Genomic DNA, 72,089 nt, shown 5'->3' with positions numbered 1-72,089 from the left:
GGAAGACATAATTTTATGATTTTTAGACTTTTTTATTTCTTTTTCTTCCTTCTCTTTCCTTCCCATACTTCATTCACATTTCTTGATGTGGAAAATTAAATTAATTATATATATCAACAAAAATAATTTCAGAAAGGACTAAAAAATATGTCTAGAGCATATATCTTCTTCATGATATCAAATTTTTTCACCTAATTTTTTAAATAGTTTCATTGTCAGAAAGTTTACCGAGTCGTTCAAATGTTTGTTGGTCTATTTTCACCTCTCTCTGTTTGAGTTAATTTTTTTCAAATTTAATTTTTGAAATACTAATTTTCGACTTTTCAAAGCTTTTAGCTTTTTCTATTTTGATGAACCCATTTCAAGTAAATTCATAAATAGATCTGATTTTATCATGGATAAATTTTTTTTGGAGTACTTTGAAACTTTCAAAACGAGCAATTCCAATGGTGAAGGTGATTGAAGAAAAACAAAGAAGAAGATGAATATGAAGGAATCGAAGAGATGGTAATAGTATGATAGTTTTTAGATTATGGGTATTTTTGCTTATGACCCAAATTGGTTATATAGATTTAAAGAAAAAGATGAGTGTTGTGATAAACTTCAAACTTGAAGAAAAAGGCATCATAGTAACAGTGATTAAAGGAGGAAGAAATGTGGAAATGGTGAAGGATGGAAATAGTGGAGGAGAAATATAAAGGTGTTGTAGGTTTTTTTTTTTCCTTTTTCTTTTTTATTGAAAGGTAATTTTTAAAGTAATTAATTAATTAAATAGCTTTAAAATGAGTTTTTATTCACAATATATTTTCTAAATAATTTTTAATATATATCACATGTTATTATTTAATTCGCTACTTTGACACGACATCAGCGAGTGTAATACACACACCCTATATATTTGGCTGATTGTCAAAAACGTGAATATGACCCAACGTTCCCCTACTTAAGGTGTTTAAAATGAATAATGCCTACTTGCAGTGTCCAAGTGAAAATTGATGTCAACTCTAGGTGGCTATCAATGGGTTAGAACTTTTGTATATTACTAATATCTTCTTTGATACACTTTTTCAGCGTATGTGTAACTAATACATTAGTTATACACTTGTAGACACATAAATTTTATTGAATCAAGTTCATACAAATATTTGAATTAAATCCAGGTTCATTTGGGCTTTATAAATAAATAAGTCCATCTTATTCAATTCAAATCCATGGTCCATTTCACCTTGAAGCACAAACACATGCCACATGTCATAGTGACTAGGCATCCAAGACCAACAAGGTGACGCCACATATCCAAATTAAGTGGTAGTCCCAATCAAATGCAAGAACCAATCACAATTCGCCAAGTGTCAAAGTGACATCCTTTGGCCAATCACAAGCAACATTGTCCACCCCTTATGACTATAAATAGGGGATGTACATAACATTCTAGGGGCATCAAGAAAATTCTTCAACAAACATTCTGCAATTGGAGAAAGCTACGCCATATACTACATAGCTCTTCGAAGGAGAGATCAACGAAGTTCTTTTCGGAGATCGACTTGAAACCACGAAGCGCTTTTCGATATCTCGGAGATCGAAAACATCTTAAGGATATCTACATCATCCAACAACACGAGAAATACACTACTGAAGACCTCGAATCACGGAGAAACATAAGAGAGAGAATCAAGAGAACAATAGAATTATATTCACAACGATCGTTAATAAAATCACATTTTTTTCTTCTATTTATTTTGCTTGCAGATAATTTTCAGCGCTTAAGAAAATTTGTTGCGAACAAATTTGGCACGCCTAGTAAGACCGATTCTGCTCTTCATCTCTTTCTGCTGCAAATCAAAAACTACATAGGCAACCTTCACAATGGACTGCAAAAAGAGTAGTGATTTTTCACAAAAGGACTCTGCTGATGTCGTCTCTGCTGATCTCAGTCATGTTGGCCCAATTACTCGGCGTAAGTTCAAGAACAGTGGGTTATATGGATTTGAATACTTTACTTCTTTGGAGGCGAGTAATAAAAACAACTCTCATACGATGGTCGTAAGTGCAACAGTTAGGGGCAATCTTCTGTCTGTGTTCTTTGGAGAATTTTCTCAACTTTGGTGAATCTAAAGAATCAAAGGATTCTCCAACTTCAATAAAAGTCAATGCTTTGATGTTTGACTCAACTAACATGGATGAGAAGTTTCCGATGATGGAGCAAACTATTGAGGCCTTGAAGAAATCCGCCGATGACAAAAATCTTCGTATTGCTCAACTTATGAACAAGTTGGAGGTCTTCACACCTGGAGAGTCAAGTCACATCCCCACTTGTCCATCTGGTTTTGATCAACAATACAAGGACATTGAGGAATCTCTAGCAAAGTCAAACTTTCAAAAGGAGAAACAATCTACTTTAGTTGTTGCACTATCTGTCCAACAATTGCAAGACATGATAACAAACACTATCGAGGCTCAATATGGCAGAAAATCACAAAGTTCCTTGTATTACTCCAAGACATATACTAGACGGATTGATTGTCTATCAATGCTAACAAATTATCAACCACCAAAGCTATAACAATTTGATGTTGAGGGGAACCCATGACAACATATCACCCACTTTGTTGAAACTTGTAGCAATGCTGGAACACATAGTGAATTTTTGGTAAAATAGTTTATTCATTCACTGAAAGGGAATGATTTCGATTGGTATATCAACTTGGAACGCGAGTCCATTGATAGTTGGAAGCAACTCGAGAAGGAATTCCTCAATTGTTTCTACAGTAATCGCCAAACCGTCAGCATGATAGAGTTGACGGGCACTAAGCAAAGAAAGGATGAGCATGCGATGGATTACATCAATCGTTGGAGATCATTGAGTCTAGACTGCAAAGATCTTCTTTCTGAAATATCTATTGTGGAAATGTGCATTCAGGGTATGCATTGGGAACTTCTATACATACTACAAAGAATCAAAATTGTGAACTCTTAGAGAGTTTGCTACACGAGCTCATGACATGGAGTTGAGCATCATGAGTCATGGGAAGACATCTCCTTTTGTTGATCTAACAAAATAAAAAAAAGAGTTCTAAAAGGGTATGACCTCAAAGACCCAAACTAAGGAATCTATAGAGGTGAAAGCAACTATTGTAAAGGTCACAACCAAGAGTAAACTAAAAGAGGAGGAAGCAATAAATCAATAACCGAGGGAGGAGAGGCAACGTCCAACCTTGAAGGAGTTAGAGGCAAAGGTTTACCCATTTCCAGATTCAGATGTACCTATGATTTTTGATGAATTTCTATCTAAAAAATTTATTGATCTTCTTAAATCAAAAAGACCCGAAGAAATCAATAAATTTGGTGATCCTAGATACTGCAAGTTCCATCGCATCCTTGTCCACCCGACAAGTAAAAGTTTTATATGAAAGGAGAAAATCATAATGTTAGTAAGTGAAGGAAAAATAATCATTGACCAAGATGAAACAACGGAGGAAAATCATGGTAGTGTAGCACCAAATCAAAAAAAGTAATCAAGGTCCACTTTCATGCAATTCGGAAGTTTAACACCTGTTGAAGTTGACTTTTCAAGAAAACCCCCTGAAGGTTCACTAGAGATAGACGATAATGAAGTTGATGGTTGAACTCTAGTTACTCATAAGAATCAGAGACATCAAGAAGTCCTTAGGATACGAATTCTTAAGACAAGAGCAACAAGGAGTGATGTGAATCAACTATAACCATCAAAAAACGTCAAGGCTTGTACTAGCAAAAATATTAATGGTTCTTCATGCAAAGGTTCAAGTCCCATTACATTGGATGAATTATTTCCTGAAAAATTCTTATATGGTAGTCAAATTGGTGCAACACGTGTTATTTCTAGCACAGACGAAACAAAGCGAAGCAAAGGTGAGCATAATCTAGCAATAACATAAGAATATCAAACTGATGAAAAAGTTGCCCTATGTTGTGCTACAATTGCCTTCACAGATGATGACTTGTTGTTAGAGTCTAAGCTACATAATAGACCATTGTTTGCTGTAGGGTCTATTCGAGAAAAATATCTCAATCTCATACTAATCGATGGTGGTTCGGCATTGAATATTATGACAAAATTTGTCTTGAAAAAACTTGGGATCATTGTTGATGAATTGTCCAAAAGAAATCTGACGATCCAAGGGTTGAATCAAGGAGGACAACGATCCATAGCAAAGATTTATGTAGGATTTTCCATTGGCAACGTGAAATCAAACACTTTGATTCATGTCATAGATGCCAAAACATCATACAACTTGTTGCTCGGGCGTCTTTGGATTCATGAAAATGGAATGGTGCCATATACTTTGCATCAATGCATGAAGTATATGAAAGATGGTAAGGTAGTCAAAATAGATGGAGACATCAAGCCTTTCATTGAGACGAAATCATATTTCGCAGATGCAAAATTCTATCTAGATTGTGGAAGAGAAAATATGGAGAAACATGTAGAAATCGAATCAATTGATGTCGAAGATAGTAAAGTTGAATGGGGTGCTATCGAGATGTCTAGGGAGAGAACAAAAGAAGTTTCCATTAAGCTCCCACCATCTGAAGGAGACATGCAAACCAATATTGATAATAAGCGACCAATCTTTTGCTACATTCCACGTGAGCGTCAAAAAAAGGGACAACCACTGCTAGAAGAGTGTACTCAACAAGTCCACCCACCGAAGAAGGAACTCAGTGACATAACATTCCAAGATTTTAAGGAGAAAATGCCTATCCCAGTTGCGCAAGTATCATCTATCACTTTAGAGCCCTCCAAAGGCAATACCCAACTTGGTAAGATAAAAAGAAACTTTGATAAAAAGGTCTTCACATTGTTTGAAATATCAGGTTACGACTTCTCAAATCCATCAATGTCTGGAGAACTTAGGGATGAATTCACTGGTGAAAAGATACACGTGCTTACAAAGTCTCAAATGCAGTTGACAAAAGAAAAGATATCATTTTGCTACTCCTAGATTTGGGTTAGGATTTAGATTGTCGGAGCCTCCTCGGATTTCATCTAAGAAGGAAAGGAAATACTTTTATCCCACTAGACCTCTAATGAAAAGAAAAAGTAATCTAAGTAGGGTAAAATACCACGAATGACTTCGGTGTTTGAACGCATTGGAAGATTAACACCCCGTGTCTCTTCATTTGAAAGATTGAGCCACATGGATGACAGAGGATCCTCTGAACAAGTGGACGAATATGCCACCACCTCAAAGACTTTAGTATTTCATCGCTTGGGAATCCAAAGAAAGTCATCATCCGAAAGGAGGTTTCTGGAGCATGAAAGTAAAAATTTTTGTGGTGTAACTGACGACAAAGAGATTTAAAATGTTTTCCCATCAAGTATGAAGAGAAATTGTCAATCACAACCGATGGTTCTTTGAAGGTGAAAAGAAGCACAATTGTGGTCACCAACTAATTTCATGAAACCATCACAATATTCATGGGAATTCAGATGGAAGATTCAAACTTGACACAATTATCCCATCACATAATGGTGGAAGAAGGTCCAGACATTGATGATACAAATGATGATGTTCAAAAGGCTCCCTCTCAATTGGAGGATGACGTGCAATAAACATAGACGACCTCAAGGAACTAAATCTAGGCACTCTAAAATATCCACGTCCAATCTTTGTTAGTGCACTTCTTACACCAGAAGAAGAGAGGAAATACTTCAAGTTATTGATTGAGTTCATAGACGTTTTTTCTTGGTCTTAGAGAGAAATGTCGGGCCTTAATCCTAAGATAGCTATTTATAATTTGGGGATAAAAAATAGAGTGTGTCCTATAAAGTAGTCACAATGAGCGTTTCGCCTGAGTTGGTAACACAAATTGAAGTGGAGGTCAACAACCTCATCGGAGCTGGATATATAAGATAAATGAAGTACGCATTGTGGATCTCGAATATTGTACCTTTTAAGAAGAAGAATGGTCAAATCGTGTCTGCGTTATTTTTGATATTCTGAACAAGGCATGTCCAAAAGATGACTTCCCTTTGCCAATCATTGAACTCATGATTGATGCTACAACTGGCATAAAGCTATGTCATTTATTGATGGGTCTTCTAAATATAATCAAATAGAATGTCTCCGAAAGATGAATAATCCATTGCATTTCGAACTCTGAAAGGGATTTATTGTTACAAAGTGATGCCCTTGGATCTAAAGAATGTTTGGGCCGCCTATCAACATGCAATGCAAAACATATTTGATGACATGCTTCATAAGAGGGTGGAATGTTATGTCGATGACTTATTTCTAAAGACGAAGCAAAGGGAACACCATCTTAAAGACCTTCGAATTGTTTTTGAATGGTTAAGAAAGTTTGACTTGTAGATGAATCCACTAAAATGTGCATTTGGTGTTACCTCAGGAAAGATTTTTGTTTTTATTGTGCGTCATTGTGGAATTGAAATTGATCCTGAAAATATTGATGTCATTCAAAAAATGCCTGATCCAAAGAACTTGAGAGGCATACGCAGTCTACAAAGAAATTTGACATTCATTCGGAGATTCATTGCTAACCTAGCTAGATGATGTCAACCCTTCAACCACTTGATGAAAAAAGTGCTCCTTTCCACTGGGACCAATTATTTCTAAATTCCTTTGAAATCGTCAAGATATACTTGATGAATTCACCTATATTAGAGGCACCAACTCTTGGAAAGCCATTGATATGATACATTGCATCACAAGAGCGATCACTTGAGGCACTTCTTGCTCAAGAGAATGAAGCCAAGAAGGGACACACTTGTATAACCTAAGTATGACCAGTTCTCTCAAGATGTCTATCAAGATTGCATCTATTTTTTAATCAATATTATATCATATATGCGCCTCAAAAAGTTGTGAAGGGTCAAACACTTGCTAATTTCCTTGTTGATCACCCTCTTCAGGGAGATGGGAAACTTCAAATGAGTTCCGTGATGAAGATGCATTATTTTAGTGAAGAGCTACGGGCATAGACAATGTTCTTTGATGAATCTGCACGTTAAGATGGTACAGGGCAAGAGTGATGTTGATATCTCTAGAACGACTAATCTTACCACTTTCATTTGTTCTAGGTAAACCATATTATAACAATGCTGCAGAGTACCAAGATTTGACTATGGGCCTTGAAATGACACTAGATATGAAGGTTCCTCAATTAGATGTATACGGTGACTCCCAATTTGATCATCAATCAACTCTCGGTCAAATCACCAATATGCTACTTTGTTAGAAAGGTTTGATGTTCTTAAATCATGTCCCAAGAGAAGAAAATTGCATGACAGATGCTTTGGCTAACTTGGCTACAATAATGTCACTCGGACAAAATGAGACAACAAAGGTCGCGTATGTCATCGATGGGTTATTACTAGTTGTCTTGATCTTCAAATCGATGAAAGCCATTATATATCTATTCAAGTGGTTAAAGAAGAAGATTGGAGAAAACCACTGATTGATAATCTTGAACATTGAAGACTTCTTGAGGATCCACAAGTAAGAAGAGACATTAAGAGAAGGACACAATGATTCATCTTACACGATGGAATACTATTTTGTTGTTCTTTTGAGGGACTATTCTTGCGGTGTCTTGACAAAGAAAAAGCTCAACAAACAATGGAAGAGGCATATTCTGGCACATCTGGAGCACACCAATCAGGGCCTAAACTTCACTTTCGCATCAAGAGGATGGGATACTATTTGCCAACAATAGTGATAGACTGCTTAGAGCATGCTAAAAAGTGTCAAGCGTGTCAATTCCATGCTAATTACATCTTTCAATCTCCAGAGGCCCTGCGTCTGACTGTAGCCTCATGGACCTTCAATGCATGGGGACTTGATTTTGTTGGACCTCTTCCAAAGTCGTCAAATGCAGGAAAATATTGTTGATTTTATCAAATCAAACATAATTTTACCCTTCAACAATAAACTCATGATTAGTTTGTGTGAGAAGTTTAGTTTTAAGCAACAGGAGTCTTCAATATACAATGCACCTGCCAATGGTCTTACTGAAGTTTTTAACAATATACTTGGTAACCTATTGAAGAAAGTAGTTGCAAAGAATAAAAGGGACTGACATGAGAGAGTTGGTGAAGCTTTGTGGGCATATCGTACAACTTTTAGAACGGGCACGCAAGCGACTCTGTTTTCATTGGTGTATGGCGTAGAAGTAGTTCTTCCATTGGAGAAGCAAATTCCATCATTGCGAATAGCAGTCCAACAGAGATTTACAAGTGAAAGCAACACTCAACTTCTTCTAGTTGAGTAGGAGGCATTGGATAAAAAAAGATTGGAAGCACAACAAAGGTTGGAGTGTTATAAAGCTCGATTTGCGAGAGCATTCAATAAGAAGGTGCAAACTCGATCATTTCAAGTGGAAGACTTAGTCTTAGGAGTCTGGAGAGTCTGGAGAAGTAAGCATAAACACCAAGTTTCTGACGCAATACTTACCATGAAGGTCGTATACACTCCTTAAGGTATGAGCATAAAGTGCATGTTACTCCTGGCCCGCAAGAGTATAACTGTGTATGACCCAAAAAAAACTAAAAATAAATAAAAATAAAACTCATTATCTTGAACTACGATATGACTAGATCTTCTTGACTAAGATACCTAGGCGCTTGGAGTAATCACTCTAAGCTCAGTCAAATGAGTATAAAAAAAAAGTTTGGTGGACTTGAGGGATCATCACACTAGCTCTTTAAATTTTATGTAGCTAGCACATGAGTTCAAATGTGTCACCAATGATCAAAGGAGAAGATTTTTGTATTCTAATTTCCAGCGTGAAAAGCGACTCGTGATTCAAACATTTCTTCGCTAACTTGTGAATTTGCTACCATGGCCACTCAACGGCAAAAAAAAATAATCATCATATTTTGGAGTTTATCTCAGCATTTCAAAGGCCTATTAGTGGAAATTCGTAAAGACCTTGATCATCATTGTTACACACATTGAAATTCTTAAATCACTCTTCGCAACAAAAGAAGAAACTCGTAAATACTAAGACTCCCACATTGAGTCATGGATCCTCAACTATGATTGTTCAAAGTTACATACTAAACATGCCAAATTTGGAATTCAACTTCGGATATTAATCTGATCAATTCAAAGGACTTTTGATTTGAAACATTGAAATGCGACAGGCCAAGAAATTCAGTGGTATTGAATCAAGCAACTTACGATTCTACTTGAGTTTTTTTGCTTACGGTGGGGATACTTTTGTATCATTCACTGATGCTTCAGTAAGTTACTCAAAATTAGGGGCATCTTTACCTACAACATCAAATCAGGATATCTTCGGATCAAAGCTCTACGTTGAAATGGTATAACCGCAAATATCATGATGTGAACACTCCAAGTTCAAGAGACAATTTTGTTGTTGTTGTCAAGAGCGCAAAAAGTTAAGGAAATGGCATTTTGGGCGTATAATCAACTTGAAAAAATCATCCTCATCAATTTGAAATATACTTTGTAGTAACTTTTATAAATAGTGTTTTGCTTGATGCACTCTTCACAATGAAATAAGAAGCTCATAATTTCACTACTCTTACAACGAATTTTGGATTTCACCCCGAAGATGCACTCCTTACAATGAAATAAAGCTGACTTTGAAATATATCTGTGCTAATATGGTAATATTTTGGCTATAACTTTTATATATGTTGTACGTCTATGAGTTATGCTTCCAACAGAATGAGAATCACATCATTTTGAGTCTCCTACACCGATTATTGATTTAGTCCAAAAGTTACTCAAAGCTGCAAATTTGAGCGAGACAGAATTCTAGCTTACTTTGAAAATATAGATGTGTTATTTTGGAAAGCTTTTAGCCAAGATTTTTACAAATGTGCTACTTCTATGAGTTATGTTTCCAAATGTAACAAGAATCACATCATCTCAAGGCGCCTACGCACAGTTATTGAATTTTTCCCAAAGTCGATCTAAGCTGAAAATTTTAGGAAGACAAAATTCGAGCTAGCTTTGAAAATATATATTTACTAATCTTGAAAGCTTTAGTCCATGATTTATATATATATATATATATATATATATATATATATATATATAGAGAGAGAGAGAGAGAGAGAGAGAGAGAGAAAGAGAGAGAGAGAGAGAGAGAGTACATCTATGAGTTATGCTTCCAACAGAACAAGAATCACATCATTTCAAGGATCCTATGTCGAGTTATTCATTTTCTTCTAAAGTTTCTCAAAGCTGAAGAGTTGAGGGAGACAGAGTTTAAGCTGACTTTGAAAATATATCTATATTAATCTGGATATCTTTTAGCCATGATTTCTACAGATGTTTTATTTATATGAGTTATGCTTCCAATAAAGAAGAATCATGTTATTTTGATGCTCCCACATTGAGTTATTGGTTTTTTTACTGCAGATGCTGAAAGCTAATAAATTGGTCAAGGCAGCATTCGAGCTAACTCTAGAATAATAGTCGTACTAACCTAAAAATCTTTCGGTCATGCGTTTCAAATATATTTTATTCGTGTGAGTTATATTTCCAATGAAATGAAGCACTCGCTATTTGAATGTTTCTACTGCGAGTTACTGAGTTTCAAACATAAAATAACTCAAAGCAAAAATCTTGGGAAAAGTTATGTGGCAGATAAAGCAAGTTACAAATCACACGACAAGAATTTGAAACAGAGAAATAAAAAAAAGGCATTTGGAAGAAAAAAAGCATCACTTTTATTCATTCAAGAAGGATTGTTACTACATCATAGCAATGTTCTTGAAATAAACAAGACAAAAAAACAAACACACACAATAGAATAAGAAAATGAAAGAGAATGTCCTTATGAGGAAGAGGACTAAGGAAAAAGTTCATGACTAAGGATTTGGTGACGACTTGTCTCAGCCTCCTTCATTAGCTTAGCTAGTTCTTTTATTTCTGTTTCTGACAAGGGGATGGTTTTCTCAATGGCATGAATTTCATCTTCAAGGTTAGTGATAGTCTCTTGATTTTCAGACAACCTCTTTTGATGATCTTCAATAAGAGATGGTTTTCTTATTCTTTGAAGTCCACACTTTTAGGTCTTTTTAAGCTCTTGTAAGGACCTTTTGAAGTTCTTCCAACTGTTTGTCCATGTGGATTCTCTCCTGATTTATGGTATCAAGACATTGTTGTGCAGCAGAAATAAAACAACTCTTGGTGAGAGATTCTCACTATCTTTTGAGAAGTGGACAACCTTGCAACATCATAATCTCTACCTTTCTTGAAAATATCTTCAAGAAGAACTTCTAAAGGATTAAGGTTGATGATGTTAACTTCTCAAAGACCATTAAGAATCAAGGCAACAACTGCCTCCAACTCTTTGAGGTTCTCTGAAGATTTAATAAAGAATCGAGTGATACACTCACATAAGGTACGCCACTTCCAGAAATGTAAGACAATTCGAAGCTGGAAATAATCTTTTGCGTTTCAAAATGAGAGGCAGTTATCAAAAAAGGGCGGACCAAATCCTTTGGAAACATCTGAACATCCAATTTGAGAAGTTTCAACAACCTCTACATTAGTAGTTGGAATATTTTGAGAAGTTTCAACTTTTTCAGAAAAAGGGACCACCAGCTTTCTTAGTTGAACCTCATATGCAGCTTGACTCTTAACTTGAACAGGAGGGGGTTGATCAGAACTCTTCGCCACATTGAGAGATCTTGAGCTTGTAATACAATCTTCAAATACATATACATCTCTAGGGATGTCCCCAAGACCCAACTGAATAATTTAAAAAAATAGAATTAATATCCAATGATTAAAAAAAGGGGAGGCAAGTTTAGAGAAATACTCAAGAGGTGACTTTTACCTGATGTGCCAATTCTTTCAAGGGCATTGTAAAATCAGCAGCACCATCTTCAAAGATCGCAGTATCAATACTAATGGAATCCAATTCAGAGAACTCGCATTGTTGAGTGTTCAAGTCCTTAGGCTTTTTCTTCAAACGTTTTCCATGTAGCTCTTAGCTAACATTGCTCTCATTGGAGCTAAAGGCTGCACTAGCACCAATATCAATCTCATGGAGTGAAATAGACATTTTTGACGTGTTTCTATAAGATGGTGCAATGCCAAGTGACTTAACAACACCTTTTTTGATGAGGTGAAAGGTTTTTTCCTCTTGAGAGTTACGTCAATCACCTCTTTATTATTGATGTCAGCCTAGGAGCCTGTAAATGACCCTTAACTCTGTTATTCACATGTGTAGCCTTGCCCTTTGAACTTTTAGACTTGAAAACAACTCTGACAAATTGAGAAGGGATATTTGGTGTCACCTTGGACTTTATAGAGTGAGGGAAATTTCTTGAAGTTTTTCACCTTTGGTTGGTAAAGAATCATCACCCTTTTTCGTACCTCTCAAAATTATGTGGGTACTTTGTCTCAGCAAAATCTCTCGATGAGATGACCACCAATTTGAATACTCACGAGTCATTAAAGGCCCCTTATTCGATGGACGCATTGATATGATAATCTTTGAAGAAATTCCAAGATGAACACATGAACCCCATAGTTTCATCAAAGCTAGCAGTGAACCATCATAATAGTGCTCTATGAGTGCACCAGAAACATCTTGACAATATCCAAATGTCGATTGAATCGGTGAGGGCTATAAGGCTCCACAATCAGTTCATCATCAGCCTCAAAATGAAAAAACTTGAATGAAGGCCTATAAGGAAATCGCTCCAGGGGGTGGACAGTTTTCCACTATCATCAATATGCAGCTCCTTTCCTTGTAGCATGGCTAGATTGTGAAGGTTATGCACATTCACCTATTGAAATAACTTGCGAGCGTTAACAAGGTCAAATTGTTTCACCATCTTTTCTCCATAAATCTACCACATTCGCACACCTTGTTAAGGATGGGTAACACGGACGTAGGTCTCAAAATACTCACATATCCATCCATATACATAATGGAAGGGAAGTAATGTATTGCAAGCACCCAAGTTTGAAGAAGTGGATATATCCCTGAGGACGCGATAGATACTTGCTAGGAACAGAACTGCCAAAGAAAATATTTCTCCATGAGCCATCAAGCTTTTGACTTTGAAGACACTAGCACAAATACAATCAACTTTATTTTTAGGAAGAACGAACTTGCAAAGCCGCCATATAAGTCTCATCCTTGAATGATTTTTCTACGCCTAGCTCGACAAAAGGAGTATTCTAATCTTCGGTTCAAGGCAAAAATCTCATTTCACTATTTCTAGAAGAATCATGATTCATCCGTGGTTTTGTATGATTTGTGATGTCCTTAGCGAAGGCTCGATATATTTTCTTGGCCCTCTTAACCAAAACATTATCTATTCTCAAAAAGAGACTTCGTCGATGGCACCTTTGGCAAGTCGGTAGAACGCCAAAAATATGAAAGAGAAGCTTCTTGGGAGAAAAGACTTCCTTTGATCATCTACATGTGTCAACTCCTTAACCGACGGCATAACTTCATCATAAAAGGAACCATGAATAGGAAGACCTCCAATGGTTCTCAAATCCCATAAAGAAATAGATAACTCTCCGATGAAGGTAGAGACTGTATTGGTAGATGGACGTCAATTCTACAGAAGGCCTGGAGAACATCTTCGTGGTGGTTGTATGTGAACATTGAAGCAAATATAGCATCATAAGTCTTGACGTTATCCAAAGTCTCCTTGCAGTGGGCAAGCACATCCTCTACCCATTCCAAATAGTCAGACATATTGCGAACCTCACCAAACCCATAATAAAGAACACACCAACTGCTAAGATGTTCAGCAAGACGAGCAGGGATGATAACACTAACATTTTGATGAGTGGAGACTTCAAGAGGAGAACACCGATCTCTGAGCATGAACTTTCAAGGTAAGAACTTTGGCGCGCGAATGTTGCTTGTTCTCTATGATTTCAAGGCAAGGGTATGGCACATCTCAGTCACTAAAGCTCATTGTCGCTACTGGAAATCAAGATTGCACAACGTTGATCTAAAAAGAAAAAAAAGAGGTTTCAATGGAGAAAACACAATAGGAGTAATCAAAAGACCACTGTTGCTACTAAAATAAAGATTGCACAACGTTGCTTTGAAAAAAAGGTGGTTGCATTGGCGTAAGCACAATCAGAGTAATCAAAATACAAAAAAGATCTGACCATCAGAAATAGGTTCAATCTTAAAAATTAAAATTGTAGTCTGAGACAAAGAATTTGTCTACAAATATTTTATATGTCGTAGTTCCATGTTTCTAGTTTCAGAAAAATCAAACGACTTACCATTTCGATTTTCCTAGAATTAGAAGTGAATTTTATACTTGGACGCGCAAATCTGTCAATCAAAAATGGGTTCAAACTTGAAGATCAAAACTATAGCAATTGAAAAGGAAATTGGCTATAAATATTTTATATTCCGTAATTCATATTTCTAGTTTTGTAAAACCAAACGGCTTCCAATTTTAATTTTTCTACAATTAGAAATTAACGTTATACTACGGACGCGCAAATATTTCAATCAAAAACAGGTTCAACATTGAAGACAAAAATTGTTGAAATGGAATAAAAGTTCGGTTGTAGTATTTTTTCTATGTTATAGCCCTGCATTTCTAGTTTCAAAAAAATCAAGCGTCCTGTGATTTCAATTTTTCTACAATTAGATATGGATTTTTACACTAAAGGCGCGCAAAACTGAACAATCAAGACGGGTTACTACTAAACAAGTTTTGCTTGAAGTTTCTTTTGAGATATGATGGAGGTTCTGTCTTCCGATTTGATAAAAAAATAAGCGACGTCACAATTGAACTGTTAAATACACTCTAATAACTTGTTTTTTTGCAGCGTTTAAAGTTTTGTTTGATGAAATTTTTTATGCATTTGAGAAGATTATAGAGGGATTCGTGTGAAAGATTTCTAATCCTTCCACAAGGCATAATAAGGTGGATTTGGAAAATAAAAATCTGATTTTGGTTGAGATATTTCATGTCCATTTTGAAGCCACACCAATATGGAAGGATGAACCAAAGGGTTAAGGAAAGAATAATATCTTCATTGACTTCGACAAAGGAAAGTTGATATTCTTTTTATTTGATTTAAAATTCAATCAATCTTCTTATATTTTTTTCTCACACTTTGCAAGGAAGATCAGACGACAAAATAATGTTACTACCCACTAGACCCATCTATTTGAAATCAATATAGATGGTCTGCGTGGTTGTCGAGCAAGAATATTTTAAAAAGTTCAAATCATTACAAGCAAATCATTTGTAGAGGCCTAATTAGATACGACGACAGGAAACAAATACTCTTGAAGTCTCAAAAATGCATTCATGAAGACTTCAACTCTAGTCGTCAAATTCTGCAAGCCTATACGTTGACAAGTCTAAAAAAATGAAACCACATTCATGAAAACTTCAAATCTCGTTGTCAAATTCGAAAATCCTACATGTTGACAAGTCTCAAGAAATGAAAACACATTCATGAATACTTCAAGTCTTGTCGTCAAATTTTGGCAAGCCTACAAGTCGACAAGTCTCGAAGTAAGGGGAATTTGTAGACACATAAGTTGTATTGGATCAAATTCATACAAAATTGAATTAAATCCATGTTCATTGGGGTTGAATGATTAATTTGGGCTTTACCAATAAATAAGTCAATCTTATTCAATTCAAATCCAAGGTTCATTTCACCTTGAAGCTCAAACTCATGCTACGTGTCACAGTGACTAGGCATCCAAGACCAACAAGGTGAGGCCACATGTCCAAATGAGGTCGGAGTTTCAGTCAAATTCAAGAACCAATCACAATCTGTAAAGTGTTAAAATGAAATTCTTTGGTCAATCACGGGCAACATTGCCCACCCCCTACGACTATAAATAGGGGATGAACATAACATTCTAGGGGCATCAAGAAAATTCTTCCACAAACAGTCTGCAATTGGAGAAAGTTACGCCATCAACTACATAACTATTCGAAGGAGAGATTAATGAAAATCTTTTCGAAGATCGACATGAAACCACGAATCGCTTTCCTACGTCTCGAAGATCAACAACGTCTCAAGGAGGTCTACATCATCCAACAATTTGATAAATACGCCAGTGAAGGGCTCGAATCACGAAGAAACTTAAAAGAGAGAATCAGGAGAACAACAGAATTGTACTCATCACGATTCATTAATAAAATCACATTTTTTTTATTTATTTATTTTGCTTACAGTTAAAATGCTTAAGAAAATTTGTTTCAAACAACACTCTATTAGATATTATGTGATATAACTAATACATGACAAATCTTGCCATTAGCGTGAAATGATTTTCAATGCATGTAAAGTACAAGCACAATTACCAATTCCCTTTAAAATGATGATATTAGCATGGAAGGGTTAGACACAATCTCCCTTAAAAAATATTTTTCACATATTTTTTTTATCATATTTATGAAAGGTATTTTTATAAATGAATATCTGTTTTAAAAATTATTCAACGCTTATTATTTTTAGTAAACTAAATTAACCAGTGCATAAGAAATAATCAAAGCATAACTAATTACTAATATCAATATTACATATAAATTTTGTTCACATTTTATTTAACTATATTAGAAGAGTGGGAAGCTCCTTGCCTGTAATTTTTTTATTAGCTAAGGATAGTTTAGTCATTACAATTCTTTTTTCTGCTTTCATTACTCCACGAGTTGTGGGGGGCCCATTTTGTTGTGCTGTCATCCATCGACTTCATTACATTCTCTCATCGACAGGAGATTCCCCCGATTCTCCAAGCACTACATTTTTATGAAGTTTTTCATCTCCACAGATTGCAAAACAGATGATGGTGGCAGTCATCTTGTTGTCACGTTGTAGTTGAGAGAAGTGTTTTAATTTGTGGACATAGTATGTAGTAAGAATGAAGTATGATTAGCTGTGGCGTACATTATGCATATTCTTGTTGAACGTTGTTCAGAAGGAAGTGAATGTTTCATCATTGAAAATTGGTAGGTGAAAATTGTTCAAAGCCAAGTTTGAGAATTTCACAAAGAACACTTCCAATTGCAGTTGATAGTTGGCTGGTGACATAAAAATTTATTAAAGAAAAAAACAACAACAGTCTACAAAAACCATACATCATTTTATAAGCAGAGCATTCATAAATCCAAAAGGGGAAAAAACTATGTATACACATACAAGTCAAGAACACATATTGTAATAGGCTTTGGATCTACTAACCCACAAAAAGTTAGCGCAGAAAATTGACTAAACAGTCCCTCCATAAGTCCCAATGAAGCAAACATACAACAACTCGCAATTAAGAAGCGAAAAATGAAAATTACGGTAGAGAACATTTATTTGCAAGGCAATAGATTTATGTCCCACAACAGGGTCCTAACAACTGATAAATGCCACTTCTCAGTAGAAATAAGAGGCTAATTTGTTATTCATGACGTTTTTAGGCAAGATTAAGACTCGTGTTAAACGTTCTTTCCTAATCTTTCTCATGGACTGAAAACATCAATTTATTAGCTTTTCAGATAATTTTTTTTTTTTAAAAAAAGGAAGCTACATTAGAGAATTTAAAGCTAAAGAGGCTGCTTCTTTGGAGAATTTTTACAAACAGCTAGAGAACAATAGTTGACTCAAACAAGCAATATCCCTATCTGGTGGCATACCAAGAAGATCTGTAGGGAACACATCCAAAAACTCACAGACTATCGAAACCGACTCAATCGAGGGTACTTGAGTAGTGTCATCCTTGAGATGTGCCAAGAAGGATAAACACCCTTTACTAACCATTTTCTTAGCACGAAGAAAAGAGATGAAAACTCCGCTAAGGGTATGAAAACTCCGCTAAGGGTAAGAAGTTGTCCCAATGGCCACCAAATTCTATCACACATGCACGAAGCATATCCTCCAACACTTGAATCGTTCGCTCAGACTAACCATCGGTCTGAGGATGGAACGCAGTACTAAGGTCCAACCTGGTACCTAATTCCGCATGCAATGTTTTCCAAAACTTAGAAGTAAACTGCGTACCTCTATCTGATATAATGGAGAGTGGAACCCCATGCAATCGCACCACTTCCGAGATGTAAAGTTTGGCTAACTTCTCTGCATTGTAAGTCACCTTGACCGGAATAAAGTGAGCAGACTTAGTTAACCTATCAACAATTACCCAAATAGAATCAAACTTTCCCAATGTCTTTGGAAGACCAACCATGAAATCCATCGCAATGTCAGCAGAGTCTTGAGCTTCTGAAAGCTTTCCTCACACTCATCTGACCATACAAATGGAACATTTTGCTTAGTCAAGTTCGTCAGTTGGGAAGCAATAGAAGAGAATCCCTTGACAAATCGGCGGTAGTAGCTAGATAACCCAACAAAGCTCCTTATTTCTGACACATTAGTAGGTCTTACCCAATTCTTCACTGTCTCAATCTTAGAAGGATCCACCATCACTCCATCCTTAGAAACCACGTGCCCCAAGAAGGACACTGCATCTAGCCAAAACTCACGCTTAGAGAACTTGGCATAAAGCTTTTTCTCCCTCAACATTTCCAATACCATTCTCAAATGCTCCTCATGTTCCTCCTTGCTTTTAGAGTATATCAGTATATCGTCAATAAATACGATCACAAAGAGATCCAAATATGGCTTAAAATCCCGTTCATCAAGCTCATGAACGCAGCAGGGGCATTCATAAGACCAAAAGAAATCACTACAAATTCGTAATGCCCATACCTCGTTCGAAAAGCAGTCTTTGGCACATCCGTTGCCCGTATTTTCAATTGATGATAACCGGATCTCAAGTCAATCTTAGAGAAGACACAAGCACCTTGTAACTGATCGAACAAGTCATCAATGCGAGGAAGAGGATACTTGTTCTTAATAGTTACCTTGTTCAACTGCCGGTAGTCTATGCACATCCGAGAACTCCCATCCTTCTTCTTCACAAACAAAACTGGAGCACCCCAAGGAGATGCACTTGGTCTAATGAAGCCTTTGCTCAACAACTCTTGAAGTTGGGCCTTTAACTCTCTTAACTCCGCGGGAGCCATTCTATAAGGGGGTATAGAAATGGGGCGAGTTCCCGGTTCAAGATCGATGCAGAAGTCAATATCCCTATCTGGTGGCATACCAGGAAGATCTGCAGGGAACACATCCAAAAACTCACGGACTATCGAAACCGACTCAATCGAGGGTACTTGAGTAGTGTCATCCTTGAGATGTGCCAAGAAGGCTAAACACCCTTTACTAACCATTTTCTTAGCACGAAGAAAAGAGATGATACGAACCGGATTGGAAGTGTAGTCGCCCTCCCACACTAACGGATCTGTCCCAGGCTTGGCTAACGTCACAGTTTTAGCATTACAATCCAAGATCGCAAAATTCGGAGAAAGACAAGTCATACCCAGAATTACATCAAAATCAACCATTTCTAAGATAACCAAGTCTACATAAGTGTTACTCCCCACAAAAGTTACCAAACAAGACCTATATACTTTTTCAACTATCACAGACTCACCCACCGGAGTAGAAACACGAATAGGCATGTCAAGTAATTCACAAGGTAAATTTAGACCATTAGCAAATGAAGAAGATACATAAGAAAATGTGGATCCAGGATCAAACAATACAGAAGCCATGCAATCACAAACCGAAAGGTTACCTGTGATAACAGCATCAGATGTCTTCGCCTCAGATCTCCCCGGGAAAGCGTAACAATGGGCCCTCTCACCTGTCTGTCCGTTGCCCCTACCATGTTGTGATGTAGTGGCTCCAGTTTTCCCATCACCCCGACCGTTTTGGTGACCACCATTACCTCGACTACCACGTCCTCCAGAATGACGGCCTCTTTCATAACCACCTCTAGCTCTAACATTTGGAGGTCTGTAACTCTGTTTTGGACAATACCTCTTGATGTGTCCAGTCTCCCCACATCCATAACACTCTCTGGATTCAAGCATAGGTCTCTCAGAGAAGTGTTGACCGGTCTGAGGTGGACCCCCAACTACAGTCTGTAGTGAAGACTGAATTGGTCGGACTGAGTAACCTCCTGAACCTTGTCCTCTAGAGTAAGAGCCATTAAACTCACCTCCCTTTCAAAACCTTTTTGATGGAGTTGCCATGGTGAAGTCATCTGGCTTCACCCCCTCTACCTTTATCACGAAATCTACCACTTCTTGGAAGGATTTTGCTGTAGCCGCTACCTATAAGGCTGAAATCCGCAATTCTGACCTCAACCCCTTTACAAAACGGCGAATCCGCTCTTGTGGACTGAAACAAAGCTGAGTGGCATATCTGGAAAGTGCACGAAACTTAACCTCATATGCAGTAACCGACATCCTACCTTTCTCTAGGCTCAAGAATTCATCTCTTTTCCTATCCCTCAAAGTCCGGGGAATATACTTCTCCATAAACAAGCTAGAGAATGAGGCCCAAGTCATAGGTGGTGCCTCTGTTGGTTGACACTCAATATGTGACCGCCACCACATTTTGGCGTTCCCTTGAAACTGATAACTCACGAACTCAACACCAAACCGTTCTACTATACCCATCTTGTGTAGTAGCTCATGACAGTCAACCAGAAAATCGTAAGCATCCTCAGATTCAGCACCCTTGAAGATTGAGGGTTTCAATTTCAAGAACTTACTGAAAAGTTCATGCTGATCATTTGTCATTATAGGCCCAGTAGTCAGACGTGGAAACGTGCCTATGTCCAATGAGGCATCCATACGAGGAGCCATAGTGGCGCATGTTGTACCTCTGAAACCGGAGGTGTTGGTGCAGAAAACACTGGAGGGGCCTGACCCTAATCAGACAACCCACTAAGATAAGCGAGAACCTGATTGATCATCTCTGGGGTAGGTTGGGGTGGCAATCCCTCATTTTGCACTTGTTCAGTTTCCCCTTCCTCCCCTTCTATTACTACTTCCTCAGTCGGTGGAGGAGTCACCGCCCTAGTATCAGATGGGTTAGGTGCTCGTCCTCTTCCTCTAGAGGACGTCCTCCCACGACCTCTACCACGGCCTCTTGCCGCTACTCTTCCTCGAGCTACAGCCCCAGTGGCTGGCTCAGACGCTTCTTGTCTTACCGATGTTGATGTTGGCGCGGTTGTTGCTCTAGTTCTAACCATCTGCGAAATAGAGTGAAGATGGTCAGATACCAATTTGTATCACCTAGATACCAATTGGATCCAAGTAATAGCATGAAAGAAAGAAAAAATAGAATTTTCCTAAAGCCTCTCAAAGAAAAGTAAAGGCGTCCCCCTACCGTTCCTTAAGACTCTACTAGACTCGTTCTTGTGTGATGAGACCAACGAACCTAATGCTCTGATACCAAGTTTGTCACGACCCAAAATCGGGCCATGACTGGCACCCACACTTACCCTCCTGTGTGAGCGAACCAACCAATCTAAACCTTAACATTTCAATATAATATCAACAGTAAATAATGCGGAAGACTTAAACTCATTTAATAAAACCAATTCATTAACTTCTAAAATTCAACATCTATTATTCCCCAAAATCTGGAAGTCATCATCACAAGAACATTTATGATCAAATGACTAAACTAAGAGTATTCTAAAAGCTAAAACAAGTAAAAGCTAGTCCATGCCGGAACTTCAAGGCATCCAGACATGAAGAAGAAGATCCAGTCCAAGCTAGAAGCTTTAGCTCACCCTGAAATCCGGAGTAATGAAGACTGGCTAGAGTTGCGGTTGAGTTGAAGACGACGGTACGTTTGCTGCACTCCACAAATAACAAGAAGAAAACAATAAAAGTAGGGGTCAGTACAAACACAAGTACTGAGTAGGTATCATCGGCCAACTCAAAATAGAAAACAGTATATATCAGATAGCATCATAAAATCAACTAATATCCTTAGCATGCAGCATTTACAGTTACCATAACCCTTGGTTACAACACCAAGCACATCAATGAGGACTCACGCCTCCTCATCATACTCATTTGGGAATTAGGTTCATTAGATTGAGTATATTAATATCTTTCAAGATTCATTATCTTTATTCATCTCGTGTCGATACGTGACACTCCGCTCCTCATATACTATCCTGGTGTCGAAACGTGACACTCCGATCCTCATTCTATCCTGGTGTCGGAACGTGACACTCGATCCATATTCTATCCTGGTACCGGAACGTGGCACCCGATCCATATACTATCCTGGTGTCGGAACGTGACACTCCGATCCTCATATACTATCCTGGTACCGGAACGTGGCACCCGATCCATATACTATCCTGGTGCCGGAACGTGACACTCCGATCCTCATATACTATCCTGGTGTCGGAACGTGACACTCCGATCCTCATATACTATCCTGGTACCGGAACGTGGCACCCGATCCCCTAATCTCACTACTATCGTTCATCAAGCCTTCTTTTATACCAAGGCATCATCATTAACAAAGTAGATTAGGGTTTCTTTTCAAGATTTAGGATTCAATAGCTTCATCATGCTTATTTCATCACAATTATATAATCACATTCATGCAAGCATACAATTAAACATATAGAAGGGTTTACAACACTACCCAATACATATCATTTGCTATTAAGAGTTTACTACGAATAGCATAAAAACCATAACCTACCTCCACCGAAGATTCGTGATCAAGCAAGCGATTTCCCAAGCTTTGTGTTTTTCCTCTCGTTCGATCCTCTCTCTATCGTTTCTCTTTCCTTCTCTTTGTTCTTTCTATTTTCTTTATTCAAACCCTCTTTCTTTTATCCTAATTAGTATATAATTAAGAATAAAAGATGGCAATAATAACCCACTAATTAACTTAAGGTTACCTCTTTTGACCCCCAAGTAATTAGACTATTAACATTAACCCACTAAATTTATAATTATAGCAGGAATAGTCCAAAACGTCCCTTAAAACTTTTAAAGAAATCCGACCTCGCCTGGGATTACGCAGCCTGTGACGGCCCGTCGCGCCTGTGACGGCCCGTCGCGCCTGCGACGGTCCGTCCTGCTGCTCCGTCACAGACTTCAGAGACTCAATTTCTCTGAAGAGTCTGTGACGGTCCGTCACACCTGTGACGGTCCGTCCTGCCATTCCGTTACGAAGTTCAGAGAGTCGATTTCAGTACCCAATTTTTAGAATTTCTAAGTGTTTTAAAACGAGACCCCTCGACGGTTCGTCGTGCCCATGACAGTCCATCGTGGGTTCCGTCATCTCAGCCTGTTTTTCCAGAAATAAAATCTGCTGCTCAAAACGACTAAACAGGTCGTTACAATAGATACCAATTTACCCATCGTTCGTCCTCGAATGATCAAGAAGAAAACAAGGGCGAGGGGGAGTACCTGAATCTTTAAACAGATGTGGGTATCTTTCTTGCATATCGTCCTCCTTCTCCCAAGTGGCTTCTTCAACCGGCCAATTCTTCCATTGCACCTTGATGGATGCAATCTCCCTTGAACTCAACTTGCGAACTTCTCTATCTAAAATAGCAACAGGATCCTCCTCATAAGACAAATTTTCGTCAAGCAAAACTGAATCCCAACGGATAATGTAGTTTCCATCCCCATGGTATCTTTTCAACATAGACACATGAAATACCGGATGTACTCCGGACAGCCCTGGAGGCAAGGCTAATTCGTAAGCCACCTCCCCTACTCGCTTAAGCACTTCGAAGGGACCAATATACCTTGGGCTTAGTTTACCTATTTTACCAAACCGCATCACCCCTTTCATGGGCGAAACCTTCAACAAGACTTGTTCACCCTCCATGAACTCTAAGTCTCTAACCTTTCGATCTGCATATTCTTTTTGCCGGCTTTGCGCCGCTAGAAGCTTTTCTTGAATAGATTTCACTTTCTCTAATGAATCCCTCAAAAGGTCAGTACCCCAAGGTCTAACCTCAAATGCATCAAACCACCCAATGGGAGACCTACATCTCCTACCATACAATGCTTCAAATGGAGCCATATCAATGCTTGAGTGATAGCTATTATTGTATGAAAACTCCGCTAAGGGTAAGAAGTTGTCCCAATGGCCATCAAATTCTATCACACATGCACGAAGCATATCCTCCAACACTTGAATCGTTCGCTCAGACTGACCATCGGTCTGAGGATGGAACGCAGTACTAAGGTCCAACCTAGTACCCAATTTCGCATGCAATGTTTTCCAAAACTTAGAAGTAAACTGCGTACCTCTATCTGATATAATGGAGAGTGGAACCCCATGCAATCGCACCACTTCCGAGATGTAAAGTTTGGCTAACTTCTTTGCATTGTAAGTCACCTTGACCGGAATGAAGTGAGCAGACTTAGTTAACCTATCAACAATTACCCAAATAGAATCAAACTTTCCCAATGTCTTTGGAAGACCAACCATGAAATCCATCGCAATCCTTTCCCACTTCCATTCAGGAATGGGCATTCTCTGAAGTGTTCCTCTGGGCCTCTGTTATTCATACTTTACTTGTTGACAGTTTGGACATTTGGCGATAAAGTCAACAATATCACGCTTCATTCTACTCCACCAAAAGTGTTGCTTTAGGTCACGGTACATCTTGGTTGCACCCGGATGTATAGAATATCTTGAACTATGAGCCTCTGTCAGAATAGTGTTGATCAAATCATCGACACGGGGTACACATAACCTTCCCTTAATCCTCAAAACACCTTCCTCATCGATTGTTGCTTCTTTAGCCTCTCCTTGCAACACTTTTTCTCGGATCCGGATCAATTTCTCATCATTAAACTGCTTTCCCCTAATCTTGTCAAGGAAGGAAGATCTTGCCTCCACACAAGCCAAAAATCCTCCCTTCTCATTTACTTCTAACCTCATAAGGTCATTAGCCAGAATCTGAACCTCTCTAGCCAATGGGCATCTAGAAACTTGCAAGTGAGCTAGACTTCCCATGCTTCCCGCTTTTCTACTTAAAGCATCTGCCACAACATTCGCTTTTCCTGGATGATACAAGATAGTGATATCGTAGTCCTTTAGTAGCTCCATCCATCTTCTCTGTCTCAAGTTCAAATCTTTCTGAGTAAAGACATACTGAAGCCTACGATGATCCGTGTAGACCTCACACTTAACCCCATATAAATAGTGTCTCCATTGCTTTAATGCAAACACTACCGCAACCAATTCCAAATCATGAGTTGGATAGTTACGTTCATGCACTTTTAATTGTCTTGAAGCATAAGCAATCACATTCTTCTCTTACATTAGCACTGCACCCAAACCCGAATAGGATGCATCACAATAGACAATGAAATTCTTACCTTCCACTGGCAAGGTGAGAATTGGTGCAGTAGTCAGCAGAGTCTTGAGCTTCTGAAAGCTTTCCTCACACTCATCTGACCATACAAATGGAACATTTTGCTTAGTCAAGTTCGTCAGTTGGGAAGCAATAGAAGAGAATCCCTTGACAAATCGGCGGTAGCGCCTGCGACGGTCCGTCCTGCTGCTCCGTCACAGACTTCAGAGACTCAATTTCTCTGAAGAGTCTGTGACGGTCCGTCACACCTGTGACGGTCCGTCCTGCCATTCCGTTACGAAGTTCAGAGAGTCGATTTCAGTACCCAATTTTCAGAATTTCTAAGTGTTTTAAAACGAGACCCCTCGACGGTCCGTCGTGCCCATGAAGGTCCGTCGTGGGTTCCGTCATCTCAGCCTGTTTTTCCAGAAATAAAATCTGCTGCTCAAAACGACTAAACAGGTCGTTACAGTCGCGCTACGCGCAGTGTTTAAAAGTTTTCATTTTTATTTAATTTTTAAATTCAAATAGATTAGTTAATAAATTTTATCATTTAGCTTTGTTATTTTAACTCAATACATGAATTAATTTTATCAAAAAATAAATACCTGTACGGTCAAATATCTATACTTTTTTTGGTTTAATAGTACCTATTATTTTATGTTAGTTATAATATATAATTAAGAATTTATGACTTCATTATCTATTTGAATGAGTTCTCAAAATTAAATATGGTTAACTTTGATGTTTTGTTAAAAATTTAAAGTGAGATTTTTAGTCTGTTAAATTTTTTAAAAAATATCAAAAGAATTAAAATAGTAGTAAATTCAAAAGCAGACTTAGAAATATGAAAAATTATTCGTAGTAGATAAGCTACCTATAATTTGAAGACTTAAAAAAGTAATTCAATATTTATATACTAAGATATAAAGTTCTCTGTATATTGATTCTTTGAAAGAAAATGGGTGATACATGATTTTAGTTCGGTAAAATAATTTTTAGTGATATAGAAATAACATAAAAATAATATATTATTGTTAAAATGCATAATAAAATAAGTAATAAATGAACAATTATAGATGAATGATAAAAGGTTTTATGTTAAGATTAAAAAAAAACTTATATATCTACTAAAAACTTATAATTAGAGTATTGAATTTTTTCTGAATAAAGTAAACATAAAAAAACTGTTCACAAATAATATGAATATTTATAATTATTAACGATAAATAATATTTTCTTATAATTTATCTGTATTAACGATGAATGGTTAAGTAATAAGTATATTTGAAATGATTATCTGTATTAATTTTTTCCTTGATAAATTTTCTTCTATAATTCTAATTTTTTTAAAAAAATTTATTTCAACGCTATTTTTAGTCTCCCTTTTTCTTTTTTTCTTTTTTATTTTTTAGTCTTTGCTTATTTAATTCTATTAAGAAAACATAAACAATTAGCATCGTAATTAAGAGAATGAAGTTTGCTCGTCTTTAGTATTTTTACTAATTTATATATGTTTTTGTAAAACGGTGACAACTAGCATCAAATCTTAACATAATCAAGTTAGCTTGTCTTAAGCTTTTTTATTAATTTAAATAAAATGTTTAAATAAATTCTCTTAATTAATTTATATTATATTTTTCATGATTCATATTTTATTTAAAATTTAAAAATAACTTCATAATAATTTTGATTATCTCCCGCCGCTAAGCGTATCTACAAATACATTTTAATGTTTTCAAGAATTGTTTTTGTCTTACTTTTAGTAATGATCTTGCTCTTATAATTTCATGCAAAAAAACAAATCAATTATTCTCTTTTATATATCTTATTTTCATATTTTGTATCATTCTTATTAGAAGTAAAAATAATTATACAAAGAAGTCTTTGTCGATAGATTTTGCATTACAAGATTAAAGTAGAGGACAATTAAGCTAAACATAAATATATTTGGTTAGAAATATTTTTTGATGTGATTTTAAGATGTCACAAATTTAAACATTAAGTAATTTGGGGTTATGAAGGTATATAGTTGGAAGTTATAGGTATTACTAATAAGTATTAATTAAGTATAGAGGTTTTGAAAGATGAAGAGATGTGAGTTTATGATAAAAATTAAATTAAAAATAAATATATAAAAATAAGAGAAAAAAGGTAATGTGACATATTTTTTAATAACAAAAATATGTTCAAGTAAAATCCTCCACCATTTTTATGATTTATTTTATTATATGACAAATTTTCTTTTTACCTCATTTTAGAAATTTCAAATTATTAAAAGTCTCCAAATATGCTTCTAATAATAAACATTATTTTTATAATTACTATTATTTTGAACAATATATACTTTTTCTCTTATTTTATATTATAGGAGAGATATCTATTAAGAGAAAAATTAATTAAAAATAAATTTAAAAAGGGTCACAGAATTAAAAAGTTAGTCAAAAGGAATAGAATTTTTTTTGAAATTATCAAAAAAAAAGTAATCGTACGAATGTTTTAAAATAAAATTAAAAAATATTTAATTTTTTGTTGATTAAATTCTCAAAATTGTGAAACATTTGGCCGATAAATAATAATTATATATGAATAATATAAAAAATAATGCAAAGTTAAAATTATGTATTTTTACCATATCATTGTTATGTGATTGTGAGATACGAAACTATAACAGGAATCGATTTATTTGATTCTTAGCTATATAATATTTGGATTTAATATTTAGTATTTTATTTACTTTATATTGAGATATGATATATTACTTTTTTTATTACTTATATTTATTATATATTTGTATAACATTTTTATAGCTAGTGAGGAGGATGATATTGTTAGACGAAATCAGAAATAAGATATATTGGCGTTTTTTCAATTAACTAATTAATCTGATAAGGAACCAATCAACTCTTGTTACATCAGTGGTTTAAGAGGAGAACTATAAACAATCCATACAATAATACCAACAAACATACATAAAATTAATTAACTAATCAAGCAAAAATATTTAAAATATACGATTCTTCAAATTTACAAAGTGAATAAATACAATCAGTGTCGGTAGAAACTACAAGATTAAGAAAAAAATTCTCAAAAAACTACAAAGAGAAGCAAAAAAAAAAGAACAAATTATTTTTTCTATAAGAGAATCAAGATTTGTATCATCAACAACTCAACCTAATAATATCAAATATATATGTAATTACAATAAAACAAAGTGATAGTGATAATTAGAAATATTAAATCATTTTACCTCACAAAATCAAAATATGCAAAATATATAACATTTTTCATTATACATCCCTTTCCTGCAAAAATCAGACCAAAAAAGACAAAAAAAAAAAAAACAAATCAAAGGTATAAAAAATGAAGAATAAGGAAAATAAAAATAAAATGACCATCATGGAATATCTCAAAGTGGGTTTTTATAGGGGTAATATTTAGGAGTTATAATTTTTATATTAAATATTTTGAAGGTTATGAATATGAAAGGTTAGGAGTTAAGAGGTGTAATGCTCATTAACTAATTTATTAATAGCAATATATATATATATATATATATATATATATATATATATATATATATATATATATATATATATATATATATATATATATATATATATATATATAATATTATTGTGTAAAAAGAAATAATCTAAAAAGCCATTTTTTTAAAATAAAAATATATATTTTTCTCATCATTGAGGCATGCCACATAGGCTAATTGAAGATCCTCATATATATATATATATATATATTGATTTGTTGTTCCATTGAATGCTATATGATATTCAAGTGTAATTCTTATCATGAAGATGAAACTTTTTTTTTTTTTTGATTTTTCAATATTTATTGTTACTATTTTTAGGTTTGGTAGCATTACATATATTTTAATTTTTCTTTTCTTACGCGAAATTGATTTTTTAAAGTTAAATTTTAAAGCGTGAAATTTGAAATTTGAACTTTAAATTTGAAGTCTCACATATGAATTTAAAGTGAATAGCATCTATAATAATATACAAATTTTGATAAAGTTTTAAATTGAAGTCGTATAAACGGTTATAAATTTGTGCACTTACCTAAATAATATTTAAATATCATTTTTTTCCTTTTATTTCATCCATCGATAAACAATTAACGCACATTCAATTAATTCTCCAACAATGAACAATTTTGTCATATTCCCTGAAATTTTAATTGGACACTGAAAAGAAGAGATTATATTCAATTTGTTCAAACATTATATTCAATTAACCAATACATACAGTGTAATATGATATGACATACTATAAAACACAATGGATTATAATAAGATATATTATGAAACAATACGTAAAAAACTAGTATTGTTGGAGGTTTTTGGAATATGGTTTATAACTTTTTCTTCATATTTGTTAGAAGAATAATACAAGGATCAAAAGAAACCTTGTAAATGTCCCGTTTCTTTGGAAGAATTTGAGTTACTCTAATGAAACACAAATAATGATAAATGAGAAAATGATTTGGCCAAATGAGTGCGAGTAGAGGGTGAAAAAAAACTGAACCAAAAAAAGTGATATTGGTTTATTAATATTGGGTTACTGAATTAATAATTTTTTTAATGATTTTATATATATAAAAAAATTATCGGGTTATCGATTCAGTATTGATTTTTAACATTGAGTTATTGGGTAAATCGATAACTCATTAATACTAGTAATTTACTATACTTACTTGTACATAAATATTACTATATTGCTAGTCACTATCTTTATTCTTTAGCCTTCAATTCACACTTCAAAGTAATTTTTAGTTCACAACTTTACATTATACAAAACTTCACTACAAGAGAAAGCTTTATTTAACACCAATATTTAGGGACGAGTTAATAATCCCGTCTCTAAAAGTACATATATTGGGACGAGATTTTATTTAGGTCTTTAGTTCCGTATGTTATCGTGAAGGCTCTAAATACGATCTCTAGAGAAAGTGGTAACTGGTCACAAATTAAAAATTAAGGCGTCTTTGAAATATATTGAAAGGCGGGAACTTCATAGTTTCACCAAAATTGGCCGCCTAAAATTTCACTATTCATTAAAATTTTAAAAGAAAAATAAAACAAAGAAAAGAAACTTCAGTTTATTTCCCAAAAGATATTGTGAAATCAAACAAGTGAACAACCTTAGCAGAGATTTTACCAAGCTAACAACAATCTTCCCTCACAACGATCTTAGTAAAGCTCTCATCCAAAAATGAGAAAGCACAGGTCTTCCTAGCAGCAAAACCCAGGCCAGATCTCATCGATTAGTGTTTCATCTGTACGTTTTCTGAGAATAGAGAAAGCAGAGGTCTGCCTAGAAGTGATCTACACAGAATATATATCTTCTATTCACTCGGATCTAAGGTATGCCTCAACTTCTACGAGTTTATTTGATTTTTTTAATGTAAAGTCATTTTCTGTTTTTTTTTTTATTCGAGTTGTAACTCAATCTTGTTTGAGTTATTGTTCTATAAGATAAGATGCTGATTGTTTTATTAAAAAAGATCCAATTTTTAGATAAAGTTAAAAAGTGCTTATAAACACTTATTTTTAAAGTCAAAATAACAAAAATAAGTCAAAAATCATAAGTTAAAAATTCTAACTTATGGTTTTTGGCTTATAAATCATAAGTCATAAGTCAATCCAAACAGACCCTTAGTTTGATTCATGGATTATTCGTAAATTTAAATATAAATTTAAATTTTTGTGATATTTGATTAGACATGAAGCCCTCAATACCTCTAATCATCTTGTCATTGGAAAATTATACACGTTAAATTTTGTATTTAAAGGATATATATGTAAAGTTGGACACTCTTAAGAGTCTTAACAAGACGCCCATTATGAATGCCCATTTGAATGAAGACGTTCTGAGCTTGAATATCAACTAGTACAATGTTTTTCTGTTTTATTTTGATAGCCACACACCATAATTTTTAGATATCCTTACTAAAATTTTTGATCTTGTCGTTATTAAGCCATGTTTTGGATTATTTATACTAACTAATACTAATAATCAATAATAATAATAATACATTTGAAAGTTGATTCAATGGATGAAACTCTCATCTCTTTTGAAAAGAAACTTTTGCTAAACATGAAGGAGCATTTTGACATCTTTCACATTTGCTGAGTGAATGGCCAGGAATTGCTTATCCCTTTATCCTTTCCAAAATTTTCAATTCTTTTCAGTATCAAACAAAATAAATTCTCCATAATGTAATATATAAATATAATTTTTTAACTTAACGTTAATTAACAACTATAATCTTTAATTTTGGTATACAAATAGACATTTTAACTTATATATAATTGAGGAAATGAACACATTCATTCTTTATAGCACCTTATATGAAAATTTTGTATCCTACATGACATTATACATGTAATATGTCATATAGGACACCTGTTACTTGTTCAATTTTATAATAGTTTAAATGTTTATTTATACATATTCAAAGTTAAAGGATATAGTTATTCGTTAATATCACGTTAAAAATCATGTTTATTTATTATGCCTTATTATTTATCATCACTCACGTCCACCGGACATTACTCATCAAAAAGTTTGCACTGATAGGCAGCAGTAGCGCATGCTTGTCATTAATTTATAGGCTAAAGTCATCTGTGACCCCTTATAGTTGTCTGCATAATTCATTTAGACACTTTAACTAGAACCGATACCTACTGAACACTTTTATTGTTCAGAATAAGTACCTATTTGATACTTTTTGCTGACATAACAAGGAAGGTGTAATACATATCCACTCAGCGCGTCAGAACGTATTTTAGATTTTTTTTTAATTCTCTCTCGTCTTCCTTCTTCCTTCTTCCTTAGCCATAACTTCTTCCAAAACCAATATCATCTTCACCGATGATGTTGCCACCAACACCTTCCACCCTTTTCTTTTCTCCTGCCTCCTCTTCCTCTCCTTCCCCCTCCCCTCTATCATATTCAACTATAGAAACACCATTACGATTTTCTTTAAATTTGTTAAATATTGTGATCTTATTTGCGGAAAAAAATATAGACCCATACAATGACTATTCTGTTTCTTCTTCCATTTTTTTAATTGAAAATATATCTAACAAATCAGATTTAAAATAAAAAAAATGAATATGCTTAGATGATTATGTAGTCAATGATTTTATTGATATCTAAAATTATAAGTGGTTCATATTTTGTAGGTTCATGTACTGCTTAATTTTTATGTATAAGCAATTTGCTATTTTCAACTTTAAAAAAAAAACACATGTGAAAAAAGAATAGTGGATTAAAAGGATTTGACGTTGATGAAAACTACGGTGAAGGAGGGGGCTATGGTGATGAATAGGATTTCAAAGTGATGACAACACTTGAATTTTTTCTTTTTTTCTTTTTTTCTTTTTCCGTCAAAATGCCACATGTACATGATTGATTTGTCAATTTTCCGCGTCATCGCGAGTGTATTACACACATTTCATACTTTTAGGTGATTGTCAAAAAAGTATTTAAAAGGTTCAAATCCAAATTAGTAGAGGTGTCCAATAGGTACAAGTCCTAATTGAGGTGTCAAAGTGAATTATACGAACAACTTTAAGGGGCCGTCCATGACTTAAGCCTTAATTTATGCGATTACTTCTTTTTCAATGTAACTATGTGATAGGATCATAGGGGTTTTGTCAAACCCTCAATCATCATCACCAAAGGTGATAGCTAGTATGAATAACTTTATACTGTTTCTATTTTATTCATACTATTAAATATTATTTAATGTAATATATTTTTTAAAACATAATTTTAATATTATTTAATAAAAATGAGAAAAATCCACCTTGAAATTCTTTTATTATAATTATCACCTGTTAGTTTTATAAATCCTCAAAATCCCTTATTTTTGCGTATCAGATTAATCTATGTCGCACATCAGATTATTATATCATGTATAAAAATGTACATCAATTAGTGTATGCATCGTGTATAAAATGTAATGTATCTTACTTAACGATAATGTATCTCGCGCATCAAGTTAATGTATGGGAATTTCTATAATTATAAACTTAAGGGACAAATGACAATTTTGCCTTAAAAATATGTGATTTATCTCGTTTCACTCTAGTAATATAGTAACATTATAGTATCCCTAATATTTATTGTTTTTTAAAGTATGTATCAAGTCAATAGTGGACAATTATTACTTGATCGAGGGAATATAATTTTAAGAAAAAGATGAGAGCAACTATTCACGCATATACTTTCTTTGTCCTAAAACAAATGTTTCAAAAAAAAAATATATCTCAAAAAAAGTGTCTTCCTAAGAAATTCAAAATAAATATCATCATAGAAAATAAAATATAAATATTTTAATAAGAATTGTCACATGTAATATTATACTAGATGGTGGTTCAATACAAAATAAGTGGTTCTTGTCACAAATATTGGTAGCTCTTTTATAAATCTATGCATACGATTTATACATTACATTTGTAATTGAACTGTGTCTATGCATTTATGTGATGCTATTTACAGATAGGTGTTTGTAATAGTCATCATGCCTTTGACGATGTAATACCTATAGTTGAGAAAAACATTTTTAAGTTGTAAATGTGTAATAATGAAGTATGGTAGGTTGTCGCCTACCTTGTTAAAGCCTCGGACATTATGCATATTCTTGTTTTAAATTTATTACAATTTTGGCAATGAATATGCAAAAAGATAGCCATTTGAGTATTTATATAACATGACTTTGAAGTTAAAAGACATAAAACGAATAACAATGATGAGGGCTTGGCAATAATTGATAACTTGACTTGTTACTATATAAGATAAGTAGACATTTTTCAAAGATAATAAAATCATTTTCTCCTCCCAATGAAAATGCATACAATGAAATGAAGCATTTTTGCTGTACTAGTAATGTAGATGCAGTGGGTCTTCACAAAAATGAAAATGAAAACCCATATTAAACCATAACATTTAGCAATACATAACTGAAAACTAAGTTTCAATTTGTTTTGGCTTTGCATCCCTTTTTATTATTATTTAATATAAAAGGTTTGGTTACAAGTCATCCCCTTTATGTAAACTTGTAGGGTGCGGTCGCTTCAATTTTGTCTTTCATCTATTATAATAATTAAGACTCTTGGTGAACTTGACAAAAACAATTGAGTCACACATATCATCAAACAGTTTCTGCTTCAACAAGTATAAAATTTCTTCTCTACACAAATTAACTTGGGTATAACATTTCTTCTCTACATAAGTAAGAAACTAATCATATTTAATTACAATTTTATCCCCAAAATTGAGTGAAATATAGAATAAGCAGTGTGTTAACTTTCTGCAATCAGAGTACAATGACAATTAGTACTGTTGAGAAAACTATAGTAAATCAATTCAATCATCCCACAAAGCACGCCAAGAATAATAAGAAACAAAGTCATCACAGATTACCAACAAAAAACAAAATTTGCATTCTTCTATCAGAAATATGACAAGTGAGGAGAATTTGATGAAATAGAGAAAACATAGCAAGTGTTCTTTGAAGTTCTACGGAACAAAATAAAAAAGTGTAGATATCAATCAGTATATTTAGCAATAATGTAGCAGTGAATTTATTTTAAAAAGGTATAATATAAGGGGCAAATAAAACTTTGACAAAGTACTGCATTATCAAGCACGAAAGGCACAAGTGTGAAGCAAATTATGTAAGCATTGAGAACAAATTATAAAGCACAGTTAATTAGATAGTAACATACTAAATTACCCTTGTGTAGGAAGCAATTTCTTGTCCTATCGACAAAAATTTTCTGGAAAAGCAGTGCATTAACAAAAGCTTAAGTTTACTTATAGCAATAACCTCCTGCAAAAGTATGTGTGAGAGTTGTTGTTTTAGTAAAAGGAAGAAGAAGATGAAGTGGAGGAAGAGGAGCCTTACCCTTTTCATAGGGGCTGCAATGGCGGTATTCTGTTTACTGCTGGATTTATTTGGTGCTTGTTACCATCGATTTGCGATTTGTTGCTTCAGTTGTGATCATTGGTGTTGATTGAGACATTTGTAATATACATACACATAGTTGTTTGCAGATTATATTTGTGATCGCATATGTAACGTTATTTGCATATTTACATTCACATCTTTTTAATAATAACTACGTCTTTTTGGAGAAGCTAGATCGACAACAACATTGTTGTTGGGACGTTGTAATTGACAAATACCTGTAATAGGGAGAATAAAGTGAAGAATGTGTATTGTAGTTAGTGTGGAGTATGATAGGTTGTTACAATACCTTTTTGAAGCATTGAGCGTCTTGCATCTTCATGTTCAATTTTATTCTACCTTTTCACGAGAGGTATGCAAGCTTGCTCCGCAAACAAAGTGTTGTCGAGCAGGACACAATTTTTAAAATAAGCTTTGTTTCCTCACTGTCGAGCCAAAGAAGCTCTGTTTTTCTCTCTAGTCCCATAATCAGGTATAATTCTTGACGCCTAGCTTGTTTATCGGCTAATTTCCGGGGTTCAATTCTTTTATAGTTGAAGGTCTTGTATTGCAATAGATTTTTTCAAGACGCAAACTTTATGGATATTAGAACCATGTGTAGAAAGAACACAGGAAAAAAACAATCAAAGAAAATGAACAAATAGATAAATGAATATAAAAATAAGAAACAAAAGAAAAAGACATGCAAATGATGAACTATAATAATTAAAACAAACAAAAGCGAGGTACTTACCAAAGTTAAAGAAACCTGAATGTACCTGTAACCACTAATTACAACTGCCCTAGACTTAAACCTCAGATGAAGAAAACAGTGTTAATTGTTTGTCGTAAGAGCAGTGAACCAATGCATTTCCAAAGGAGAAGACACATAAATAAGATGGTAAAAAGAGTGAAAACAACTATTATAAAGAGGATACTTTAGACCTAAAGACACTACTTTTGAATAATTCGACATGCACCTTTTTCCAAGCAACATAGATCTAGACTGTACCAATCCTATCTAATGTACAAAAAACTGAAAGGGAATAAGTTTTAAATCAAAGCTAGGAGACAAGAGTTCAACAACTTTGTACAGTTATACCAAAAATATGGATTTAAGTCGCATCAAGTAATTGTGTGCATTATTTGTGCCTATAGCAGGTTCTTGGTCTAAAGAATTACTTGATATAAATTATAATTGAACTTAACTAAAGAAAAAATAATAAAGAGTGTTGTATGTTTAAGAACTATTATATATAGAGAGTACGTTTGGTTATGTTGTTTTGATTCTCAGAATCAACCATGTAATGTACATACATGGTAAGGTGCCGGTGTAGAAAATATGAGCAACCAAAGAAGATGGAATGTAAGTTCTCTATCAAATCAGGCTAAATAATTCAGAAAATGTATTAATTAATGATTTAAATGTCAATTCTATTTGTTCTTTAATGAGTGAATAAATGGCAATATATATATAAAAAAAATTTGGCAGTGTAAAACAAGTAGAATAATCTCGTTATCCTATAGGAGTAGCTGATATTATACTTGTCTATGAACCGAATAGTGCATGTCCAATTCTCGAATTTAAGAGTAATGGTGTTGAGTGTAAGTCTATGTGACATCCCGAGCTAACATGTAACTCCCAAAGAAGTGTATTACTATCTTGCAATACGATAATATATATATATCACATGAAGATAGAGACAATTGTTTCCAAAAGACTGTGCCTTTGGCGTTATCTAAGTTAATCGCTACTGCAGAGATCCTCTTAATAACAGTAAGGTCAAAGAAAAGAACCATCTTACAAATGTTATCAATTTGTACTAAACAGATTTTCTGGTCCTCAATTAAAGGTGCCACCATGTGAAAAGTAATGACAAAAAGCCTTAGTAAAATTGACAGGAAATATAAATTTTAATGCCATTTGATCAACAATAATATCAACAAATAAATACGGAGAGTATGTATTCAATATTAAAATAATTGCAATTTGATTAATCATTGAAAATTCCTTTAATTCCGGTTGATCATCTAATCATCAAGCCCCACGCCAGGTTATTATCCTCCTCAGTACAATCACTGCTGAAAAAATTATCTAAACTATTCATTTAACTTTAGTTAATTAATTGATGGATGATTATAGATAATTGACTCAATTGATAGTCAATGAATTAAAATAATAATTAATTTATTTAACACTCTATACTATTTGACCTATAATTATTAAAAATTAAGTTAATAAAGTATATATTTATTTTAGAAAAAAAAAAGAGGGAAGAAGAACTACTAGCCTGTGCAAAGCAGTCGCCGACAAAGGAACTGACTTCTGCACATCAGGTAATATTTCAGTTAATCTATTAAAGTATATAGTTATAGGTTATGTTATTATTATTAATATTATAATGGAGATGGAGAAATAAAAAGGAGAGAAATTGAAATCTATTAAATTTGTAATTTCATATGCATGCTTGCAATTTTTCTGGTAATTAATGAGGGTATTAGGATTATTATTATTTTTTGGTGTCACGATTCCAAATGAGTTGTGAGTGACACCCACACTTAATTATCTCGGTGGACGAATTAAGAAATTCAAATCCCAATATCTACCAATAATTTAACTACGAATAATAAAATAATGTAGAAGCTTCAAAATTTATTAACTATTATTTCTTAAAACTTGAAAGTCATCACAACAAGGGTATCTAATCTCCAATCACTAAGTCTAAGATTATCAAAGACACCAAAATAAATAAAAATAAAGTAATTTGTGTCCGAAAACTAAGGACATCATGTAATGACCGAGAGAATCCAACCCAAGCTCGAATGAATAGCTCATCCTTGAACCTGATATGCCGATACTTGCTAGAGCTTAGGGCAATTCGAAGTCATTGGTACACTCGCTGCACTCCACAAAAGGAAAACAAAGAAAAATACAAATAGGGCTCAGTACGGAGCAACATATAGTGAGTAGGTATCATCGATCAAACAAAACAAGAAACTAAAATAAAATGAATAATAGTATGAACTCAACTATATCACTTAACATGTGATAAGGACAAACAACATGAGCCAGTTTCAACAATATCAAGATCATCCATGAGGACTCATGCCTCCAATCAAACCATTTGGGGAATAGAGTTCTTTGAGATTGAGTACATTAAGTGAATTCAATATCTTTTTCCTTTAATGTTACTATGTCAGAATGTGACACTCCAATCCAATTATACTGTGTTAGAATGTGACACTCCGATCCATGAATGTCGTGTCGGAACGTGACACTTCGATTCAATTATACCGTGTCGAAACGTGACACTCAGATCCAATTATATCATTAATTTATCATTTATTATCACCACTTTTAATTCAATGATAATATTTCATCAAGCCTTCTTTATTCAAGGCATCATTCGTTAAAAAGGTTTCAAGAATATAAATTTCACGGTCTCAGAATTTCAGACCAATCACAAAACACACAACCACACAATCAAGTACATAGAAAACTTCACACATCATCCAATGCATATCAATCCCTATAGAGTTTACCATCAAATAGCATAAATCATAACCTACCTCCACCGAAGAATCGAAGTCAAGCAATCAACTTCTCCAATGCTTTTTCTTTCCTCAATACTTCTGAACCTTTTCAATCTATCAAGTATATATGCATAATTTTTAAGTTGACGAGTTTATAAACATTCATATTATTTTATGTCTACCTTAAACCCAAAAACTCACCTAATTTTATAATCAATTTCCTAAAGTTCAAACCTAAGATAAGTCTTAAATCCTCCAATTAGCATAACTTCGATGGAGTTTAAATAATTCGATACATACTAATATTTAATTACCTCTCTCAATATACTAAAACTCAATTTTAACGAACTATTGGGAATAGATTACCACGGGCAGAACGTTACTTCCCTGCAACTTTATGCAATTTTGCATAGCATATAACTTGTAAACATCAATTCTCAAGCCATTTGTTGTTCTCATTAAATAATTATTTAATGCATTTTATATTATTTTAAAGAAGCCCCAATTAATTAGTACGCCAGTTATTGAACCCAATATTAAGATTTTTAGTTCCTAACAATATTTGCTAATGGCAGTAGTATGGTCCTAATTCCTTATACAAACAATTCTTCCCAATTCTAATTAACATAATATTTGGCTTCTATTCTTTATTAACTATTAAAATTTATCTCTAACATATTTAACCAAAACAAAAAAATCACGTGGAGCCCTTTAATACATGAAGAAACAATAATTTTCAGAGACAACAAAACTACCTATTCCACCAATAAGCATGCAACTTTCTAGTAGTAACTATAATCTTTTACAATTTATTTAAGGAAATTGCAGTTACCTTAACGGTCTTCTTCGATAGACGGCGCCAGGTAAGGTATTGTTCTCTCGCCTACTTTTCTTTTTTTTTTTTTTACAGATTAATATCTTACCCTAATTATTATATATGCTTAATTATAAAAGCGATAAAATTAAAGTAACTCACTATTAATTTTAATGTTATTTCTTTAACCATCAATAAAATATATTATTGAAAGTACCTCACTAAATTTATAGTTATAATTAAAAATAGTCCAAAACACCCATTTAGAATCTATCGAAAAATATTTTATCAAATAAAAATCTCTAGTACTCAAAACAATCAAATGAGTCGTTACATTAGATACCAATTTTCTCATCGTTCGTATCCTCGAACGATCTTAAGAAGGAGAGGGTAAAAAAAATGATACAAGAATCGACAAAAATATGTAAATATCTTTTGTGCATATCATGCTCAATCTCCCAATGTCTTACCTCAAATGCATCAACCAAACCAACAGAGGAGCTATATCTTCTCTTAAACTATGTCTCAAATATGGTCATATTACCACTCAAGTGGTAGCTATTGTTGTACGTAAACTCAACTAACAATCAATGTATTCTCAATAGCCATCAAAGCTAATTGTACAAACATATGCAACATTTTCTCAAGGACCTTGAAACAACCATTAGATGGAATCTTTTTCACATAACCACGATAAAATGTTGAATTAATACAGATTTCAATCAAAAGTGAACCTAAATCAACCACCAAACACTTATAATGCACAAATCATTATAAATCTTATGAATATTTCATTCTCACAACATAAACATTCCACGAGCTTATGTTATACAAAAAATGACCTTTAGATATGAGGTACTCTTTAAGGGAAAATTAAACTTATCTAACCTCAAAGAAGAGAATGATCAAGTAACCATCCATCGAACAATACATCCAAGAATATGAAACTTTTAACAATACTATCGAAATGCTAGATCAGTAACTTTCATAGACAAACCTTAAGAATTACAGAACTAGACCCAATGGTCCTCACATTCAATCACACATAGACAAAATATGATACCGATAATGAGATAAATTTTAAGTCTATCAAACAATTTTAAATTTTTATGGCAGTTAACCTATAAATTCTCATAAGCAAAGTTAGATGTTTTTGAATCACTAGTATACTTCAACTACTATAAGTTGACAATTCATTATAAATTTCAAAATTTTAAATAGCCAGTACATACCTCAGCAAAGTACTAATTAACCACACGTCGATACTATGTCCAATTACCAATTATTTCAATCATAATTATTATATTTATGTTAATCTCTAACCACATTTTTATTTTTTTCATTGATATTTTTTAGTAGTTGAGCATTATAATTAACCAATTCATGACCCCCGTGACTCCTTTAATACTATTTTCTACTGAGTAGAATATAACGAGGAAATACTCTATTATAACTATTTGTAAGCTGAATAGAAAGAAAACAATTATTTTAGATTTTTTATATATAAGAAATAAAGATTGACCTGATAAAAGAACATAAAATAAAATAAAAGAATTTGTAAAATGCTACGGAATCAAATTTATATTGTTAGTTGTGACAAATAGGAGAATAATTTTAATTTTAATTACTTAAAAAATTGTTTAGACATCTTTTCTCTAAGTTGTTGTTGGTGTTTAGCAATGAAATTAGAAAAATAACAGAAAAAATATTGCAATACTAACAAAGGAAACTACTTTATTAATTATACATAATTTTCGACACATTCTCTCACCTTGATTTTTTATTTAATACAAAGGGGTCATGGAAACAAATAATGCCATTTTTTTTTTTTTGTAAAAAGTAGTGCCATAAAATAAAGCAATGGTTGGTCAAGGGGATTAGAAATGGAAAGGGTTATATTTGTTCATTTTATAATTAAACAAAAGTTATATTTATCATTGTTACATTTTTCAAATAAATATTACTAATAAAAATATAAAACTTATCAATAATCTCTAACTAAACCGTCACTAATTTTTTTTTAGCTAAATTGTTGGGAAAACGCGGACAAGCACAAAAGTATATATGGTAAAATTAATGGAAATAAAATGAGAAAATAACGACACCAAGAATTTTACGTGGAAACCCTTCTGAATAAGGGAAAAAACCACGGGCCAAGAGGAGCAACTGATATTACTATAGTAAGGAATTTTACACTGTGTAGTCACGAATACAACACTCAAAGTGACTACTACACACTCAAAAGGAACAACACTCTTTTGGTTTCCGTCTTACTAAAATATCGCTCACACTCTATTTTTCTTCACAGACTATTTTCTTATATAGTCTATGGAATACCTCACTTTGCTCTCAAAATGGTTTTTCTCTCTAACTTGGTGTATTCTACAAATGAGCAAGAATGCTCTATTTATAGAAGGATAAAACCATACCTATGTCACTAATGACATATGTAAACATAGCAAAGTCAAAAATGGTTGCAAATGTTACCAATTTGCCAACTACCAAATCTTTTCTTTTCAACTCCAATTACTATTCATTTTTAACAATTGCTTGTACCAATTGAATAGCTAAAGTTGACTAAGACAATGGGATGGATTCAACAAATCTCCCCCTCCAGTCCCATTTACTGGAAGAAGGTATCTTCAACTTATTTAGAGAGAGATCATACCCACAAGTTCTTTGCATAACTCGAACTTGTCTTTTGGTATCATCTTGGTCAGTATATCTGCAGGATTTTCACTTGTGTGAATCTTTTTGATGTGAAATGATTCATTCTCCACTTTCTCACGAATCCAATGATATCTGGCGTCAATGTGTTTTGTTCTTGCATGGTACATGGAGTTCTTGCTCAAGTCTATTGCACTCTGACTATCACAATAGACAATATACTCCATCTGATTCAAACCAAGCTCTTGAAGAAATCGCTTTAGCCATATCATCTCCTTGCCGGCTTCAGTAGCCGCAATATACTCAGCTTCAGTTGTAGATAGTGCAACACACTTCTGCAACTTTGACTGCCATGATATAGCTCCCCTTGAAAAAGTAAACAAATATCCAGTAGTGGATTTTCTGTTATCAAGGTCACCTGCCATATCAGAATCTGTATAGCCTTTCAAGATTGGATTTGATGCTCCAAAACACAAGCATTCATCTGAGCTTCCTCTAAGATACCTGAGTATCCATTTCACAGCTTCCCAATGCTCTTTTCCGGGATTTTCGAGAAATCTACTGACAACACCAACTGCGTGAGCAATATCAGGTCTAGTGCACACCATTGCATACATTAGACTTCCGACGACGGAGGAATATGGAACTTTGGCCATGTTCTCTTTTTCCTCCCTAGCTGTAGGACACATATTCTTGCTCAACTTCATATGACCAGCAAGAGGTATACTAACAGGCTTAGCATTCTTCATATTGAAGCGCTCCAGTACGCGTTTAATGTACTTCTTCTGGGACAAATAAATCTTCCTTTTATCTCTAAGACGAGTAATTCTCATGCCCAAAATTTGCTTGGCATGACCCAAGTCTTTCATAGAAAAGGACTTACACAACTCTTTCTTTAGCTCGTCAATCTTGGAAGTATTTTTGCCCACAATCAACATATCATCCACATACAACAAAAGGATGATAAAATCATTGTCAGAAAATTTTTGTACAAATACGCAATGATCTGAAGAAGTCTTCTTATAGCCTTGCTCCCCCATAACATATTCAAACTTTTTGTACCACTGTCTAGGAGCTTGTTTTAGGCCATAGAGACTCCTTTTGAGTTTGCATACAAAATTTTCTTTACCATCTACTTTGAAGCCCTCAGGTTGTTCCATATAAATCTCTTCTTCTAGGTCACCGTGAAGGAAAGCCGTCTTCACATCCATCTGCTCAATCTCTAAATTAAGACTAGCAGCCAAACCTAGAACTGTGCGAATCGAGGACATTTTCACAACAGGAGAAAATATTTCGTCAAAGTCAATACCTTTCCTTTGACCGAATCCCTTAACAACCAAGCTAGCTTTGTACCTGGGCTTCAAGTTGTGTTCTTCAACTTTAACTTTGAACACCCACTTGTTCTTCAAAGCTCTCATGCCCTTGGGCAATTTTACCAACTCATAAGTGTGGTTCTCATGCAAAGACTTCATCTCGTCTTGCATGGCTTCAATCCATTGATTCTTGTGCTCATCTTCCATGGCCTCCTCATAACATTCAGGTTCTCCCCCGTCAGTGAGTAACACATACTCATTGGGTGAATAACGGGAGAAAGGAAACCGCTGTCTTGTGGACCTCCAAAGCGGAATATTTGATTCGTCCACAACTTCATGAGCAACAGGATCATCAATAACAATATCATTGTTATTATCAACATCAACATGTTGATTCGATACATGATTCTGGGTGTCACCATGATTATCAAACCCAACAACATCATGCACACTTGTGTGAGGAACTTCATCATGATGAACTATACCATCAAAATTTGAAGATTCTACCTTCTCCGCTTTGTCAATATCTTCAATTGTTTGATTCTCCATGAAAATAATATCACGGCTTCTCACAAGTTTCTTTTCAATTGGATCATATAGCCTGTAACCAAATTCATCTTGGCCATATCCAATGAAGATGCATTGCCTTGTCTTGGCATCTAATTTTGACCTCTCATCTTTCGGCACATGTACAAAAGCTTTGCAACCAAATACTCTCAAATGGTCATAGGAAACATTCTTTCCATACCAAACACTATTTGGTACATCACTTTGCAAAGCAACAGCAGGAGATAGATTAATAACATGTGCAGCGGTCAATAAAGCCTCACACCAAAATGAGTTTGGCAACTTTGCTTCAGAAAGCAAACATCTAACTCTTTCCATCAAGGTCCTGTTCATCCTCTCAGCCAAACCATTAAGCTGAGGGGTCTTGGGAGGAATCTTCTGATGTCTAATACCTTGATGCTTTCAGTATTCGTCAAATGGTCCACAATATTCACCACCATTATCAGTACGAATACATTTCAATTTCTTGCCAGTTTCTCTTTCAACTGAAGCCTGAAACTGCTTAAAGACACCTAACACTTGGTCTTTAGTCTTCAAGACATAGACCCAAAGTTTTCTCGAGCAATCATCAATGAAAGTGACAAAGTAAAGTGCACCACCCAATGTCTTTGTCTTCATTGGACCACATAAATCAGAGTGCACTAACTCAAGCAACTCTGTCTTTCTCGAAGGAGGGTAGGACTTAAAGGAAACTCTATTTTGTTTACCAGCCAAGCAGTGCTCACATTTTTCTAATTTAGCACTTTGGAAATTTGACAATAATTTCTTCTTCGCTAGAGCATTAAGTCCTTTCTCGCTAATGTGGCTAAGCCTCTTGTGCCATAATGTTGAAGAGTTATCGCTCTCAACCGCATTCACCATATCAACACAAGCAGAGGCCGTAGTCCAGTATAGACCACGACGTTTGTTACCACGAGCCACAACCAAGGAACCCTTAATGAGCTTCCATTTTCCATCACCGTTGGTACTAACATATCCTTCATCATCTAAAATACCAACAGAAATTAGGTGCAGACGAACATCAGGAGCATGTTTCACATTGTTCAAAACTAGTTTAGTTCCAACACTAGTTTCCGAACAAATTGTACCAATACCAACCACCCTAGAAACAGTCTCATTACCCATACTCAAGGTTCCAAAATCACCAGGAGTGTAGGAAGAGAAAAAATCCTTCCTTGATGTCACATGAGATGCGGCACCAGTGTCCACAACCCAGCTTGACTCATCACAAGCAATATTTATCATGTTTTCATCAAGAATAGTAACAAGATCTTCGGTGGTGACGGTGGCTAGGCAGTTTTCATTGCCATCTTCTTTAGTTTCCTCTTTGTTTTTGTTCTCCCTCTTCAACTTCCTGCAGAACTTCTTTGTGTGCCCTTTCATGCCACAATGATAGCACTCAATATCCTTAAGTCTGCCATTGGATTTGCTCCTATTTTGTTCTCTATGCTGAGAACCACGAGTTTTATTTCTCCCCCTGGGGCCAGTTATCAGGACATCCGACGAAGAGGAACCTTGAGTTTTTCTTCTCATCTCTTCGTTCAAGACACTACTCTTGGCGGAATCCATAGAGATTACACCATCCAGAGTAGAATTTGACAATGACGTTCTAAATGTTTCCCAAGAATCTGGTAAGGAACCAAGAAGAAGCAAGCCGTGAATTTCTTCATCAAATTTGATGCCCATAGCAGATAATTGGTTCATAATCCCCTGAAAATTATTCAGATGGTCTTTCATCGGAGAACCATCATGATACTTCAAACTCAACATCTGCTTTATTAAAAACATTTTGTTGTTTCTAGTCTTTCGAGCATACAAACTTTCAAGATGCTCCAAAGGGTTCGAGCATGTGTTTCTCTAGAGATATGGTTCAACACATTATCGTCGACCCATTGCCTAATGAATCCACAAACCTGTCTATGCAACAAACTCCACTCTTCATCTGTCATATTATCAGACTTTACAGTGGTAAATACTGGTTTATAAAAATTCTTAACATAAAGCAGATCTTCCATTTTCCCCTTCCAAATGGCATAAGTAACACCATTCAAAGTAACCATTCTACTTGTGTTGGCTTCCATTGTTTTCCCCAAAAAATATAGTTATCGCAAATCAAAATAAATCTTTTCTGATATGGAAGTTCAGACTGTGCTGCAACCACAGAGCATACTCAGATAAAACCTTGGCTCTGATACCAGTTTGTTGGGAAAACGCGGACAAGCACAAAAGTATATATGGTAAAATTAATGGAAATAAAATGAGAAAATAACGACACCAAGAATTTTACGTGGAAACCCTTCTGAATAAGGGAAAAAACCACGGGCCAAGAGGAGCAACTGATATTACTATAGTAAGGAATTTTATACTGTGTAGTCACGAATACAACACTCAAAGTGACTACTACACACTCAAAAGGAACAACACTCTTTTGGTTTCCGTCTTACTAAAATATCGCTCACACTTTATTTTTCTTCACAGACTATTTTCTTATATAGTCTATGGAATACCTCACTTTGCTCTCAAAATGGTTTTTCTCTCTAACTTGGTGTATTCTACAAATGAGCAAGAATGCTCTATTTATAGAAGGATAAAACCATACCTATGTCACTAATGACATATGTAAACATAGCAAAGTCAAAAATGGTTGCAAATGTTACCAATTTGCCAACTACCAAATCTTTTCTTTTCAACTCCAATTACTATTCATTTTTAACAATTGCTTGTACCAATTGAATAGCTAAAGTTGACTAAGACAATGGGATGGATTCAACATAAATAATGTTTCTTATAATCCTTCAGCAATCTTTATTTACTCATTTATATATAGGACAAAGTACAGAAATCACATATATCTTTCACTAATTAAAATTCTATTTTCAACTTTGAAAAGCCAGTGTCATGTGAAAAAAAATCGATCTCATCACATATAGCAAAAAACAAATTATTAAGAACCATTAATCGAATAAATGAAAATAACTTATAATTATCTTATTAAATTTAATTATTAATTTATTACATTTTACGAACTGATAACTTAATATATCAATAAAATAATTTAATAATACAAAATTGAATCGAACCGATCTATAGTGTAAGTGGACATCATGAAAGATGGTTGGTCAATCTGATACACCGGCAATGTGTGTCTGAATATATTTAGACTTTAGTCACCTAAAAATGTTGCATTCCAGGCTGATTATATCAGCCATTGTAATTTTATAACATAGTTAAAAGAAAAAAATTATTGCCTCTTTGAAATTCATCTTTAAAAGAAAAGATCAAAGACCAAACAGAGGGGAAAAGTGAAAGAAGAGAAGTTATCATTTTCTATTACCAACAAATTAAGGTATATTTGTGATTTCTCATTTTTTTCACGAAGTTATAGCTTTGGTGTCACATTTTTTTTCCAAAGCATTTGACGCAGTGCCATGAAGTTTCCGGGAATGCTTGTATCTTATTTGAATAGCCTGATGTATGAATGATATCACCTTAGCAAGTGATAGAAATTTCTTTTTTCCTAGACTGAAGAAAAACTTTTTAAGAATCTCATTATTAAATGAAAAAAAAGAAAAATTGTAGCCGTTCTCCTAGAAGTGAGCAACACATATAAGAAAAAAAGAGGAAGAGGCATTTTTTAATCCCTAAATTGTGAGCAAGACACAGAAGCAATAAGCACAAACTCAAAGAGAAGAATTCGAATCTTGCAAACACTTGGCACAAGAAAAAATTAACAGAGCTCATCTTTGTCTCTAATCGGTGTCCATAGATAGTCTTCCCTTCCAATTAATTGCTTAGCAACTTAACCATTGTAGTTTATGTTTATTACTGAATAAATACAACATCAATATTTGGAAAAGTTTTATCCCTTTTATTTGTTTTCTCAGGGGCTTTTGAAGCAAGTAATTAGTTTTCTTGAAGCAAAGTAAACCTCAATAGTACTATCTCTAGACTTACTACATCTGGATTAAAGAAAACTAAGAAATAAGAAAATCACTACCCCAACTTTACTCCTACTACAACATCTACATCTATCAGATGAGAACTTATCCCATTTTAATATATCCCGCCAGGTGTTTTATTTTGTCAAACCGCAGGTCAAGAACATGAAGAAACAAATATCAGCAAATGGTTGCTGACAGAAAGAATCAACACATATCTGTCGGCTTCACTATTTTACCTTTGTTAATATCAGCAAATTGATTTTCTTTCGACTCTTTTGCTATTTTATCCTTCACTTTTTGTATGTGCCATGAAGGTGTATTCTCAACACTGCAAAAGAACTCTTGAAATTGACTCATTATGATTTGTGTAATTTTAATAGGAAAAAGTTTATGCTAAAGTCTATTATTCCCTTTGTATTTTTACTTCTTTGAGAGCCTGAGAGATGTCACTTTTTCGTTTACTTTACTCTATTATGAGATCCGTCAAACTTTCATATTGTTATAGAGGTCACACTTTTAGTTATCTTTAACACTTGTAAGGATATGATCTATGGAAATAAATCTTGGCAACAATTAATTTGGCAGTCATACTTGTCGAAATTACAAGTCACAAATGTGAAAATTGATAGTCATCAATGTGAAAGTTGGTAGCCACATTTGTGGAAGTAGGTAGTCAAAGTTTAGTAGAGTTAGACAGCCAAATTTTTGTTGAAATTTGCTACCACATTATGTCATTGATGATGTAAACAAGTGTTCAAAAAAACTCTATAAATAGAGTAGCAATTGAACACTTGAAGACACACCAAAATAGAGAAGCAATAGAGAGTAGAGAGCGTAATCCACAAACTACTTCTTAGTTTGTGAGAAAATAGTGTGCAAGTAATATTATTGTGAGTTGTAAGAAATAAAAGAGTGTTGAGTAGTAGTCTTTTGACACTACCAAGTTTTTCATTAATATTATTGTATTACTTATTCGGGTATCATATTTACCCATTTTAATATTTGGCGTTGTTGTTACTCTCTTCCTATTGCTATTTAATTTGGACATTATCCTGGGTGTGATTATCAATTTGTCCAATAACGTGGTATCAGAGCCATGACAAATAATAGTCCGTTGTCTTTTCAATACCCCCGACTCAAAAGAGAAAATTACGAAAAATGATGTCTACGAATGAAAGTTATTCTTGGCTATTAAGATGCTTGGAATATTGTAGACAAAGGGTATACAAAACCCGCAAATGAGGAAACTTTGCCCTCAAATGAAAAGGAGGTATTGTTAAAGACAAGAAAGAAAGATCAACAAGCCCTCACTCTAATCCATCAATGTTTGGATGATGAAATGTTTGAGAAGGTGACTGATGCAACCACCTCAAAAGAAGCGTTGAAGATTTCACAAAATTCTCTTCAATGAGTTGATAAAGTAAAGAATATACAAATTCAAACTCTACGGGCTGAGTTTTAAGTTTTTAAAATGAAAGAATCTGAATCCATTTCGGAGTTCTGTTCAAGATTGATGGTTGTTGTAGATCAACTACGAAGATATTGGGAGGAAGTAAGTGATGCGCGTGCGGTAGAAAAGATACTTCGTTCTTTAATACCTAAATTTGATTATGTGGTGTGTGCTATTGAGAAGTCTAAAGATCTAGACTCTATGACGGTAGAACAATTGGAAGGTTCCATGAAGAGAAAATGAAAGGGAGAAAAGAAGAGTTAATAGATCAACTTCATAAAACTCATGTATCCTTCAAAGGATTTGAACGTGAGAAAAGTTACAAAGGAAATGGACAATGGCGAGGCCGTGGAGGCTGTGGAAGAGGAAGAAATTATACCAACCATTTCAAAAATGAAGATAAATGTCACCAGTCATTCAGAGGTCGTGATCGTGGTCAACGAGGAGGCAGAGGACGTGGAGCCTATCAAGGTACAAATGAAATGAGGTATGAAAAATCTAAAATTGAATGTTATAACTGTCATAAAATGGGACATTACTCTTGGAAATGTCGTAGTAATGTTGAAGAGAAAGTTAATCTTGTTGACAACAACAAAGATGAAAATGAGTCAATACTATTATTACACTCAAAGAAGAAGATAAAGATGATTGCAGCTCATGGTATGTTGACAATGGAGCAAGTAATCATATGTGTGACTACCAGGATAAATTTGTGGAGATAAAGAAGACTATGAAAGGTAATGTGTTTTTTGTAGATACCTCAAAGATCCAAATCGAAGGGATAGGTACGATTCTGATATCCTAGAAAGATGGTGGTCATAAATTGATTACCAATGTTTGTTATGTGCCAAAATTGAAAAATAATATTTTGAGTTTGGGTCAACTTCTTGAAAAAGGATATGATATTCATATGAAAAATATGCATCTTTGGCTAAGAGATTCAAGTACCAACTAAATTGCTAAAGTTCATATGGCAAAAAATAAGTTGTTTCCTTTGAATCTTCAAAATATCGACGCAAAGCGTTTGAAGGCTAATTTGCAAGATGACTCATGGTGTTGACATATGAGATTTGGGCACTTGAACTTTGAAGCGCTCAAATCAATGGGAGAAAAGAAGATGGTTGATGGGATACCGTCATTTAACCATCCAAATCAATTGTGTGAAGTTTGTCTTCTTGGAAAACATGAAAAGAGGAGTTTTTCAAAGGAGACTACATCAAGAACAAGTAAGCCACTCCAACTTATACACACTGATGTGTGTTGTCCAATCGATCCAACTTCTTTTGGTAAAAGAAAATATTTCTTTCTCTTTATTGATGATTTTAGTAGAAAGACTTGGGTATACTTCTTGAAGCAAAAATCTGAAGTTTTTGTTGCCTTTAAAAATTTCAAAGAGCTTGTAGAAAAAGAAAGTGGTGAAATAAAAGCATTAAGGTCCAATAGAGAAGGCGAATTCACATCAAAAGAATTTAATCACTTTTGTCAATCTCGTAGAATTCGTCGCCCTCTAACGGTATCTTACTCTCCCCAATAAAATGGAGTTGCAGAAAGAAAGAATATAATAATTCTTAATATGACTAGCTGTATGTTGAAATCTAAACATCTACCAAAAGAATTTTGGGCCGAGGCTGTTTCTTGTGCAGTTTATTTGAGCAACAGGTCTCCAACAAAAAATGTACGAGATCAAACACCTCAAGAAGCATGGAGCGGAAGAAAGCCAAGTGTTAAGCACTTGAGAATCTTTAGGAGCATAGCTTATGCTCATGTTCCACATCAAGGGAGAGCTAAACTTGACGATCGGAGTGTCAAGTATGTGTTTGTTGGCTATAACGCAAGTTCATAAGGCTAGAAATTGTACAATCCAAGCAATAACAAAGTGGTGGTGAGTCGTGATGTTGAATTTGATGAAAAAGCATCATGGAATTGGGAGGCTCCGTAAGAAAAAACATATGATTTTCTTCCATACTTCGTAGATGAAGAAGAACAGGAGACCATGACACCAGCAAATGATGCAACCCAGCCTCCTTCACCAGCAAATGTTGCATCTCCATCTTCTCAAGAGAGTTCAAGTGAAAGACCACATAGGATGAGGAGCATCCAAGAACTCTATGATGATACAGAAGAAATTACTAATTTTGATTTTTTGTGTTGCCTATTTTTCTGATAGTGAACCAATGAATTTTGATGATGTTGTTACTGACAACATGTAGAGACAAGCCATGGAGGAGGAGATTCAGTCAATAGAGAAGAACAACCCTTGGGAGTTGTCACAACCGAGGATCACCCCCTAGATGTAACATAGCGTACTTGACCTCTCAGAGGTCTTATACAAGCCCATAGTTATCATTCATCGCATCGACATAATAAATTTAGCGGAAAATTTAAAACTTTTCATAGCACATCATATGCTAGAAACATCACTTCATATATATATAAAATATAAGTCATAATACATATATAGACTCTAAGTCTCTTTGCCATATTAGACTCAACATCATTAGGATACATTAGGGACACGACCCTTAAAACATAGACATAAGTACAATATTTAAGACTTTACAGTAAACCATAACATAGGAAATTTTTGGACTTAAGGATTCCTTTCCTTGAGCTTGAGAATCACATATCAAGCTCCTTAATCATATAGACATCCTTTGAGCATCCATAACCTACATTTTGTGTAAAAAGTAGAGAAAAATGGGATTAGTACAAGAATGCACTAAGTATGGCAACCATGCAAAAACATGCATTTAAAAGGGACATTTTCTTGAAATCATACTTCATGCCTTTTTTAGCAAATCTTTATAAAACCTTTAAAGAATAGCATTTATATCATTCACATGCTTCATATAAGCATATTCAAAGGCCAAATATTTCATAATATCACTTATCGAATCTATTACACATTTGAGCCACTTTACAGTGAGCTCATTTCCTTTAACAATGAACTAATTCCCCTTTTATTCATTAACTTCCCAAGTAATCCTCTAGTGATACTTGGTGCAATGCATCACCTTAAAGCCACAAGAAAACATATATACAATCTATACAAGGCAACACACACCATCATAGAAGTATAATATAACATAGACATAGTTAAGTCAAGACCTTCACTATATAGTCAACAAGATCAACATAATGCATAAAGACTCATATCATTCACATCTTCATAAAAAGTAGACAAATACTACAATGTCATGCATAAATAACACATACATAGTGACATGCATTAGAACACCTTCCTAGAACTTCCTAAGAGCTACTTGTGCAATGTCTAGATGGGTTCATTACTTCCACCTATCCTAAGTAACCTCCCTTAAGTCCTTATAGTTAGGGTCCTAGTCATTTACTTCCTTTGTCCATTTTACAGTAAGGAAACTATAGCCTTAACCGACATAGACCATGTAATGCTAAACATGGAATCTGGTGTCATAGAATCCCACACCGAAAGGAGGTGGTCTACCGGCCAAAGTAGAACCAAATGTGACATAGCTTTCTAGGTGGATCCACTAGCTAGTATCTTATGGTGGCAACATAGTTATGGAACTTGGAGGTACATGTGAAAACCCTCTTTATGCCAAGATTAGGCATTGTAGTTATTCACTTATGGAAACCCTATTTATGCACATTGAGGCATTGTAGTTATCAACCTTATGAGATTTATGGTGACCTTCCTTCCTACCATAGGAAGGGACACACACTCATATTCAAGTTCACTCGGTGCTAAGATAAGTTCCCTTCATTGAAAACCTTTATTATATTTTTAATTTATAAAACATGGGTTTAGGAGAGTCATCCCCTTATATGCTTAACTTATAGGTCATAGATGGAAGTTCATCAACCTAAATCATGTAAAGAATCCCTTTACATGAACATAGAATATGTAAAGCATCACCTAGTTCAGGGTACACATGAACACACCATTCAAGGCCCCTCTGTTGACTAGGTCTTCATACATGTGTGTGTGTATACATATATGTGAGCAAACCTTTCACATGACACATTAAGACACACATGTTCATACACCATATTCATACATATAGAAACCAAAACTAGAACTATCCTATCTTGGTACACATGTGCAATGCATAGGCAAAGTCTCATACCCTTTCCCATACTAGTACGCCTATCAAGTCATCCTAGCTAAGTAAACACATATCATGCTTTCATAAACATTGATTTAACATGCATAGTAGTAGACACTAGTGAATATGAGAACTACCTTTCATTTAGACACCATGACCTATACTACTTGTAACATACATGTAAAGTGAGTATGTGTGTACATTGGTCAACATGATCACATAATGGCTATCAACAATATATTGAGCCAGCGACCCTCTTAGACCATAATACTCTTTCAAGCATAAACCACACAACACACAATAGCATAGGAGACAAGCCAACTTCATATTACACTTAAGACTCCTAACTTGTGCTATTCATGCGTTCACATAGGGGTACATAGGTAAGGGATTATTAAACATTTTACTCATCAATGGAAGCACCTATGCTTTACCCTAACATGGATATACATATGCTTACAAAATAGCCATACACCCTACATCACAACTAGAATAGGAAAGTAGGCATAATCTTCACATAATATCATCATAGGCACACGTTCATATATTCATCAATTTGCCTTCATGGCCTTGGTCAACACATATATAGATTGAAAATAAAGTAAATACATCACCATAAGTGGACTAATATACCGTGGTTTCACGGTATTATTAATACTTTTTCCTTAAGTTTAGTGTGTCCAAAAGCCTTTTTGTACTAATGTTTATATAAGTTTCTCTTTATTTTGCAAGAAATCTGTCCAAAGATGAATGTAGAGATTTTGAGCGAAGAAATGCAGAAGAGACCACCTACGAAGCTTGTGACGGTCCGTAGGTGGCAGCGTAGTGCAGCTGCTGAAGGAAGATGGGGAAGTCTGACCAAGTGTGGGGTTACGAAGCTTGTGACGGTCCGTCGTGTCTATGACGGTCCGTCCTGCAGGTTCGTCATGAAGTTCAGAGAAGTAATCCCAGTACCCATATTCCAAGAGTTGAAGTGTTTTGGAACGAAGACCCTCGACGGACCGTTGTGCCTATGACGGTCCATCATACTTGCCGTCGAGGGTAATGAAGAGAGCAGCAGAAGAAATTGCATAAGTATGGGACGTCGGAGTCCTTGACGGTCCATCGTGACCACGACGATCCGTTGCGAGGTCCGTCGACCCAGCCGCGTTTTGACAGATTTCCAGCAAATAGAGTCCTTGTTTAATTAGGTTTTTATTTTCTATAAATAGTTCGAAAAACCTCATTTTTGAGGTTAGACTCCGTATTGTTAGACATCATATTAGTAGATACTGTATTGTTAGACTTTTGAGAATCATTAGACTTTTTGTGAGATTGTTGATTACTTTGAGATTCTTGCAAGTGATTGTTGGTGGCAAACTTTTGGATTTTACTCTTTCTCATTGAAGTAAGTTCATGAATTCTTATTTAATATATTTGAATACTCTGATTATGACTATGAGTAACTAAACTCCACAATTAGGGTTGTGGAAACCATAGGAAAATAATGAGATAAAACCTAACTAAAATAACGATTCTAGAATAGTGTCTTGCATGTATTAATAATTCTTTCGCTTAGAAGTCTTTTTAACGGATGGCCAACGTTAGAACTCGCCTTAGTGCTACTTGCCGGACCAAGGAGGTAGGAAAAGAATTATCAACATAGATTTGGTGTATACTATCTAATAGGCTAGTATTGATTGGTATGAGGTAATAACTTAGTCAAATATCGAATACGATGCTTAATATGAGGTAAAGATGAGGGTTAGGATAGTAACACACGTAGCCGGACCAAGGTGCGGAGTGAGATTTTCTAGATGCTGGACCAAGGATTTAGAAATACATAACTTATCACTTTACATGCAAGATACTAGGAAAGAATTGTTATAGTTAGAATTATCAAGTTATGAACCTATGGAGAACAAGTAAACCCTAGTTACTTTGATTAATTGATTAAAATCCAACATTCAAAGCTGTTAAGTGTCTCTTTCAATTGTGTTAGTTATTTTTTTCATTTAGAAATAGAAACCCCACTTTTATTGTTTTTAGTTTCCAAGGAAGTCATTGATTGAACAATAGTAATAATAGATTGAAGTTAAGTCTAGACTATTTTCCTCGTGGGAACGATCCCAACCTCACTAGTTGGGTTATTTAATTGACACGACTATTTTACTTCTTATTTGAGAAGTAAGTTTGAGTGTATCATGGACCATGCCACACAATGTCATACAAGGCTTCATCAACTACAATATTATAAGAAAAGTAGAAGAGATAAGCATTCTTATCAATTTCTCACCCTTTGATCATCATTGATCAATGCAACTTGTTCATCAATAATTCATATGTAGGGCAGTAGATAAATGTACTTTAATCATAAAATAAATCATGTAAAAGTCGCTACAAGATCATACTATAACATAATACAAGGCATCTCACATGTACTAGGAAGTAGAGAGTCCTAGGTCATCAACTAACGTCCATAATTTAGTTCATCATTCATCATGTACCAATAATATACATTTATGGCAGTAGCCAAAAATATATAAATCAAATCTAAATCATGCTTCATCTACCCTAGAATTGAGATCACATAATGTTCATTACAACATTCAACTTGTAGACTAGAAGAACCTAGATCAATTCATGCCAAGATTCCTTTTATTTGATAATCAAGAATTTATACCCCCAATATATTAATATCATCAATATAGTATATAATGAAAATATAATATACAGGAAATTCTACTATCATTGCTATAACATTTAGATTACAATGAACTTGTTATTTAAGACATCCATGGAGAGTAGAAGAATCATAGGCTAACCAACATTGATCAACATGAAATCACTTATTTATAGTTCATACATAATATCCAATTAAGACAGTAGATACAACCAGCCCTGAACAATCTAATTCCCCATTAAATCATCAAAAGACCAACTTTACAGTGAACACATAGAACATCAGCTATTTGTTCAAATCTTCATGCATGGATTCACATGGATTATTAATCAATAATTCAACATAAATATACATGAAAAACAGTATACATAATCATATTAACATAATTGAATCAAAAATCGACATGCATAAGATCAAGATAGTCATACATAGGCTAAAATTGAGTTTGTGAAAGATGCATGGGTTCATCATGCAACCGGATTGAAAATCACATCAAAATCAGTGGATAATCATCAAAACATTCATATTATAATTTTTTAATCAATTTAATAAAGAACCCATGGCTAGAATGAAGAAGAAGAAGCACTTGATCATATTTTTCTCTTTAAAAACTTTGAGATTAACTCTCTAGATGGAAGGATAACGAGAGATTAAGGATCACCATACCTTTATCTACATTAAAATCTCTAAAACTTGATGATTCATCCATGGAAATCCAATCTCCAAGTTGTTCTTGAGCTTCACCAATAATGGAGTTTCTAGAGAGAAAATTTTTGGAGGGAAAAATCTAATTTGGTGAATTGTATTGGGAGTGGGGTTGATCACGTTTTTACTCCCTTATATACACCTAAAAGTAGCTAAATAATCCTATTAGAATCAGGTTAGGACGTGGGTGAATTTTCCATTCACCTTTTAATTAAAACAGACGCAGACAGTAACTTACAGGCCACCATCGACGGAGCCATCTACTGGCCGTTGATCAGTCGACTGGCCGTGCATTGGCTTCCGTCGTTTGATCCTTGGCCAAATTTTGGCTTGAGGCCTGAACAAGTTAAGTACCAATCGACGAGACCTCACCTACAGGCCGTTGGTTGACCAACTGGCCATCGTTTGGTCCGTCGATTGACACTGCCAAGGCAGTGTCTCGACCAGCCTTGGGTCCTTCTTGTTGGTCCTTTTACGGGGCCCTTTAGAAGTCGTACCAGGACGTTTCTAACGTAAATAAAACCCTTAAAAAGTTTGAGACCTTCCACATAAGTTTCACCCAAATCAAACACCTGCAACTTGTACAAACAGGCTAGGCCCCATCAGGACACAAGTTGAGCGTCTTAAGGGCTATCTTTCGAACGCCTTGGACGTTCTTGGTCGTTTGACCTCCAAACTTCTCAAAACTTCATATACCATATTTAAAATAATTATTACTCATTTTAAGGCTTAATAATCTCATGACACACATTATATAAACATAGATGGGCATATGAGGCACATAGGCGACTAGTCGTCGAACGTTCTGGTCGTCCCTTGACGTTCAACTTCCAAATCACTTCAAACTTTACACACTGCCTCTAAACCATATTATAAGTGATTTTATGACCTTATAACCTTAACACAAACTTGTTATTCTCTATAAACCTATCTCATTTTGGGGTCTTACAGGAGTTGACAACTCTTCCCAAGGACAATTGAGCAATTGGAGTCAAATGGGTATACAAGACGAAGAAAAATGCCCATGGAGAAGTAGAAAGATACAAGGCAAGAATTGTGGCTAAAGTCTACAAATAAAGTCATGTCATCAACTATGAGGAAGTCTATGCGCCTGTTGCCCGCATGGAGACAATCCGTCTATTGATATCTTTAGCGGCGCAAATGAAGTGGAAGATCCATCAACTAAATGACAAATCGACATTCTCTTGAAGAAGAAGTCTATTTTGAGAAACCATTTGGTTTTGTGGTTAAAAATCATGTAGATAAGGCGTTGGGCTTGAAGAAAGCCTTATATGGGTTGAAGCAAGCTCCACGAGCTTGGAGTAGTTGCATTGACAAATACTTTCAAGACAATGGGTTTACTCGTTGTCTCTTTGAATTTGCTTTTTACATTAAATTCCATACTAATGGAGATATTCTACTTGTTTGTCTTTATGTTGATGATCTCATTCTAACGGGTAACAACCCAATTTTATTTAAAGCCTTCAAGAAAGATGTCCCTTGAGTTAGAGATGACGGACATAGGGCTCATGTCATATTAATTATGCCTAGAAGTAAAGCAAATGGAAGAAGGCATCTTCATATCTCAAGAAAACTATAAAAATGAGATTTTAAGAAGTTCAACATGTTTGATTGCAACCCTGTGAACACCCAAATAAGAAAGTGGAATAAAATTGTCAAAGTCTGACGATGGAGAAAAAAAGAATTCCACTTTGTTCAAAAGTCTCGTAGGAAGTCTGAGTTACTTGACATGTACGAGACCACATATACTTTTTGCAGTTGGAGTAGTAAGTCGCTTCATGAAAGCTCTTACCTCCACTCACTTAAAGGTCGCTAATATAATTCTTTGCTACCTAAAAGGTACAATCGACCTTGGGCTATTTTATTTTTCTTCTGATAATTTTAATCTTGAGGGATATTGTGATAGTGATTATGCGGGAGATGTTGATGATAGAAAAAGCACATCTGGTTTTCTATTTTTTCTTGGGTGATTGTGTTATTTCTTGGAGTTCAAAGAAACAATCAATTGTTACTCTCTCGACTTGTGAAGCTGAATATGTGGCTGCGACATCATGTACATGTCATGCTATTTGGTTGAGAAGATTGTTGAAGGAACTCAATTTGCCACAAGTTGAAGCAACAATGATTTATGTTGATAACAAATCTGCGCAACCACTAGCAAAGAATTCAGTGTACCATGATCGAAGCAAGCACATAGACACAAAGTATCACTTTATCCGAGAATGCATTGCCAAGAAAGAGGTAGAGCTCATATATGTGAAATCTCATGATCAAGTTGTGAATATCTTTACAAAGCCTCTCAAATTTGAAGATTTTCAGAGATTGAGATCAAGCCTTGGAGTAAAGAAGAAAAAATAAAAATTAAGAGAGAGATTTGTGATAATAAATCTTGGCAACAATTAATTTGGTAGCCATACTTGTTGAAATTACAAGCCACAAATGTGAAAATTGGTAGCCACCAATGTGAAAATTGGTAGCCACATTTGTGGAAGTAGGTAGTCAAAGTTTGGTAGAGTTAGGCAGCCAAATTTTTGTTGAAATTGGCTACCACATTATGTCATCAATGATGTAAACAAGTGTTCAAAAAAAAACTCTATAAATAGAGTAGTAATTGAACACTTGAAGACACACCAAAATAGAGAAGCAATAGAGAGAAGAGAGAGTAATCCACAAACTACTTCTTAGTTTGTGAGAAAATAGTGTGCAAGTAATACTATTGTGAGTTGTAAGAAATAAAAGTGTAACGACCTGTTTAGTCGTTTTGAGCTGTAGAGTTTATTTCTGGTAATAACTGTCTGAGTCGACGGATCCCACGACGGACCGTCATGGGCACGACGGACCGTCGAGGGGGTCTCGTTCCAAAACACTTAGATTCTAAAAATTTGGGTACTGAGAACAACTCTCTGAACTTCGCGACGACATGGCAGGACGGACCGTCGTGGGAACGACGGACCGTCACAGACTCTTTAATGAATTGATTCTCTGGACTTTGTGACGGAAGCAGCAGGATGGACCGTCGTAGGCACGACGGGCCGTCACAGACTGTGTAACCCTAACGGGGTCGGATTTCTATTATTTTAAGGGGCGTTTTGGACTATTCCTGCTTATAATTATAAAGTTAGTGGTTTAATGTTAATAATTCAATTACTTGGGGGTTAAAGGAGATAACCTTGAATTAATTAGTGGGTTACTTTTGTCATCTTTCATACTTAATTATATGCTAATTAGGGTAAAAGAAAAACAGGGTTGGAATAAGAAAAATAGAAAAGAACAGAGAGAGGGAGAAACGATCGATCAAGAGGAGAGAACGAAGAGGAAAGCAAAGCTTTGGAAAAGTAGATTTCTGGATCACGAATTCTTCGGTGGAGGTAGGTTATGGTTTATGCTATTTCATAGTAAACTCTTAATAGCGAATGATATGTGTTGGGTAGTATTGTAAAGTCTTCTATATGCTTAATTGTGTGCTCGCATGATGTGATTTCATAATTGTGATAAATTAAGCATGATGAGGCGGTTGAATCTTAAACCTTAAAACCTCTTTGTTAATGATGATGCCTTGGTATAAAAGAAGGCTTGATGGACTAAAGGAATGAGGTTAGGGGATCGGGTGTCACGAACCGACACGTAGTATTAATGGATCGGGTGTCACGAACCGACATGTAGTATTAATGGATCGGGTGTCACGAACCGACACGTAGTATTAGGGGATCGGAGTGTCACGTTCCAACACCAGGATAGTAAAAAAATGATTTCGAATTATGTTAATGTACTCAATTTAATGAACCTGTTTCCCAAGTGAGTATGGTGTGGAGGCTTGAGTCCTCATAGCTTTGCTTGATGTTGAAATTGATGGTGTACCTGTTATGGTGTTGTTGTCAATGGTTCATGTGTTTGTTGTTTGCTACCTGTTAAGTATTGTAGTTGATTTTATGTTATTATTCGATATATATTGTTTTCTATTTTGAGTTGGCCGATGATATCTACTCAGTACTCGTGTTTTGTACTGACCCCTACTTGTATGTTTTCTTTTTGTTAATTGTGGAGTGCAGCAACCATGCCGTCGTCTTCAACTCAACCGCAACTCTAGCCAGTCTTCATCACGTCAGATTTCAGGGTGAGCTATTGTTTCTAGCTTGGACTGGATCTTCTTCTTCACGTCTTGATGCCTTGAAGTTCTGGCATGGACTATCGTTTTAGTTATTTTAGTTTCTTAGATACTCTTAGACTTAGTAATTTGAGGATAGATGTTCTTGTGATGATGACTTCCAGATTTTGGGGATAATGATAAGTTTGAGTTTTAGAAATTAATTATTGATTTCGTTAATGAGTTTAAAGTCTTCCGCATTATTTTTCTGTTTATTATGATTGAAATGTTGGGGTTTAGATTGGTTGGTTCGCTCACATAGTAGGATAAGTGTGGGTGCCACTCGCGGCTCGTTTTGGGTCGTGACAAAAAGAGTGTTGAGTAGTAGTCTTCTGACACTACCAAATTTTTCATCAATATTATTGTATTACTTATTCGGGTATCATATTTATCCATTTTAATATTTGGTGTCGTTGTTACTCTTTTCCTATTACTATTTAGTTTGAACATTATCCTGAGTGTGATTATCATTTTGTACAACATGATCAACTTCTACTTAATTATGTTTTCGATACGACACCTCATAATACGTTCAAGTGTATGACAATCTCATCAAAAAACTTTAAGTGATCAGAGAAAATACACTTAAATTTTGTCTTCAATATATGCGATAAAAGGTGGAATATTTCTCATATGTGCCCAGGGGTTGGCAAGTTATATTTATTTTCATATTTCTCATATGTGCCCAGGGGTTGGCAAGTTATATTTATTTTCATATTTCTCATATGTGCCCAGGGGTTGGCAAGTTATCTTTATTTTCATATATAAGAAAATTCTTAGTGTATGTCTTTCGAGGGCATGACCTTAAATTCATGAAAACTAACATGCAAAATAATTCACCAAACATTTGTATTTTTTGTAAGTTAAAAAGTGATTTTTTTTTTTATAAAAAAAAAAAGAAAAAGGGAACAAGAGACAAAGAAGAGGATAGATTTTGCAAAGATGAATCCAGAATAAATTATATTAATAATAGCCATTATTTGTGTAGTCACACTCAATGTTGCATTCATGCAAGACAAGCCAATCAATTTTTTCATAACCGAATCATGTTGTGATTAGAAAATTCTTCTTCAAAAAAGAGTGGTTTATGGATACTGTTTGTTATATTTTTGGGATATTATGTTGTGTCATCTAAAAATTTTAATATACATATTATTTAATTTAGCATAAGATTAAATAAGGTCACATGACACAATATTATGTATTGATTTAATATTTAATAAATATCAATCGATAAATAAAATTATGACACATGTATATGTGTTATTTTTTGGAAAATTTCAAAACAATCTATCGTTCTTTCTTAGTGAAACTATATTTTGAATCTCTATAATTTTATTTCTGAAAGTAAATAAAATTCTATAACTCGAACATCAAACATGTTATGAAACTTCAGTCTCTCGTGGATAAAAAAAAACTTTAAAATTTTCATTGTTTAATCAGCTATTTCGTATTTAATTTATTTTTGAAACTTTTAAATTAAAACTTTTAAAAGGTATAAATTTACACACCCAAAAAAAAAAACTTGCACTTTTCTTTCAAAATATATATATATATATATATATATATATATATATATATTAAATGCTACGACTTCAATTAATATAATATTTAATTTGAGACAAAAACTGCAAGATGGAAATCAGGCGGTGGGTTCTGGAGACAAGAAAATTATTGGTTGCAGAAAATAGTCCACGACATAAATATTTAAAAATGTTGTAACTAAATCAAAATAAGACAAGAAATATATATAAAGCAATAGAAATAGAGAGACAAAAAATGAGAATGTTTCTTATTCATCAAATTTTCAAGTGCCTACAATATGAACTCTTATGCCTCTATTTATAGTGTAGCATAGAGGCATACAAAAGGTCAGTCATAAACATGACATTAACATGAATATGATGAGGGAGGTTATGAATGGAATATGTTACAAGAGTAATGTTTATAAGTTGGAGGTTATGGAGGTTATGATTATCTACATAATTGAGGAGGTTATGTAGTAACTTCTTCGAGTAGTGGACATTCAAATTATATTATTTTATAACACTCCCCCTTGAATGTCCATAGATAATATGCCTCGTTAAGACTTTATAAGGAAAAAAACCCTGTGAGAAAAAATCCTAGCGAAGGAAAAAGAATACACATATCTTTTAATACGCTTTGAATGTTGCCTCGTTAAAAATCTTACCATGAAAATCTAATTGGGACAAAACCATGATTAAGGAAAAGAGAGCAACATGTATTTTTCTCCCCCTGATAAAAGCTTCACTTGATATCTCGAAAACAATGCATTCCAATCTTGTATCACAACTTCCCAAATATTGATGTTGGCAATCTTTAGTGAATAAGTTTACAATATTATCACTTGAATAAACCTTTGAACGTCTATCTCACCAATTTGTTGAAGACCATGTGTGAAAGACTTTTGGTGAACTATACTTTGTTCGATCTGTTTTGATTATATTCTCCCTTCAATTGAGCAATATATTATTGTTGTATATGGTGGCTGAAAAATCACATATGTTCTAAATATGATAGATCATGATTTCAATAAAACACACCCCAACTTACTTCATAGATCAGTAATATTTCTGCACGATTTGAAGAAGTGGTTACCAATGTTAGTTGAATGCCGAAATATTTTTGTGCCTCCATATATAAGCAAATGGCTCATTTGCGGTCGAGCTTTGTGTAGATTAAATGAATATTTTGCATCTACACAATCAAATCATTTTTGACTCATGAGAGATTGATCAATTTTATAAAAGCTCATCTTTTCTCCTTAAAGAAAATCACAAATCTTCTAGCATTTACATAACCAGTAATATGTAATTGCACCAATACATGCTATTATAAATCATTTTCATGAGGCTGAAAAGATTCTTTCTTTGTGTTAAGAAATCTCAAAACGATTGGGTATTTAATGGAATTGATTTAAGCCCTTTTAAATCCTTCAAGAATTTTCATATAACCTTCATCGTCTAGTTAGACGTAATAATCAATCATTATGCATATTCAAGTATTTCATCTATTGCTAGAGTGAAACAATAAGTCTTATTGCATCCACCACTAGAGAATGTATCTCCATTTAATAATGTCAGGATTTTTGCGAAAATTCTTTATGCTCCGAAGCACAAGTCGTACTTCATATCTTATGGTTATACTTTCGCACAATGATTCATTTGTACCCCACTGACATATATTTTGATCTATGAACTATAAGTTCAAAAACATCATTTTAATAAGTGAAACAAAATTTATTTAAATAGTGCATTTTATTTGGCTAATCATTTATCTGTGCACACTATGTGACAGATTCAAATTTAAAATCTTCGTAACCATTTATAGCATTGAGTGTTATTTCATATCAAATATACCGTTGACGGTCATTTTGATATCGATTTTAATACGACATAATTTATCGAGATCTCTTCATTTTTCATCATTTTTAGGTACCTGAATCTTTGCCAAGGTTTTATGAAGTGTTATGTCATAGTGCTCTTTCAAAGTACATACATCATTATCAATGACCATTTTGATAATTTGCTCATCTCCTTTCTTATGGAGTTTTACATTTGGAATCAATTGGTTTATCATGCTTCTGGCGTACCATAGACCCTGTGCTTCAAGGACTATTTATTGGAGCATTTGCAACTTAATTAAAATGTTGGTCAGCAAAAACATCTGGCGAATTACTTGCAACATTTTGCAAATAAATTATCTCTTGAACTTCAAGTTTTTTTAACGAAGATCTAGATAATTCATGCCACACATAATTTTCAGCTGCTACACATATCTCCCCCTAATGTTAGGATATCTAACATTCACCCTCAATCTCAATTGGGGATTCATCTTTGTGCGTGGTGGAGCAATAAAATCATATGTGCACACATCAAAAATTTTAGATGGAAATTATTTGGTTCTTGACCGTGAACCAATTGTGTTGGGAGAATCTTGTTGGCTTGATGCATACATATTAAATAAACTCATCTCATACAAAATTATATACAATTTCTGCTAAACCAACCTTTATAGTTTGAAACCGTGCTCTTAATTTGATAATTCGAGCAAACAACCTTACAAAAATTAATTTGTAAGTTGATAAAAATGCACATATGACCATACCATAGATACATCTATTAAATAATAATAGTTAACAGTCTACAAGGTAGGTGAGGGGATACAATCCCAACCTTAGCTAGTACAATGATCATTTTATCACGAGAACAAGCTACAAAAGAGAATTCTTGAAAAATATTTTATTTCTTCAACATATAGGCACGTGAATTCTCATTTTCTTTTGCATCACAATTGAATCGGAATGGCCAACATATTATGCCGACTGATATTTATTCAAGTAAACTTCTAGTTTACATTTACATGTGATTCCATTACCATACTCATATTTGTATATAACAAACAACGGGAAAAAATGGATAATTTTATACGTAAATATTTATTACCCACTTTGATTGCAGTAATTTGAAGATATTAAATATTTCCATAATTTATAGTCTCAATATAATATTTGTTTCAATTCTTCCAAAATTTAAAAAGTTTCTTTTGAGACTTACTACAACCCCAATATTATGAATAATTTCATTCCTCCAGATAGTAACAAATTAGCCCTTTCAAAACTATCAATTAATTTTATCTACTACCACAATTTTCACAACTCCATCCTTATGGTAACCAAAAAATTATTATTATTGTCATTGTTAAAATTATTACATTCAAGACTTATTCCTTGATAACCTATGACAAATTTGTGTTGTCACACAAAAACATTTATTTTGATCATGGTCACAACCTTTACAGAAAAGGTTTTTCTTTCTTTTGTCCTCCAATAGTTCATTATAAAACACACCACAATATTTGTATAGTACTCAAAGTATATATATGACCAAAATGACCATTTATGTCAAAAGATTTTCTTTCAATCTCTCAAACCCCCCGTAGAGGTGAGATGTGACATTCATACAACAATACATGAACATGTTCTTATATATACAAACACCAGTCACATTTTCTTCAAGAGATAGACCATAAGCATTTGTACATTTGTATAAATTTTTATTAGAAACTCATTGTCATGTTTTGGCTTTATGTGACTCACCTCAACATCACTTTAAGAGGTTAAATGTACCAAATCTACCACATTTTATTCCTTTATTTTATGGTGAATTTAAAAAACTTTCCAAATTGGGTTACATCAACAACAATGTGGTCAATAACCTTTTATACCACTTTGATGGATAAAATTACCTTCACATTTGAAGGATCATCTTAAGAACACACCATGTTCTTCCTTTTATTACTAAAATGATGACCATTAACATTTTACTACATCCATATACATACATTCAATCATTTGTCATTTTTCAGACATATTATGCACTGCTACCACATTCATATAAGAGAATGAAGCAAATTAATTAGGTAAATTTTATGACTTTCAGTCAAAACTATACAACTTTGTGTTAGTCATCATTATAGTGCATTAGGACTTAAACCTAATGTCTTACTCATATTGGTCATAAACTGATGGGACTTGAACCCAACTTCTTATTATCTAGGTGCATCGAGACTTTACTCGATGTCTTACCCACTTGGTGCGGTGAAAACTGAATTCACCGTCTTACTCTCATCCAATATCTTATAAATCAAATACATTATCAAAAATAGTAAATATTAAATATCATAAATATAATCTCAATTTGACTTAAAATTGAATAAAAATGAACAAAACTATTAATTAGAACAACATGTTGGAACCATATAGAAGCCCCAAATTAAAATAAATTAAAACATTTAAATAGTTCCTGTCAATATTGTTATGAAGATTATCATAATTTACTCACCACTTTCAAATAACCACGAAACAGACTTTGTTAGTATAAATAATACTATATATAATATGAATTATACTTTGCAAGAAGAATTACTAGGATAATTCATAAAAAAATCAAGATATACCTATCATTGATTTTTGACGGAGAATGAGCAACTCGTGCTGATAACGTTTTGTAAAACTAAAGCAAAATAAGTCAAGGAATATAAAATATAAAGCAATAGAAATATGGAGACAAAAGATGAGAGCATTTCTTATTCATCAAATCTTCAAGTGCCTACAACATGAACTCTTATGCCTCTATTTATAGTGTAGCATAGAGGCATACAAAAGGTTAGTCATAAATATGACATTAACATGAATATAATGATGGAGATTATAGAAGGAAAATTTTACAAGAGTAATAATTATAAGTTGCAGGTTATGGAGATTATGATTATCTTCATAATTGAGAAGGTTATGTAATAACTTTTTAGAGTAGTGGACATCCACATTATATTGTTTCATAACAAAAAAAAATATAATTCATTTAATATAAATATTTAAAAGAATTAATTTAATATTAAACTAAAAGAGTTGACAGGCCATTAGTTGGTGGAAAATTCGGCCTGCGTCCCTTGATTATCATCAAACGCAAATTGAAAACTTAGATTCTTTTTTGTCTATTAATTTTTTAAAAATCATTTCCACCGCTAAATGCCCATTGTATTATCAGATTAAATTTATCATACGATTTGATTAGAATTTTGCATATATTAATAGTTAAAAATGATATGTTATTTAAATATGAAAATATGAATATAACTTCATTCCATATAGAAGATAAGATAAATTATTCAGGTTATAATTTTAATTTAATTTCAATATGTTAAAGCAAACACAACTTTGTTACATTCATCTTATTTCAATTTATTTGACACATATTTTGATCATGAATTCAAAAAGAAGAGCTTTAAGCTTTTCGAAATAAATTAGTACATCTACAAATTATATTTAAAAAGTAATATAATTAACAATTCAAATGTATATAACAAAACTTAGTTGACTCGTAAAATTCTAACTAACTAACTATATATATATATATATGGTAAGAGAAAGATGATGAAAGGTTTGAGAAGAAACATAGTACTAATGCAATTTTGAGTAATTAATAATATTCCCATGAGATTACTTGACCATCATATATAATATTTAATTTACCATTCCTATTTTTGTTTCATAATGATCATAGATAAGCAAAAGATAGAAAATAATCATCATAAATATGGATGATGCATCGACGATGGGTCAAATCCACCATGAATTTTGTTTATTGTGACTATTATCATGATATCATCGTTCGTCATTCTGTTGCACCCTATTTGTTGTGCAATCAAAGTACTAGAACCTAGATTCAGATACACCATCCTCGAGTCTAGATTGAGGTTATTACCTCCCACATTGGTCGTGTTGCTCGTGCTAGAACCATGATCTTCGTTGTTTATAGGTTGAAATATCGCGGTGGAAGATGGATCGTTGTTTGTATTTTCTTCCTCTCGTGAAATTACCATAGCTGCGGACTGAACTAACTCAAGACATAGACGTAGTTTATTTGGTTCGATATGAGTTAGACAAGGGATCACTCCTTTGAATAAAAGATCAGAATTTAGGGCTCTTAGAATGTCGAGTGGAGTGATCCCATCCATCGTTTTGTCATTTGGATCCGCATGGTGGTCTAGTAGGACTACCACCATGTCGGGGAACAGCATTTCGGATGCAATGTGGAGGGGGGGTTTGCCAGCTGGACCAACCGGGTGGTTCACGTTGGCTGCACCGAGCTCGACTAACGCTTTCACAACCTCCCAGCTACAATTTTCAACCGCGTAGTGTAACGTGATCGATTCATCGAGATAGTCCTTCTCCCTGACCATAAGTTTGACTAATTCCACGTCGGATGAGTCTAGGGCTTGTCTCATTCGTTGAATTTTTGGTCCTCGAGCTCCGAGGCCGAAATTAGGTCGTGCTGGTGATGGTATTGGTGATGGTGAGAGATCAAGGATTTTCGCACTAATGAAGTTTTTAGGCAAATTTCCTCGATTTTTGCGACAACGTCTATAGGAAGGTGTTTGGCTACGATTTCAGGTGGAAGGCCTGATTTTGCAACCAAATGAGAACAAGTAGTCCAAAGTACTTGGGGCATGTCTTGTTTTATTGAAGCAATTAATACTTTCATCACATCCTCAATTGATATTTTTTCCACCATTCTTGTCAATTGCTAACATAATAACTACGCTTCAATCTCAAACAAGTCAAACATAGTTTTAAAAATAAAAAACAAGACTCACAAATGTCACTAATGTGATTTAGTTTTCATACATTGACATATTTAGAAAGTCTTTATCTTTTCTAATAAAAAAGACAATTGATACATGTCTTTTTGTGCATAGTCTTGATTATATACAGTGTAACATCAAATAATTCCACTTTTTAACATTGGTTCATGAAAACAAATTAGGAAAGTGGATTTGATTGGGGGTATATAAATCACTATTGAAAGACATGACTCTATATCATAGTCTGATTTTTAAGTTAAATTTTGATGTAAAATCATAAGATTTTTCATTTAACACATAAGTTAGAAATTTAAATCAGCATCAGCAAAATTTATTTCGTACTTCCTGCTATTTTTACTACACTTAAAGTCACTCCTGCTGCTATTTTTGGAATGCTGCTACAATGTTTCTTGATGCTATGATATTAAGTTAGTTCAATTGGTTTCAAATCAAAATTTCAGTGTGTTATAACTTATAGGGTGGCACCAGAAAGATTACAGACTGATTTTCTATGCGTTGTTATAAGCTGGCACCAGAAAGATTAGAGTCTGATTTTCTATGCGTCGCTCCTCACTTTCATAATCTATCTGATTTATCTATTTTTATTTTCTTTTCCAGCGACACTGTCTATTTCACATCTAAAGGAGAAATAGTTCTCAAAAAAAAAAAATTCCCCTCCTCCTGATATAAAAAAAGTTACATATTGTAAAAGTTGATAATTGCGAGCAACATGCAACATTGAGGAAAGATCGACTCAGATGTCATTTTGTAAGATTAAATTTCTTTATCATTGTTCGAATTTATTCTAAAGTAAATGTGTCAAAAATTTAAACGTCTGAGGTATTTCTGTTAAGGAGATTTAAGTGGAATTTGACGATATTCCTTTTGTTCACAAGATGCGTCTTAAAGGCATTTTTGTTAGGGCAACTTTCACATGTAGCAAACACAAAATTCATATTTGTATGCTATAGCAAAGTTTACATAATTGCGCTCCATAGAAAACATATATATGTATAATTCGCTATACATATACAATTGAAGGAATTGTATAAAACGAGAAAGAGAGAAATTATATGCAATTTGAATTTGTATAAAACGAGAAAGAGAGAAAGGCAAAAGAGACTTGAGCAGGAAAATATTTGTATTGTATAATTAAAATTGTATAGGACGATTATATACAATTTGAATTTATAAAAATTGAGAAATAGAGAAATGTTAAAAGAGACTTGGGCAGGGAATATACAATTGAATCGAATTGTATAAAACGAGAAAGAGAGAAAGGCAAAAGAAACTGGGTAGGGGAGTATTTTTATTGTATAATTATAAGTGTATAAGATGAAAATATATATATTTACATGTGTATATACAATTTTCTCTTGCTCTATACAAACAGATATGCTGTTTATATATTTTATTTTTTTTTGTATAAGCGAGAGAGGTGAGGGTGACAAGCGAGATTAGGGAGAGTGACGAGCGATATCTGGGAGAGGGGAATGAAAATATATGTATTTATACAATTTTCTCTCGCTTTATACAAACACAGACACATTTTATACATTTGTGTTTGTATAAAAAGCGAGAGAGGCGAGCGAGACTGCCACCAAACGAGAGTGGCGAGCGAGATTCCACCAAGGAGAGTGACGAAAATAGCTATAGTTTGCTATAGGATACAATTAGATCAAAATATACTTATAGCATTTAATTTAAATTAATAGTTTATAATTATATACAATTTTCCCTTTTTGTTATACTTGAAAATTAGGTATTTGAGGATTACAAAGTTTGCACTTTAGATTATATCAATAGGCCCTACATTCAGTAATTTCCAAGTTTGTTTTTCTTTTACAAAATTCAAGGTGACTTAATTGATGGTTTATATATATGCGTGTGATGCCACCTAAATAACAAGACTGGGCCACAAGAATTACGTAATTTTATTTTTTCTAAAAGCTAAAAAATTATACATGTTAAGAACTATTGTATTTATTTTCACTCTTTATTGTGATGACATTTTCGTTTTGTAAAATATTGACACTGCAGTTGCATAGCACTTGCAGATGCTTGCCAAAAATATCCCTGCTACTAAAGTAATTTTGTATGACAAATTTCTTATTCATTGTTAGAATGTAATCTTCTCCAGGTTAAAGATATTGCTTTCTTGAGAGATGTATAATTTATAACGTGCAAGTAGCAAGAGGTTGTTACAGTATCAAAGTTGTGTTGTAGACGTTTGGCCGCTCTGTCTTTGTTTGACAGGAAAAATCGAATAAGCATGGAGCCTATACTAGCAGCGCATCAGCGATAGGTGGCTTATGCGCAAAACTGGTGAGTTTCAGCTATCACACTCTGTAGCTGATTGGTTCCATTAGTTAATGAAAATATTTCTTCGTTCTGATGTAATTGTGATGCTAACAAGGTATAAAGACAATGCTACAAAGCTTGGAAGATGTTGCCGGCTGGTATGTACTTTTTGAAATATTCTAATTTGACGTGTTTATCTTTTTTGGAATACTTTATCTGATTTGGTGCTTCTTAAGCCAATCTTATCACCTAGAAAGTAAAATATTATGGGAATTTGTTGGATGAATCAGGTATACACTTGCTATCCTGCTGAAAATATAAACACTTCATGCGAAAAACGGTTAATATTAAAGAGGGTTAGAAATATTAGAAAATATTTGTCTTTTACATAGAAATGGAAAAATCAAAATTCACATAAAATATATGATTTGACAATATCATGAGGCTACCAGACAGTGTATTGAATTTCGAGGGACAACTAAAAATGCTAATATAATTGGTTAATGTCCTATATACCTTATTTAATAAATATTTAGTGTGAATA

General features: G+C 34.0%; 3 long non-coding RNA genes and 1 pseudogene across 3 annotated transcripts; 2 read left to right on the top strand and 2 right to left on the bottom strand.

The window, feature by feature from the left end:
* Positions 1-29,735: 29,735 nt before the first annotated feature.
* LOC138348541 (uncharacterized) lies at positions 29,736-54,937 on the top strand. The gene is made up of 2 exons (XR_011221219.1): positions 29,736-30,580; positions 54,279-54,937. It is a non-coding gene; the product is annotated as an uncharacterized lncRNA (long non-coding RNA).
* Positions 37,814-42,143, bottom strand: LOC138348542 (uncharacterized). The gene is made up of 2 exons (XR_011221220.1): positions 39,542-42,143; positions 37,814-38,075 (listed from the first exon to the last, which is right to left on the bottom strand). It is a non-coding gene; the product is annotated as an uncharacterized lncRNA (long non-coding RNA).
* A 4,628-nt stretch (positions 54,938-59,565) lies between the features above and the next one.
* LOC138348540 (uncharacterized) lies at positions 59,566-61,258 on the top strand. Its single transcript, XR_011221218.1, has 2 exons — positions 59,566-60,302; positions 60,984-61,258. It is a non-coding gene; the product is annotated as an uncharacterized lncRNA (long non-coding RNA).
* Positions 61,259-68,188: 6,930 nt separating this feature from the next.
* Positions 68,189-69,174, bottom strand: LOC101266637 (BTB/POZ domain and ankyrin repeat-containing protein NBCL-like; annotated as a pseudogene).
* Between the last annotated feature and the right edge of the window lie 2,915 nt (positions 69,175-72,089).

Source organism: Solanum lycopersicum, chromosome 5 (assembly GCF_036512215.1).
Source record: "Solanum lycopersicum chromosome 5, SLM_r2.1".
Lineage (NCBI taxonomy): Eukaryota > Viridiplantae > Streptophyta > Magnoliopsida > Solanales > Solanaceae > Solanum > Solanum lycopersicum.
The sequence above is the reverse complement of the archived record's forward strand: the minus strand, read 5'-3'. Positions and strand labels throughout refer to the sequence as shown.